Source organism: Chiloscyllium punctatum, chromosome 46 (assembly GCF_047496795.1).
Source record: "Chiloscyllium punctatum isolate Juve2018m chromosome 46, sChiPun1.3, whole genome shotgun sequence".
NCBI lineage: Eukaryota > Metazoa > Chordata > Chondrichthyes > Orectolobiformes > Hemiscylliidae > Chiloscyllium > Chiloscyllium punctatum.
In genome coordinates, this window is record NC_092784.1 from 2,291,971 (window position 1) to 2,364,059 (window position 72,089).

The following is a 72,089-nucleotide window of genomic DNA, read 5'->3' on the forward strand; positions in this document are numbered from 1 at the left end:
GTGCTTTCCCAAAATGCAGCACCTCACACATCTAAATTTAACTCCATCTGTCACTCCTCAACCCATTTGCCCATTTGATCAAGATCCCTTTGTAATCTGCGGTAACCTTCTTCAATGTCCACTATATCTCAAATTTTGGTGCAATCTGAAAACTTATTAACTGCACCTACTACGTTCATGTCCAATGATTTATATAATGACGAAAAGTAGTGGACCCAACCCCAATCCTTGTGGCACACCATCGGCCTCCAGTGTGAAAAGCAACCATCTGCCACGGTTAGTTCTTCCTGTATTCCATGAGATCTAACCTTGCTAACCAATCTCCCATTAGGAACCATTTCAAGCACCTCACTGAAGTCCATATAGATCACATCCAATGATTGGCCCTCATCAATTCTTTTTGTTACTTCTTCAAAAATCGTAATCAATTTCTTGAGACATGATTTCCAACACACAAAGCCAAGCTGACTATCCCTAGTCACTCCTTGCCTTTCCAAATACGTGCAAATCCTAAATCGCAGGATTCCCTTCAACAATTTACCTACTACTGATTTCAGGCTCACTGCTCTATAGTTCCATAGCTTTTCCTTACCACCTTTCTTAAATGGTGGCACCACGTTAGCCAAACTCCAAAATTCAAGCACCTCACCTGTAATGATCGATTATACAAATTTCTCAGCAAGGCGCCCATCAAACACTTCCCTAGCTTCCCACAGATTTCCAAGGTACACCTGATCAGTTCCTGGGGATCTATCCACTTTTATGTGTTTCAAGACATCCAGCACCTCCTCCTTTATAACATGAACATTTTCAAGTTGTCACCATCTATTTCCCCACATTCTATACCTTCCATTTCCTTTGCCACTGTAAACATGATGCAAAACACTAGGTTAGTATCGCCCCCATCTCCTCCGGCTGTACACAAATTCTGCCTTGCTGATCTTTGAGAGGCCCTATTTCTCCCTCCTTACCCTCTTGTCCTTTATGTATTTATAAAAACCCTTTGGATTCTCCTTTACCCTATTTGTCAAAGCAAATTCATGTCCCCTTTTTAACTTCCTGATTACCTTCTTAATTACACTCTAAATGAAGGCTTTGATGAGGCGAGCTCTGGTCAGTCCTGTAGATGTGGAGGTCACTAGATGCACGGAGAGTGCTTTCCACCAGGGCAGCACCAGGTCGGTATCAGGTACATAGTCAGAATGGGCAAATAGATTCACATCTGAACTCACATCTCCCAGCCTGGCAATCTGAAGCTGTGCACAGCTATTCTGGTAAACATCTCCAAAATTAGGTCATCAAGATCGGTCCAATAGTCTAATCAAAAATAAATCAGTCATTCAGACTAAAATATCCTTCAGGTTCCACAACCCATTCCCGGTCCCATCCTGCAGCGTCTATGAATCTCGCTCCCTCTAATCTGCTTCAGGATCCCTATCACTTCCTACATTTGTACAACCCTCCAGGTTCTTCAGCCTTTCCTACCTCGTAACATGACCCGGAATCTAAAACTCTTCCTTCCTATGCAATGTTCCCCAAAGGTACTAGAGGATGGTGGAGGTTAGAGTTAGGGAGGGATATCAGGATTGGAGGATTTTACAGTTATTAGAAATGTTGAAGTCGCTAAAATTGGCTTCGGTAATTTTGAGGATTCACGCCAATAAAGGAGGTTATGGAGCTAAGGAGGATTATAGGGACGGGAAGACGTTTCACAGTTTATGGGTTTTGTGGGGACTGGAGGAAGGTACCAAAACAGGGAGGGTTTAAGATTGAAGGTGTCTGCTGATAACCGCTATTGGGTTAAAGGCAAGATTCTTGGTGGTGTGGAGGAACAGAAGAATCTTGGGGTCCACGTCCACAGATCCTTCAAAGATGCCAGCACTGTTGAAAGGGGTGGTAAGAAGGCGTGTGACGTCTTAGCATTCATTTGCAAGGGGATTGTGTTAAGACCTGTGACGTGAGGCTGCAGCTCCATATAGCCTTGGTTAGTCCATTCTTGGAATATTGTTATGTTCTATTCGCCTCATTATAGGAAAGATGTTGAAGCTTTGAAAAGGGCGCAGAAGAGGGCGCACAGGTTTTCTGGATTGGAAGGTAGGTCAAATGAAGAAATGTTGGGGAAGCCAGGATTTTTCTCATTGGAATGAAAAAGGATGAGAACTGACTAGATGGAGATGTACAAGATGATGAGAGGCATACATAGAGTGGATAGCCCGAGAATGTTCACATTGTGAAAATGTCTATAACGATGTGGCATAATTTTAAAGTAATTGAAGATCTGTGCCCTGTGGTGTTCCACCAGGATCCGTGCTGCGTCCACTGTTGTTTGTGATATACATAAATGATTTGGAGGAAAGTATCGGTTACCTGATTACTAAGATTGGTGGAGTAGCAGATAGTGACGTGAATCAGAGAATACGGCAGGGTATAGATCGATTGGAGAGATGGGCAGAGAAATGGCAGATGGGGAGTTCAATCCGGGCAAATGCGAGGTGATGCATTTCAGAAGAACCAATTCAAGAGCAAACTAAATGGAAAATTCATGGGGAAATCTGACGTACAGAGAGATCTGGGTATTCATGTTCCTTGAAGGTGACAACGCAGTTCAGTAAAGTGATCAAGGTGGCATACAGCATGCTTTCCTTCACTGGATGGGATATTGAGTAAAAGAGTTGGCAGGTCATGTTACAGTTGTATTGGACTTTGGTTCGACAACATTTGGAATCTTGCATGCAGTTCTGATCACCACTTTTACCAAAAGGATGTGGATGCTTTGGAGAGAGTGCAGAAGATGTTCACCAGGATGTTGTCTGGCATGGAAGGGGCTAACGATGAAGAAAGTTTGAATAGATTCAGATTAATTTCATTAGAAAGACAAAGGTTGACTGGGGATCGGATTGAGGTCTACAGAATCACGGGATGTACACACAAGGTGGATAACATGAAGCGTTTTTACCCCAGCGTGCAGTGAATGGAACAGATGACAGAGATAATGTGGATTGTATTGACTGGAGGACCAAACAGAGATATGCAGGGTAGTCGTGACTGAAGATGTTTATAGATATAGGAAGGTTTACTTCTTCAGATTATTTAGACTTGGAGAGTGTGGAGTCTGACAGATTTTCCAGAAACGTAGTAATTATGGTTGGACAGTTTCACAGATAAGAGAGCATTAGTAACCTCCTCCATTTTGGTCAAAGTGGGAAGGGTTGTAGGGGAGGGTGACGTTTCTATAGATAGGGGTGTGAGAGCTGGAGAATGTTATGGAGATGAGTAAATGCATGGAGATACAGGAGGAACTTAGGTTGAGTGCTGGCGACAGGAGGATGTCACACAGATAATGAGTCTTGTCGGAACTGGATTGGGAGAATCACAGGCTTTCAGTGGGTTCTGCAGATCGGGAATGCTGCAGGCACCTGAAAGGATTGTTGAGTCTCCAGCGAGTGATTGTGTCTTTAGGACTGGAAGAGGTTACATAGATATGGAAACATTGAAGACAATGTATGCTATTTTCTTTTTCTTGAACAGAGCCTCAGTATTCCTCATGAGCCAGGGGTCGCTAAACCTGCCAGCTTTTCACTTCACTCGAACAGAGACACATTGGCCCTGGATTCTTGAGATCACACCTTTAAAAGCCTCCCATTTGTCAATCATTCCTTTTTCCTTCAAACACTCACCCAGTTGATGGGAGCATGATATGGTGGAGCCTGTAGTTGCACGGGGGTGTACAATGTTAAAAATCACACTACACCAGCTTACAGTCCAATAGGTTTATTTGGAGGCACTAGTTTTCAGAGCGCTGTTCCTTCATTAGGTGGTTGTGGAGCCCAATCATAAGGCACAAATGTATAACAAAAGGATAGCAGTGTCATGGAATGTAATACCAAATACATTTAGTTTAGTTTTCATATTTTATAATCATCACCTGCACTTCGAAAGCTAGTGCTTTGAAATAAACCTGTTGGAGTATAAGCTGGTGTTGTGTGATTTTTAACTCACCCAATCGACATCTGCTCGACCCTGCCCAATGGCCCCAAACCTGTCCCTGCTCCAGGTAAAGACATTAGTCTGTGGAACTGTCTGATCTTTTTCCATAACTTTGTTAAAATTAAGACAGTTGTGTTCACTGGACCCAAAGAGCTCTCCGACTGACTATTCAGTCACTTGCCTGACCTCGGTTTCTGAGGGGAGGTCCAGTGTTGCACCTGTCTGAGTTGAGTGGGGCCCTCTCCATATTGATATATGAAACTTCCTTGGACACATTTGACAAACTCCACCCCATACGGGTCTTTTACACTCCGGATGGCCCAGTCAAGAAAGGGGAAGTTAAAATCTCCTACCAATACTGCTCTATTATTTCTATTGGTACCTGCAATCTCTCTACACATAGGCCCCTTTAGTACCCGCTGGCCATTTGGGGGTCGAGAACACCGTCCCAGCAGACTGACCATAACCCTTTCTGTTTCTAACTTTTCACCATATGACCTCAGTTGATCACGCCGAAAGAGTATCCTCTCTAAGCACAGTTGTTATATCCTCCATTATCAAAAGTGCAGCTCCCCCTCCTCACTTACCTGCCCCTCTGTCCCGCCTGTAGCTTCTGTATAGTGGAACACTGAGCTGCCAGTCTAGCCCTACTCTCAGCCATGTTTCTGTTAAGGCTGTAATATCCCAATCCCCAGAGTCAGTCCATGATCTGAGCTCGTCTGCCTTACCAGTCAGGCCTCGTGCATTGAAATGAATGCACTTTAAACCAGAAGTCTTTTCCCTTACTTGACAGTGCCCCGGGATATTCTGGATAGGAAACTTGCTCTTCATGGCTGATGGATTTTTCCCTTGACTGGTCGATGGTACCACTCTTATTCAGAGTCCAAACCCCCTGTCAAACTAGTTTAAATCCACCTGCATAACACTGGCAAATCTCCCTGCAGTCCAGAGGTTTTAACAATTGATTGTTGAGGGTATTCGCAGGTAAAGGACGTCAGGCTGGTGGGATTTCAAAAGAGCTTTCTAAAGAGAGATTAAATGAGAGTTCAGGGCCAGCATATTACTATTAGTCTGAATGACAATGCCGATCACAAGTAGCAAACACTGGATGACTTGGGGTTATTAAGGCTCTGGTCAAGAAAAGGGGGCACGTGTCACATATAGCCAGCTGGATTAAGGGAATCCATTGAGGAACATTGCGAAAGGAGTAATTCACTTATAAGGGAAATTAGGAGGTCCCAAAGGAGACAATAGAAAGCTCTGGCAGATCAGGCTGAGGAAAACCCAAAGAGAGTCTACGAGTACATTAATAACAGAAGATTAACTAGGGGCAGAAAATGGAAAAATATGGCCATTCAAGTGTAGAATCACAGGGGCTGGGCGAGATTCTAAATGACCATTTCACGTCAGAACGTACTGTGTACAATGTCTAGCACACGAAGGGAAACAAACAGTGATGGCTTGTAAAGAGTCCCTATTACAGAAGAGGTCTTAGAACACAAAGGTAGAGAAAGCCCTAGGTCCTAAACAAGTGTATCCCAGAATATTGTGACAATGTAGTGGCAGGGGATTGAGCAGGGATATTTGTGTCATTGTCTTTCGCATTTCCACTGGGTGTAGGTGGCTGAGGGGTGACCTCATAAAGGTTTAGAAAACCATGTACTATGCTCCCCCTCCAACACGGTATCTGTGTCATGTCTTGTTAGCCGATGTTTGGAGCTCTCTCACTGCTCTCTGCTCTGTTCACTGTGAGTGATCTTACCTCACTGCAGGATTTACTGAAAGACCCAGATCTCCCTACCCTTTGTCTCTCTAGTTGACCAACTATCCTCAACGTGGTGATGGTCGACACATCCAGCAGCTGGGAAGTCCACTGAGTCAGGAAATACCTAAGAACCTAAAGGAGACAGAGGAATAGACAGAATGGGAAATTAGACTGATGTAGTGAGGGTTACACATGGAGAATGGCACTGAGTCCCACAGAGAGCTGGAAAATCCCGGTCTCCATCCCTGGCCTGTGCTGCTCTGGAGTGGATAATTTTGTTGGCTCAGGATCTGGAGTAGCTGCAAGAGCGAGAGGCATTGACAGAGGCAGCAATTAGACATGCACAGTGAGGGATATCACATGGAGAGAGACTGAGTGATATCACCAGAGTGCAGGAAGGTGTGAGGATCAAAACGTTGTATATGAAGAATGGGTTTAGCTTCATGGTGCACTGGTATAACTTGTCCGGGGTGAGTAACCTGTGAACAGGTGAAGTGATGGCCGAGTGGTATTATTGTATCCAAAACCTCAGCCAATGTTCAAGGAAGTCAGATTTGAATCCCACCATCTGAAATGGTGCAATTTTAAATCAATAACTTTTAAAAATTGCAATTAACAATCCATGAGTAAGCATGAAACCATTGCTGATGTCCAAAATAACCTTTGTTCATCAAAAAGACACTTGTTCTTCAGAGAAGGACATCTGCCCATCCTCAAGAGATCTGCACGACTTACCCACAGCAAAGGATTTGGCTCTCAATTGCCCTCTGAAATGGCCAAGCAAGCTACTCGGCTCAAGGGCAGCGAGGGCTGAGCCACAAATGCTGACCAGCCAGATACACCCACATCCCACGATTAAATAAAAACAATCCCATTGCACTGGGCCCAAAGGGAACCATATGTATCCAGAGAGATAGGTTTCCCTGTGTACTATGCATCCGTAATTTCTGAATGGTAAGAGGTAATGAGGTGCTGTATGAAAGGATGGAGGAGTGCTGTGGGGACTGCAGAAGGTTACAGTGATATCACGTGCTGGAGAGGCTGGAGGGTAGGTTAGAAAGGATTGGATGTGCTGGACAAGATGACACACATAATGATTTTTGTCGTGTTTTAGGGATACTGGGCATAACACTAAGTTTCAAAGTCATTTTGGAAAGAGATAAGGATAGTGCAGATGTGCAGAGGCCAAATTTGGAGAAGCCCCCTAATTGTTAAAATATCACTGTCACTGGACATTATCACGATCATGATACAGCACCTGGCAAACAGACTCGGAGGAGCTATTTGCAGTTGGGCTCATATTCGGAAAAAGGAAGTATGTTAAAGTGGTACAGTGAGAATTCAGGGCCGGTGTGTTCCCCGATGAGTGAATGTAAAAGGCAGTAACTCCAGGGAATACTGATCAAGAGCTATCGTGAGCAGGATAAAGAACGTACACTGCGATGAAAATAGGTGAAGCCCTTCAAATGTATAGAAAGTGCAAGGTGGTCCTTCAAATTGAGAGTCAAAGAATGGACATGAAATATCCTTGGCAGATACTTTTAAGGAAAGGCCACAAGGTATTTGATCAGTATAGTTAGAGGGTTGCACCTGTTAGAAACCAAAGGAACAATCTGTACATGGAGACAGAGGAAGTCGGTGAGGTCTTCAATAAATGCCTCCCGTCCTTATTCACACAGGAGAAAGGCATTGTAGACAAGAATTTCAGTTGAGGATGGTGACGTTCTCGAACATGTGTCGACCAATAAGGAGGGGGTATTAAATGCTTTCACAAGCATAAATGTGAATAAACCCCCAGTTTCCAATGAAACGTATCCCAGGCTGCTATGGGAAGTAAGGGAGGAGATTGCTGTGGCCCTGGTGGATATATTTGATACTTTTCTGGCTACAGAAGAAGTGATGAATGACTGGAGGATCACTGATGTGGTTCTTTTGTTCAATAAGAGCAACAGGAATAGGCCAGATAATTACAGAGCAGAGAGTCTGACAGCAGGAGGAGGGAAATTATTGGAAAATATTCTGAGGATGAATCAAAACTTGCAAACACAAGGGTCAACTCGGCTTCGTCATCACGGATTTGGTAGAGGAAGATACCGCCTCAGAATTCAGTTGCGTTTTTTGATTTTGTCTCTCAAAATATTGAGGAGGGAATGCAGATGATGTGGTTTACATGAACCAGAATAAGGCCTTCTACAAGGTCGCACATGGAAGGCTGGTCCAAAAGGGAAGAGCCCATGGGATTCAAAGCAAATGGGTAAATTGGATACAATAGTGGGGGAAAAACTTCTTCGTATTTGAAATCCTTTCACTAGCGGGTGTACCATGGGGAACTGTGCAGGAATTGTTGATTCTTCTGTGGAATAATAAGTTCAATGTGAAAGCATAAGGTATCATTAGTCGGTTTGCAGATGACATGAAAGGTGACGGTGTTGTTCACAGTGAGGGGGGATGGTCTTTCGATACAGTCTAATGACGATCAGATTATTTCATAGTAAGGTCATACCCTGTGGGGGGTATGATAAGAGAAGGACAGACATAATGAATGTTCGATACTGGCCGAGTACTGAGTAACAAAGGGATCATAGTAGACATGTGCCAAGATCCCTGAAGGTGTCAACATGGGGAGACAGGGTAGGAAAGGCACATGAACTGGCAGCGTGAGGGGGCCCCATACACTGGTGGGGCGAATTGCTTGAGAGGATATAAACTAACCTGGCAGGGTGTTGGACCTTAAACAGCCGTAAGGCCAGAAAGAAGATTGAGGCCAGTGCACAAGTTAAAGAGAGAGAACATTCAACAGACAAGGCAGGCAAGAACATTGCAGGGAATCTGGAGAAACTGATGATTAAACTGCATTTATTTCAATGAAAGAGGCCTGACAGATGAACTCAGGGCATGGGTTGGAACATGGGACTGGGATACTATAGCTATTGCAGAAACGTAGGTGAGGGAGGGACAGGAATTGCAGCTCAATGTTTTAAGGTAGAGATGCTACAGGAAGCTTGGAAGGGGAGGCCAGAGAGGACGTGTGGTATTGGGGTTTAGAGAGGATATTCCTGTGGGATCGCTGTGCGAAGCTATTCTCGTGGAACTGAGAAATAAGAATGGGTCATCACTTTGATACGATTGTCCTACGACCCCCAAATAAGCCGTGGCTGACTGAGGAACAAATATGTCAGGAGATCTCAAATATCAATCAAAATAATAGGCATGTTATGGTTGAGGTTTTTAAACTTACCAAACATAGACTGGGACTGCCAGTGTTCAGTGTTTGCAAGGGAGGAATTTGGTACTTGCACTCCAGAAAACTCCCAATCAATATGTAAATGTCCTGAATAGGGAGAGGGGCAAAACCTGACCTCCCCTTGGGAAACAAAGTAGGGAAAGGGTCTGAGGTGTTGGTGGGAAAACCTTTTGCCAAAGTGACCACAGTTCTATTAGTTTGAAAATAGCGATGGAAAAGGACAGTTGTAATCTGAGGTAACCTTCTTCACCGTCCACTACATCTCCAATATTGGTATCATCTACAAAATTACTAACTGTACTTCTGATGTTTGCATCCAAATCATTTATGTAAATGACAAAAAGGTTGAGGACCCAGCACCGATCCATGTGGCGTTCAACTGGTCATAGGCGACCAGTCTGAAAAACAACCCTCCACCACCATCCTCTGTCCTATACCTTTGAGCAAGCTCTGTATTCAGTGGCTAATTCTCCCTGTATTCCATGAGATCTAACCTTGCTTATCAGTCTCCCATGGGGAACCTTGTCGAACACCTTACTGAAGTCCATATGGATCACTTGTACTGCTCTGCCCTCGACAGTCCTCTTTTTTACTTCCTCAAAAAACTCAATCAAGTTTGTGATTCATGATTTCCCACGCACAAAGCCATGTTGACTATCCTGAATTAGTCCTTGCCTTTCCAAATACATGTACAACCTATCCCTCAGAATTCTCTCCAACAACTTACCCACCACCGAAGTCAGGCTCACCGGTCTGGGAGTTTCAGGGTGTTTCATGGAGAAGAGTATTGTATATACTAACAGAGATATGGAAGACTGTGTGGCTGAAGACGTTTAAATATGTAAGCGGACTTCTAGGCTCTGGAAGCGACGTAGACAGGAAAACAATGGACAATGCCAGTTTGCTGGGTTGGAGACAGTTACACAGGTGGGGATGATCGCACAAACTGAAAGAGGTTCTATTGTCGGGAGGGTTGGTGGGGTTGGGGGGGAAGTTGAAGGTGAAGTTTACATAGATTAAGTTGGAAGAATTGGAGAAGGATAAGGAGAATACAATTTTTTCACAGCTACAGAAGGATTGTAGGAGCTGGAGAAATTTGCACAGATAGGGCAAGAAGAATAGGTTAAAGACAAATACATTGACATGGAGGGTGGTGTTTGTAGGAGGAGCTTACCGGGAGAAATGGCACTGTCAGTGTTTACAGGGATGAAGGAATTTAGTATTTACTGAAAAAAATGTAGGGATTAGGGTAGTAGGGATTGGAGAACCTGACAGAGACAAAGAGCATTGTGTGGATTAGAGGAGATTCCAAACAGAGAGCGGATTATTGGGACTGCAGGATATTACAGAGATCACTAATCAGCATGGGACAGGTTTGATGCCTGGGACCTCTGTGCTGTCTCAGTGAGTACCAGTACAGCAGAGGTGAGAGCAGGACTCTCACCAGATTGTGGGAATGAAGCCTAGAATGTTGTTGTTCCTTGCCCAGAACTGTGTCTATGTCCTGTCTTCCACGTCTGAATACAGAAGGCCACTAATTCCTCCTGGTGCTGTTTACTGTGAGTGATCTTACCGGCTGCAGGATTTACTGAAGGCTCCAGATCTCACTCTCCATCTCTTTCTGGCTGCCCAATTGTCTTCAATGTGGTAATGGACGAGAATTAGGAATTCGGCTAAGTCAGGAATATCCTGATTACTTACAGGAAACAGAGAAACAGACAGAATGGGAAATTAGACTGAGGCAGTGAGGATGACTCATGTCGAGTAGCACTGAGTCCAACAGAAACCTGGAAAATCCCAGTCGCCATCCCTGGCTTGTGCTGCTGCAACTCTCTGGAGTGGAGAATTCTGTTAGCTCAGATCAGCTGCAGGAGTGAGAGGCGTTGACAGAGGCAGCAATTCGACCCACACAGTGAGGAATACGACATGGAGAAATACTGAGTGATATCACCAGAGTGCAGCAGATTTAGCAGGTTTTCAGACTCAAACAATGATATCAGAAGAAGTAGGTCTGATGCAGTGGGAACTGCTACCAGTTCTAAGGGAGAAGTCAGCTATTTTATTGGGATGGTACAGTGGTGGAACCAGTGCCATGGTCAATCATATGTCCAGGATTGTGCAGAGTGCTTTAAACTGGCACCCATGAGAAGGTATAGGGCTCCGCTGAAAGGAAATCCTAATTCCACGGGGAAAGGTTAAAATATTGAAACATGGGGACCCTTGCTGAGGACAAACAGAAAGAAACAGGAAGGAAGTGAGTTCAACTAGTATTGTACATCAGCAAATATATTTGTGACAGGAAATGTGATAAAAAGTAAATTACTGTTTTTAAACTTGGATGAAAGAAGTATTTGCAATAAGGGATATGCACGTGTGACTTGGGATTTCTATGTAACCACCATCAGGGAGACATGGTCGCAGGGTGAACAAGAAGGTGGGGCATTAATATTCACAGCTACACAACATTGTAGAAAGTCAGGCAGAATGGGAAGAAGGAAGGGGATCTCTCATCGTTAGAGATAACAATGGGATGATCAAGAAAATATGTGGCCTTAGATTATCAATCAGTCGTAAACAAAATTCTGGATAATAAGGGTCAGAACACAGAAGTGCAAGAGCAGAGTTAAGGCTCCTTTAGAGCATTACATTGTAAGACACTGGATAAACAGGGAATTAACAGGGCCGCACGGTGCCACAGTTGTTAGTACTGCTGCCTCGCAGCGCCATAGACCTGGGTTCAATTCCCGCCTGAGGCGACTGACTTTGCGGAGTTTGCACATTCTCCCCGTGTCTGCGTGGGTTTGCTCCGCTTTCCTCCCACAGTCCAAAAATATGCAGGTTAGGTGAATTGCCCATGCTAAATTGTCCATACTGTTAGGTGCAGGGGTATGGGTCTGGCTGGGTGCGCTTCAGCGGGTCGGTGTGGAGTTGTTGGGCCGAAGGGTCTGTTTCCACACGGTAAGTAATCTATTTGAATTTGTAACAAAGGCATTGGGATATCAGTGAGGTGATTCAACTTTCCTCTCTCATCATCGCATTGGTGATGGGTCACAGATGAGGCTGACTATCTCCCACGCTCAGGGGGAGTCTGTAGGTGGCTGTACAGACTGACGTGGCCTTCCACAGACTGCAACACTTGGGGCAGAAGGCGGCCATGTGAATGGGGTGAGTGCGGCTTTGGGCTGACAGCACGCTCCTTGTGCTGGAATCTCCAGAGTAAATCCAAACACTTTTTTTCAGATCTCCACCATCAACTGTGATTCCACATAAACGGCCTCATTGACCTTTCAGGGGCTCTTTTCTCTCCCTCGCTATACTTTAGCCCCTGTTGTTCCTTGTCAAAATGCCTCTGAAATTTTAAATATTCCCAACACCAATAGCCTCCCACACCCTTATCTATTCTGCCACTTATGCTCATACCAAAATACAGAATACAACAGAGTTAAAAATATTCTGCTTCTAAAAAAACATATTTCTCCCATTATTTATGAGTGTCCAGTAATCATTTATTGTCATATCCTTTATAATACAGTCCAGCATGTTCCCGACTTACCGTCAGGCTAACACCGTTTGGTTTCAGGCTAACTGCACAAAGGGTTTTGATCAGCATGTTCAACACAGCATCTTGGGTCTGTTCCTGTGCTGCACTGTTCCACGTTCTATTATGCATCAAGGAAGTATCTCGAACAAGAAAGGACTCGGGTCTCTCAGGGATGAAAGAGAAATGAAAGAGGTTGTTAGGGAGGTGGATTGTTAAGGACAGGGAAGGGGAAGTGGGGTGGTAAGAACAGGGAAGTGAATACAGTGTGTAAGAGGGAGCATGAAGAATAAAAGCAAGCAGTAGCATAGGAAAGTCTGATTGATGTTTGTGAGGGAGGCCACATAAACGAGTGGAATAAATTAACAGCACATAGCATAGGGACATGCAGTGATGAAACCCTCATATGAACATGACTGGAAGGAAAAACAATAAACTATCACATCGGGTCAAAATCCACATTATTAAAGGTGACGCAGGTTGGATAATACAAAAGAGATTGTCACGGAGGACAGGGATTAAACAGAGCAATGGATGGACATGGATTAAGATCCACAGTAAAGGGATCACCCCATGGGCTGACCAATGAACCACAGCAAAGGAAGTTCAGTATTGGATTATAGATGAATGCTCAATATTATTCACCTCTGAACCAATTTCATTGTCCTTCAATGTAAACTCTCCGGCTGGACTTTTTAGTTGAAAACATACCACAGAACTGGAATCAGAGAAACACTTCAGTTCACATTACTTCTATTTCTCTGCAAAATGAGATGACAAAAGACACATGTTGAGACACTTTCAGAATAAACAAATATATCCCTTGGTTTGAGTGCTAAACATCCATCTGTTAAAGGAGGTTCCAAAATCCACCATCATCAACTCAGGACGGGAATTTTCAAAATGATTTGAGAGATCTCGTACTTTAATGACAATGATATGTTGTAGACGATTTGAGAGATTTGATATATGCATCCCATTTTAAGATATTTTTCTCACTGCCAATTCTGTTTGACCAAAGATTATTTGGAAAACAAAAGGTTGGAATAAAAAGAAAAAACGTTATTCATGAACAGAATCAATCTTCTGTAATAACTGAAATTAATGGCGGGTGTAGCTACCTAGGATGCCGAGCGGTCCTGAAAGCCCTCTATACTCACGACAGGCGAGGGCAGCACTTTGGCAATACCGACTTTATCTCCATTGGAAGTGTGAAGAGATGTGTTTTTGCACATGTTAAGGCTGCAGGAGCTGGCGAGCGTTTAAAAACCCTTTCAGCGAGAAGCGACTACGTTGAAAAATAACTTGTGATTAAACGTATCGCAATTTCGAGATGAACAGCCACCAACTTGGCCGAGTATCAGACATTGGAATCAGACTTCATATGTAATGTTCTTGTGGACATACATTTTCTATGCCGCTTGAACAATGAAGCTGTAACAAAGTGACCCGTTCCAGGACCCCTCCTTCCCCACTCAAGGGTGAAAGTACTGAAGATTAATCAGTCGAAACCTGCAACACCAAAGTGATTAAAGACTTAACAACAATCCAGAAATTTGCGACAGACGACTTGATCTTTCATTTCTGGGAACTGTAGAGCATTGGAATACTGGAATCCCGAAAAGTCATAATCCTGTACTGAGTCTCAAGTTGATCTTTGGAAGTAATGAACAAGACCAGGAAGATCATGGAGCAAGGAGGAGCACACTTCACAAATGCATTTGTGACAACACCCATGTGCTGCCCTTCAAGATCATCCATGCTGACAGGGAAATATGTCCACAACCACAATACCTACACGAACAATGAGAACTGTTCATCTTCCTCCTGGCAGGCCACACATGAACAGCGGACATTTGCTGTGTATCTGAACAGCACTGGCTATAGGACAGCTTTCTTTGGAAAGTATCTGAATGAGTACAATGGCAGCTACATTCCACCTGGTTGGCGTGAGTGGGTTGGATTAGTAAAGAATTCTCGGTTTTACAATTACACACTCAATAGAAATGGTGTAAAGGAGAAGCATGGATTTGACTACTCAAAGGATTACCTGACAGACTTGATGACAAATGACAGCATCAACTATTTTAAATTATCCAAGAAGATTTATCCACATAGACCAGTTATGCTGTTGATAAGTCATGCTGCACCCCATGGTCCTGAGGACTCAGCTCCACAGTTTTCCAACCTCTTCCCCAATGCTTCCCAGCACATCACCCCCAGCTATAATTATGCACCCAATCCAGACAAGCATTGGATCATGAAATATACTGGCCCAATGAAACCCATCCATATGGAATTCACTAACATGCTACAGAGGAAGCGCCTGCAGACTTTAATGTCTGTGGATGAATCAATGGAAAAGCTCTATACCATGCTTGTTGAAACAGGAGAAGTGGACAATACGTACATCATTTATACAGCAGACCATGGCTATCACATTGGACAGTTTGGACTAGTCAAAGGAAAATCGATGCCCTATGAGATTGATATCAGAGTGCCGTTTTTCATGCGGGGTCCCAATGTGGAACCAGGGTCAATAATTCCTCAACTTGTTCTAAATATAGACCTTGCTCCAACAATTTTAGACATTGCAGGTCTGGACATTCCAGCTGACATGGATGGCAAATCCATTCTAAAGCTTCTAGACACTGAAAAACCTGTCAACAGGTTCAACTCAAACAAGAAAACAAAAATATGGCGAGATTCTTTTCTTGTGGAAAAAGGTACACTGCTCGACAAGAGGGATGAGAGTAAGAACACCCAAGAGGAAAATTTTCTGCCGAAGCATGAAAGAGTGAAAGATCTTTGCCAGAAGGCAGAATACCAGACACCTTGTGAGCAGTTTGGCCAGAAATGGCAGTGTGTGGAAGATTCCACTGGAAAGCTTCGGCTTCATAAGTGCAAAGGAATGGCTGTCACAGCAGCATCTGAGAAGAGGAGGTCTAATCGCTTCCAGTCCAAGTATTACAACGGTGATGGAGGAGATTGTGATTGTGAAGAAAATGGATCCAAAATTAATACAGCAGCTCGACAGAAACAGACCATTTTGTCCAAGCAAAAATTTAAGCAAAGCTACATACGGAATAGGTCAATCCGTTCAGTATCTGTTGAATTTGAAGGAGAAGTCTATGACCTGGATCTGGATGAAGCATTTGATCCAGTTGTGCAAAAGAATGTCACTAAACGCCATGATGTGCCTGATGAGGAAGAGGAGAATATGGGTGAAAGCAGTGGCACTGAAAACAGCAATGAACTAATTGTGCCAAGTTCAATTAAAGTCACACATAAGTGCTATATATTGGCCAATGAAACTGTTCAATGTAACAGAGATCTGTACAAATCACTTCAAGCGTGGAAGGATCATAAGTTGCACATTGATCACGAGATTGAAACACTTCAAACTAAAATAAAGAATTTACGAGAGGTCAGGGGTCACTTGAAGAAAAAAAGACCTGAAGAATGTGACTGTTCCAGGATGAGTTTTCCCTCTAAACATAAGGGAATGAAAGGAAAGCTCAAGCACAAAGGAGCTAATCATCCCTTCAAGAAAGGAAACCAGGATAAAAATGAAAATGCTTGGATGATTAAGGATGAGAGAAAAAGGAAGAAGCTGCGAAAAATGCTGAAGAGACTGCGAAATAATGATACATGCAGTATGCCTGGTCTCACATGTTTCACACATGACAACCAGCACTGGCAGACACCCCCATACTGGACATTGGGGCCATTCTGTGCTTGTACCAGTGCGAATAACAACACTTACTGGTGTTTGAGGACCTACAATGAGACCCACAACTTCCTGTTCTGTGAGTTTGCCACTGGTTTCTTGGAATACTTTGACCTCAACACAGATCCTTACCAGCTGATGAATGCAGTGAATATGTTAGATCGAGATGTTTTGAACCAGTTACATGTACTACTTATGGAATTACGAACCTGCCGCGGCTTTAAACAGTGTAATCCACGGACCAGAAATATGAACACAGGAGGAAAAGATGAAGAAAAGTTTAATCAATACAGGCAATATCAGCGCCGGAAATGGCCCAAAACGAAGAGACCAAACACCAAGTCCTTAGGACAACTTTGGGAAGGCTGGGAAGGATAGATTCTTGGAAAAAAAAGCTGATTCCTTCAGCAGCATCAACTGGCAACAACTTGAAACTTGATATGCAGTTGTATAAGACTCTGGTGCGGCCGCATCTGGAATATTGTGTGCAGTTTTGGTCGCCATACTATAGGAAGGATGTGGAGGCACTGGAACGGGTGCAGAGGAAGTTTACCAGGATGTTGCCTGGTATGGTAGGAAAATCCTATGAGGAAAGGCTGAGGCACTTGGGGTTGTTTTCATTGGAGAAAAGAAGGTTTAGGGGTGATTTGATAGAGGTGTACAAGATGATTAGGGGGTTAGATAGGGTTGACAGTGAGAACCTTTTTCCACGTATGGAGTCAGCTATTACAAGGGGGCATAGCTTTAAATTAAGGGGGGGTAGATATAGGACTGATGTTAGGGGTAGGTTCTTCACTCAGCGAGTCGTAAGTTCATGGAATGTCCTGCCAGTAGCAGTAGTGGACTCTCCCTCTTTATGGGTATTTAAGCGGGCATTGGATAGGTATATGGAGGATAGTGGGTTAGTGTAGGTTAGGTGGGCTTTGATCGGCGCAACATCGAGGGCTGAAGGGCCTGTACTGCGCTGTATTCTTCTATGTTCTATGTTCTATGTTCTATCTGGATGTATGCGCAGACGGATCCGTGACGTCACAGTGCCGGGCGGGGCCTAAGGGTGACTCATGCAAATACCGAAATTCTGAGAGTCAATCAGACAGTACTGGAGGACGTCAGCATGGTCGGGCAGTAGATATGGACTGAGAAACAGAGTTAACCATTCCACTCCTGTGTGCATCTTCTGCAGAACCCATTACCCGGGTGTTGCAGTGTCCTCGGTGATAGCTTTATATCAGCTTCACACTCAGGTGATCTTTGAAACAAACAGCGGTCTACCTGAATCTCTCGATTTTTCTGCAGGTGACATTATTAACGCACCTGTTCAGACGTGTCATGTCCCACTTGTGAAGCAGATGGTGCTTGAGAATCCAGGCCTTCTTAGTTAGAGGGAAGTTCCTCAGGGTCGATTCTTTGGCCCAACCAACATCAGCTGCTTCGCCAATCACTTTCCCTTCAGAAGGAGCGATCTTGGTTGACGATTGGTCAATATCCAGCATCATTCTCAACTGCTCAGATACTGATGTAGCGCATATCCATGTATTCAGGTTGTACGTTTGCTCGCTGAGCTGGTAGGCTTACTCTCATTGAGAACCATCTTACAACCTGAACCTCAACCTGAGCTAAAACTGTTCTCAAAAATCGGATATCCATACGCAGCAAGACCGGGCCAGCATCTAAAATTTGCACAAGTGGCAAGTAATAGTCATATCACATCTATGCGTGGCAAAGACAATCTTTAACAAGAGAAAATCTGAGTATCCCTTGTTCACATTAAACAGCAATATTATTGTTGAATCCTCCATGAGCAGCATTCCAGGGTGTAATATTGACCAGAAACTGAACAGGAGTGACCATACAACTTGATACAAGATCAGGGCACAGGCGAAAAGTCTTGCAGCGCTCAACTCACCTCTTGACTGCCTTCCTACAAGATGAAAGACAGGTGTGAAACGGAATACTCTCCATTTGCCTGGTTGAATGCTGCTTCAACAACACAAGAAGCTTGTCTAGTTCTGAGATGTTACCCTGTATGGACTGTGATAATATCTAAAAATCATTTCACAAAGAAATAAATTGAAAGAATTGAAGAGGATTGTGTCAAATCAAACATGATATAAAGATCCAACAGTCACGAAATTCATTTGTTTATCTGGTATGTCTGTTAGCAAATATTTCAGACAACATTGTGACACACACACACACACTCACACACACACACACACACATTAACCAGTTAACATTTAAAAAAACAGACAGAGAAGACGTAAGTATGTTGTGTTTATGGGAAAGGATTCAACAGATATGTGAGGAGATCAGCACCATGGAAATGTCTGGATTGTGAGAAGGATTGCAAATTCCCAGACCAGCTGGAGACTCATCGACACAGACATTCTGAGGAGACACCGTTCACCTGCTCTGCGTGTGGGAAGGGGTTCACTCTGTCATCCACCTTCTTGTAACACCAGTGAGTTTACACTAATCAAGAGACCATTCCCCTGATTGTGGGAATAAAAAACGTTTAGTTCTGTCAAGGTCTTAAGTCAATGATTTTTAATTAACATCACACTGTTCCCATGGGAGAGAAGTTATTTTGCTGTTTCATGTGGGGAAATATATTCACTTGGGGATCCAGCGTCATGTCACACAAGCGTCTTCATCATTGGGAGAGAAGCTTTGTCTGCTCCATTTGGAAGGAATAAACTTTATAGTTCAGCCTAATGTCAACCGTTTAGTTGACACTGGGGAGAGACCAATCATCTGCTCTGTGGGTGAGATTTATTTATTACATCAGCAAGGCTTCAAATACATAGGTGTGACCATTCTAGAGAGAGACTGTACGCTTGCACTGAGTGTGGGAAAGAATTCACTTCATTACCTGTACTCAGTGAGCACCAGTATATTAACACCTTTTACCTGCTTCTTGTGAGGGAAAGTGTTCACTCGGTTCTAATACATCAGCAGCTATGGCTTTGTTCACACCAATGAGAGAACATGTAAATGGTCTGACTGTGAGAAGAGTTTTATGAGTAGCAATGATTTGATGAAACACCAACAAACACATTGTGGGAGGAGGCCATTCACCTGCACTGTGTTTAGCAAGGGAGTCAATTATTCATTCCCACACATGGTACCCCTGTGAGGGGGCATCGGTTTAGCTGAGTTTGCTCTGTTATTGATTTTCAGAGCAACGTGATGCCAACAGCATGGGCTCAATTCCCATTACCAGTTTGAGGTTACCCTGAAGAACTCTCTTTCGCAAAATCTTCCCACGCCCGACGTCAGGGTGCCCTCTGGCCAAATCACCATGAGTCGCTTTTCTCTCTTTAAAGATAGCAGTCCCTACAGACTGCAAAGACTATGGTGACATACCCATTCCAGTGAGGTCGGATGTGATTGTATTCTGCTGGTATTGCATCCAGAACTGAACTGTGTTCATTCTGTCAGCAGTGGTTTACTTCATTGGATGTGAATAATCTCTTTAACTGAACAGTGTTTAATTGTTCAGGTATCAATCACAGATTTTGTTTCAACCTTGATTTCTCTTCCATGAGATGAGACTGGTATATATACATTTACTGCCCTATTCTTGAGCCTCTTATTTATTGCTAAGGCTTGGTTTGTATTTATAATTGTACTTTCACACATTCGGGATTTGTGAATGTGCTTCATAGCAACTGAAATCATTGTGAAGTGTAGTCACTGTTGTGGAAGATACAACAGATAAGTTGTGCCGATGTGCAGTGGGAGCCCAGTCCCACAGTGAGAACACGTGAATGATTTCTCATCAGTGTGAATACATTGATGGGATTTCAGTTCCTGGGAACTTATAAAGCACTTCCCACACTCTGGCATTGAAACAGCTTCTTGTCACTGTGAACCCGTTGGTGTATCTGCAGGACAGATGAATTAAGTGCTTCATTTCCCAGATTCAGAATGCCAATGTGAATTCTCTGGTGCCTCAGTGAATTTGATTACTGAGAGGTCCTTCCCCACATTCAGAGCAGGTGAATGGCTTCTCTCCAGTGTGAAACCGCTTGGATTTCAGTAGGTTTCTGGAATCAATTAATTTCCTACCTAAAACAGCAGATGAGTAGTCTCTCCTCTGTGTGATCTCTCTGCAGATGTCTCAGCAGACTGAATGACTGACTGTATCCTTTCCCACAGTTACAGCTGGTGAACGGCCTCTCTCCAGTGAGTTCGCAGATGTAAAGTGAGATCAGATGTTGGCCTGATCCCACTCCCACTTTGAAAACACTTGAATTGTTTCTCATCAGTCTGAATATATTGATGATGCATCAATTCCTGAGAACTTTTAAAACATTTGGCGCACTCTGTACAATTAAATGGTCTCTCCTCAGTGTGAACCCAGGTTAGATAACTGAACAAATCCTTTCCCACACTCCGAAAGGGTAAACGTTATTTTCCACGTGTGGTTGCACTGATGAATTTGCAGAGCAGACGCTTAATTGAATCCTTTCCACTTTCTCTCCAGTATCCCTCCAGTTACATATTGAAAAGACAGATGATTGGCTGAAGCCCCGCTACAGACAGACCACGGGAATGGGTTCACTCACCTGTGAATGTTGCTTTCTCCTTTCATTCGCAAAGGTCGAAGAGATTCTGGCGACATCAAACAGAGCAACTCTATCAGATTCTGATGTGCTGCTTCATTTCAGTTGCCCTACTGCAAAATCTCATCTTTATTAATTCTGAAATTAAAAAGAAATAGTCCACTAAGAGAGAACTTTTAAAAACACCAAAGCAGAAAATTTCATTCCGCATTGGATGTGGATATTCCAGATAAGGTCAGCATTTATTGCCCGTTGCTAGTTTTACTGGACAAGGTGACGATGGGCTACCTTCTTGAACAACTGCTGTCCATTTACTGTTGGTAGACCCAAAACACAAAGAAGGGAATTTCAAAATTATAACCCAGTGACACTGGAGGAATGGAGACACATTTCCAGGTCAGAATCGTAAGTGGTTTGGAGACTTTTACTATCTCTCTGCTAACCTGTCCTTTTAGATGCAAGTGGTTGTGAGTTTGAAAGGTACTGTTAAAGAAGATTTGGTGAATTTCTGCAGTGCATCTTGTGGATAATGCTGACGGCCTGTCTGAGTGTTTGGAGGTGAAGGAAGTGGATCTTTATCGATGCTGTGTCAGTAACGTTGTTTTGATGAATTCGGCTGCTCTCTTCTGGATGTTGTTGAGCTTTGCCATATTGTTGGAACTGCACTCAGGAGGCCTCAAGAAGGTCATGACTGAAATTTCTCTTACTACATCGATGCTGCCTTATCTGCTGTGCTTCTCCTGTGCCATGCTTTCTCAACACTGCACTCATCCAGGAAAGCAGGGAGTATCCCATCATGTTTCTTACTTCTGTTTTGGAAAGTAATAAACGATATTTGGGAAAAGAACCCAAAGAAAGAGAAGAACAGTTAGACAAAGGAGTGGATAACGATCAGGTTCAGAGAGTGAATAGCCGTTAATGGAGACTGCTGGTTACTAAACATAGGTGGAGTGTAATGGCAGGTTATCTGACAGATAGGCTTCAGGGAATAAAGAAGTTGTATTACTCGCTGTAGAAATCCCAGACTCTGACCGGCTCTTGTAGCCACAGCGTTCATATGGCGGGTGCAGTTAGTTTCTCATAGAAACTGGGACTTTTACAGCACTGAAAGAGGCTTTTTGACCCATCTCGACAATGTCAAGCATCAAGCATCTATCCACTCTCATCCCATTTTCCAGAACGTGGTCAGTAGCCTTATGCGGGGTGGTGCTTCAAGTGATCATTGAAACATATTTTTTCGTTCCACCAGCTCCAGCGAAATGCCATCACCATACACATATTCCGCTTCCATCCTTTGTCCACCTTCCACAGGGACCATTCCCTCTGTGACACACTGATGCATTCTGCCTTCACTCCCAAAACCTCCCCCCACAGCCCCATGGAATCTTGCCCTGCAATCACTGACGAGGTCACCCATGCACACATACACAGCAGATAAGAACGATAAGCAGGGGTAGGCCATCTGGCCCTTCGATCCTTCTCCCCTATTCAATAAGATCACGACTGATCTTTCCATGGACTCAGATCCACTTACCCGTCCTCTCACTGTATCCCTTCCTTCGTTTATTTTTAAAGAAAATCTTAGCTTTAAAAAACGTTTACTGCAGTAGTGTGAACTACTTCAAAGGGCAAAGAATTCCACAGATTAACAATTCTCTGGGTGAAAAAGTTCCTTCTCAATTCAGTGCTGAATCTTCTCCCTGTAATCTTGAGGCTCCGCCCTCTTGTCCAAGTTTCACCCGCTAGTGGAAACACCTCTCTCCTTATGCACTGAATTCACAGGTTCTGGTGCAAGGGGAATGAGATTGTCAATAGCAACTGAGAAAACAGGAGGACGTGCTCAATCAGAATAAAACTCATTTTGGTCTTTCACTTTTAAATCAACTACAAACATTATTCATTATCATTTCAGAAATAGGATAATAGGCCAGAAATCAATTCTTCGTGTCATTGGCCCTGGGAAACTGTATTAATTCTGACCTGGTCCAGCGCAAATGTGAATCCAGACACTGAATAATGGGGTTGACTCTGAGCGATCTCTTGGGGCAGTTAAATAGATGACAAATTCTGCCCCAGCAAGTGATGCCGTGATCCCATGAACAAACAAAACAAATCCAATCGCCGTGGTTACTTGTGAACTCGCTGGTGTTAGTGAAAGAGGACGACTGGGAAGGTTTATGGGGTAAGGGCAGAAGAACAGCATTCGGTGAGGTGATCCTTTGGAGAGCTGATCAGCCAATCAGCCTCCTTTCGTGCAGTAACAATTCTGTGAATATTTCATTCTGAGCCCTCTAAGGAACTATCCGGGCAGGGTTTATAAAGAGGTCAGATTGAATGAGTGTCTCGGTGAACACAAGTGAGAGGTTTTGGGTACAGAGAGGTTTTGGGATGGATTATATTATATTTTATACATTTCCATAGTCATCAACATTACAGCGGTTAAAAATGGGTGTGATCAAGATCGTGGAAATAGAGCTGCAAATAAATCTTAAACATTTATGCAGCTAAAGGGGATGCTGGGTAAACATACCGTAGTTAGTGTTTATTTTATTCCAGGCACACCAGCCAGGGAGCACATCCTTCCTGTACCTATCCTATCGAGCTCTTGAAGATTTTTGTACATGTGAAGTTTTTCATGTTTAGATACTCCAGGCAAGACAGCTTCAAGCTCCTCAATCTCTCCTGCCAGGGCAATACTGCTGTTAGAATTCAATTAACTGGCATGTTACTGGCTGCTTCATGGATTGGAACTGACAATTGAGACTGAAAGGTTACTGTATAAAATGTCTTCAATGGTATTGCCAGGCGTGAGTGGTTTTAGGAAAATGACATTGACCTACGGGAATTGAGTGTCAGAGCACTTCCTGTTGTGGGGCATCCTGTTTAGATTCAATCTATTGATAACTATTAGAACTGACTTGCACTGGCTCCGGCAAAGTGTTTAGAGCATTATGGTTGTCATCGAAGCTGGTAACAAACGTCCCATGGGTTAACAATCGTAAATGATAGAGTAGGTAAGAGGTCTGATGGCACTGTTGGAGTATTGATGCTGTTTGTAATCACATTAACTCGGCTGGAGTTGACGGAATTTATATTGTCTCTTTCTGAATCTCAGGATGTCTCTCCGGGCAATACATCTCCACAAACAGCAAAGTGACAGTGAGCAGGGATCATCTGTTTTGATTTAAATTGGGATTATAGCACTGCTGCTTCACAGCATCAGGTACAAGGGTGGAGTCCAGCCTTGGTCAACAGCCTATATGGAGTTCCCACATTCTCCCCAGGATAGTGTGGGCACCCTCCAGGTGATCTGGTTTCCTCCCACAGTTCAAAGATTTGTGTGTTAGGTGGATCAGTTCTGCGAAATTGTTCACAGTGTCCAAGATTGTGCAGACTCAGTGGATCGGCCATGGGAAATGCAGTGTTACAGGGATGGAGTGCTCCAGGTGGGATGCTCTTTGGATGTTTGGTGGGGTTTCATGGGCCAATGCTGTCCTGCCACACTGTCGGGATTCTATTCTATGATTGAGGATAAAGGCTACACAGCAGGGTGTCCTTTTTAACAAGCATGTGGTATGTATCAATGCTCTCGATGCCTTTAGATAGAGGTGAGCATCGCAGGGGATACAGTGCTTTATCTCCATTGCTGCCCCATCACCCCTAACTCTACTTTGATTTGGTCCCTTCCCGCTCTGTCATTTGTAATGGTTTGCTTTGCCCGTAATGGGCTTTGTTTGTGCAATATTCAATTGGTTACACGGGTGGTTTACTGCTGGTGATTATATATTAACAAAACCCAAAATGGTGTTATGATGATTTTGATGGTGGGAAGGTTGCTCAGCTATGTGTGATAACATGTCTGGGTAGGAGAAATGGGGGGGGGGGGCGGAGGAGGGGAGGAACACTTCACTGCTCAAAGAAGGAGAACTGAAAAGCAGTTAAATCAAACCAAAGGTTCAGACAGGGAGGGAATATTTCCCTGGAGTTTGAGTAACTGGAAAGTAACTGGGAATAGACAGGATATTGTTTTACAGGGCGTTTGAAATTTTTAAAAACTTTTATATTCAGATACTTATATTTCTTTTCTTTTAGTTTTATTTATTGTGGAATAAATAGCTACAATATTTTAAAACCAAATTCACAAACCTTGTGTTAAAGACAAATGTTAAATAAAATCCATCAAACCATCCCTCACTGAAAACTGATGTGGAGGTGCAATCTCCTGGAGAATCCCTGCACACTTCTTCCTACCCGCGTTCCATGGCTATATACATACCTGGGAGATAGCAGCAGGAGTTCATTCTCCCTTTCAATCCTGCTCCACCATTCAGTGGGAAACAGCTAACCATGCAGCTCAATCTCCTGTTCCTGCTGGGTTCCAATCCCCTTTCATGACTTTACCTCAAAGAACTATATCCGAGTTCTCCTTTAGCTTCACTGCCTTTTGCTCCAGTGGCGTTGTGGTGTTACTGTGTGGGTGTAGGCAGGGGTAATGTGATGGTGCTGCCTCCTGGAGGATGCACTCAGCGTCCCTCATCATCCTGCTGTAACATCAGTTCGGTTTCAGCAACTGGAGATAGAAACCATTTCCAGGATATGGGTATCACTCGCTCAGCCAGCATTTATTCCCCATCTCGAGTTACCTTTGAGAAGATGGTAGTGAGCTGCTGTCTTGAACCATTCACAGTCCATTTGGCGCAGATAGAGCGACAATATTGGGAGGGAGAGTGTTGCATTATTTTATCCCGAGTGATTCTCTATCTTTGGTTGTTCAAACACTGGGTAACTTAATCACGATCTGCACATGATTTTGAGATTTCGGTCTGCAAACCTTCACCATCGAGCACCCGGTATAAATGAATATGTACAGATTAGAAATTCAGAACAGACAATTCTAATTTTCTGGAATATATTTTTCCCCTTTCTTCCCCCAAAACTGTAACCCTCCAGCCCACTTACTCTATCCCACCATTCTGACTCTGCAACCACTAATTTTCACCCTCCCCATTCTCATGGAATTGTTGATAAACAGATCCATGCCACGACTTCCCGTCCTCGTTAGACTCTGCAACATTTCTGAGTTCATTTCCTTCCCCTTCAGTTGCTGCAAGTCAACAATGTAACAGCAGAATGACACAAAAGGAAGCAGAAGGGGAGGTGGCAGATCCTGGACAAAAGAGGAACCTTCAGTCTGGGCGAATGGGTCACATCCTTTTTTGCTTCTCATTGGTCGATTCCAGTGTTATGACAAGTTGGAAATGTAACTTGGTCCCATGTGGGTGTGGTGAAACTTTGACCCTCCAACAGATCAATATTACAAACAAATATGTTCCTCCTCCTGACAATCAGAGTTTGAAATACTTTCCACTAATTACCCCAAAGTATATGCTCCAAAACTCACCCACATTCCGTCCTTGTGCATTGCCAGGTTTCCCCACAGACGTGTGGTCCCTGCCTCGGAATTTGGGAGATGCAGTCCTCATGCAGTCCCTGTAGCCCTGTCTCTGGAACGTGAATGAAAAGTGTGGGATGGAGGACGTTGTGCATTGGATTCCCATTCAGACACACGGGACATGTGGGCTTTCACTGGGATTTACTGAGATATCCGCTTCGACAACCTGATTTCTGACGTAAGAAACATAGATTCAGCCAATTGGGGGATAGGGAGGTTAAAAGGCACAGTAGGTTTTAAGCAGAGGTGGCGCAGTGGCTAGCACTGCTGCCTCACAATGTCAGGGACCTTAGGCGACTGTGTGGAGTTTACATATTCTCCCTATGTTTGCATGGTTTCGTGCAGTTCTCCAGTTTCCTCACACATTCCAAAGATGTGCAGGTTAGGTGGATTGCCCATGCAAAATTGCTGACAGTGTCCATGCACGTGCTGGTTAGACAATTAACCATGGGAAATGCAATGTTACAGGGAACGAGTGGGTCTGAATGGGATGCTCATCATAGGGCTGGTGTAGACTCGACGGATGAATATCCTGTTTCTGCACTATAGGGACTCTATTCTATTCTCATGAGGAAGAATGTACTTGTCTCGATGTGTTGTGAATCTGTGGAATTCCGTATTCAAAATGCGGCAAATGCCAGGTCAATGAGCCAATGTAATGAAGAGATACAGATGTTGAATTTGCAATGGGATGAAGGGTGAGAGAAAGCAGGCGGGAAAATCCAGCTGAGACCGATGTGAGCTCAATCATCACCGCATTAAATGGTGGGACTGGTTCTCCAGTGCCCAGTGCTTATCTTTTTACGGTAATAACTCGAAAGCTGAATCCAAAAATCAACAACTTCACCAAAGGAGATTTTCAGAAAATGACAGATAGTCAAGTGGATTAGCATTCCAATCTTAGATAGTGAGGAAGTGTGTCGGAGATAATGATTTTGCAATTTTAAACTGAGAGGAGACAGTGATTTGTGGTTTTAGATTGCATCGTACATTCACAGCATCCAGAGTACGATGTTGTGAATATCTATCCTGTACTTTATTACAAAGCCAAGGTCACTGACAATGAAAACCAAAACACCCAGGAAACATCGCCTCACCTCAATCTGTTAAAAGACTTCTGATAAGTCTGGTTGAACTTGGAACACAGATGGAAAGCTGGAAGATTAGATCCACTCCCAAGATCCAGTGCTTAAACAAAGGACACTACAATAGGATGAGGCAGGAGTTGGCAAATGTAGACTGGAAACAAAGACTTTATGGTGCGAAAGTTGACAGACAGTGCGGGAATATCAAAGCAATTTTTTGAAGTGCTTAGCAAAAGTATATATCAGGGAAAAGGAAGGACTGTAGGAAAAGGAGCAATCTGCCATGGGTGGTTCAGGAAATAAGAGAGTCTCTCAAACTGAAATAGAATGCATACAAATTGCCAAAAACCAAGGAGATTAGAAAAACTTTAAAGATCAACAGAAAGCGAGATGGGATTGCGGGAGAAAAGTGATGAGAACTTATCCCCAGGGCCATAATAGCAGTTTACACTGCTAGAGGGGAACCTATTGTTTGGGGAACATATGGCCTCTATAATTGTTGAAGCACTTAACTGTTATCATAGAGATAATCCTGTTCAAATTAAAAATCACAGCACACTCCAAAAGCTTGTACTTCCAAATAATCCTGTTGGACTGTAACCTGGTGATGTTTGGTTTTTATCTTTGTCCACCCTGCTTCAACACCAGCTCTTCCACATCAGAATCCTGATAGGTACCCCACTAAAACTGACGCACCTGTCAGATACTTGAGGGAGCCACGGGGGCGTGGGGAGGGGTGTGTGGTTTAACCACAAAGTGCTGAACTGAACTAGACTTTCTAACTACCGTTGCCATGGAGATAATACTGAGAGACAGACTCTATTCAAAGTCACAAACCACAAAGGTATAAGAATGGGAGCGGCACATCGGACAGGTGGGGTGGGGGGGTTACCTGCTGCTGCCTGGAGGCGTTTTGCATTCACATTATTCAGGTAACTGCCATGTCACATCAATCAAGACTCAAAGAAGACCTCTCAGAGTTCTGTGCCGAGTTATTCCTATCCATCAGGGTTCAGGAATATGAGCACACAGCAGTCAGTCTTCACAGTGGAGGATATGAAGAACATGCCAGCAATTGATATGGAGACTAAGGAAGGTGAGGACCTAGATAATAACCATTATCGTGAAAGAGTAAGAGTTTGGCAAGTTAATGGAGCTAAATGTAGACAAGTCTCATTGCCCTGATGGAATACATCTCAGGATACCAACAGAGTTAGTGGGAGAAATAGCAAATGTACTTTAGAGTCATAGAATCTGACAGCAGAGACAGGCGCTTTGGCCCAAACTGGCCCATGCTGACCAGAATGTTCATCCACGCTAAACCCATTTCCCTGTACTTGGCCCATTTGCTTCTGACCTTTCCTATCCATGTATTTGTCCAAATGTCTTTTACCTGTTGTGAGTTTTCCTGCCTGAACCACTTCCACTGGCAGCTCATTCCATATACATACCACCCTCTGTGTAAAACAGTTGCCCCTCAGCTTCCCTTTTATTCTTTCTCCTCTAACCTTAAACTGATCCAATCAAGCCGTTCAATCCTCGAGTTCCTGGCAAAAAGACTGAGTGCAATCACCTTATCCATGCCTCTCATGGTCTTATATACTTCTAGAAAAGAACCCCCTCATTTTCCTCTGCTCTAAACATAAAATCCTTGTCCAACACTCTCCCTATAACTCAGATCCCTGAACCCTGGCAACATCCATGTAAATTGTTCTGCACTTTTTACAGTTTAATAACTGAAACCTACATTACATTCATCATATTTCCAGTATTTCCAAACAGCGCTGGAACCTACGTGACAATGCCAATGGATTACAATCCATGATGGAGAATGAACTCCTTTACAACAATCCCGTTTTCATCGTGTTTCCCATGGTGCAGGTATACTTGTGTCCGAATGGATGCATGGTTAATTAAAGACTTGTCCTTCTACAAAGCAAAGTTGTGGCTTAATTGTTCTTGGGAAATGTGCCATGATTTTTCTTAATTTCAAAAACAAATGAAATCTCTCTCCACACTCACCATGCTGTCATGGACTTGGCTGTGTCTCAGTACTTTTTCCGTCACATTGAGATTTGAAATATTCGCCCATGGACAGAATGCACACCTTTCCTTCCAATAGAAAAAGCCAATGATATTCAGATCGGCACGGATCAAGTAACTATCAGATCTGAACATGAAGTTCAATTTGAATTTCTCATCTGCAAATCCACCATTTCAGTACCATACAACAGAGCACACAAGTTACCACTGTTAATACAGGATAGAAATTCATAAGACAATTTTAGTATTAAACTGCAGTTTCCTTGTTCCCCCAAAGCTTTAAACCTCAGTCTCACAATTTCTATCTTCTGTGAACTGAAAGCCAAACCAAACGCCCCCCCCCCACTACTCTCCTCCACACTCAGTTCTCACACACACTCTTCGAATTCAGTTTCCTAGCTCCTGATGAGAATCATCCTGCATACACTGCTTCCTGCACACTCTGGCCTAGACAAATCTTACTAAAATGAGCCAAATTAGAATTCTAATTGCAGGCTCATCTTTGTCCCTTTCCATAACAATCCTGAATCTTCACAAAAGAGTTCTGATAACTTTCTGCAAAACACTGCACCACTGATAGTCTGATCACATGTCAGGGTCGCAGGAAAGGGGCCATTCCTCTGGGTCCTGCTCCCAGAGGGATGAAGCTGCTAATGATAGATTAATCCCTCACACCCACAGCCTCCTTCCCAGGCACTGACCTATACAGCGCATACTCCCACAGTTGCCAGTACTGCACCCATGCACTGGTCTCCCCTCCTACAGCACGTGCTCCCGATCATACAGGAGTCCGGGTGATTGACAGCAGCTTCTGCCCAATATATAAGAATCCCTACAGGATGGAAACAGGCCCTTCGGCCAAACAAGTCCATACCGACACTGCAAACAGTAACTTACACAGACCCATGCCCCCTAACTAATGTAACTAATACTAGGGGCAACTGAGAATGGCCAATTCACCTGCTCTGCACATCTTTGGATTGTGGGAGGAAACCTGCTCAGACACTGGGAGAATGCGCAAACTCCACACAGACAGTCGCCCGTGGCCGGAATCGAGCCAGGTAACCTGGTGCTGTGAGGCAGCAGTGCTAACCACTGAGCCGTCTCGAGAGAGTGGAGGGGGCGTGGCTGGAGGACTGGGTCAATGGGATTGAGAACAGTGAATGAATGAGGAGGACACTGGGGGATGGACAGGTCAGTGAGGGACAGGATCAGTGCAGCAGCAGGAGAGGAGCCTGGACAAACTGAGCAATGGGAGAGTCTGACAGGAGAGAAACTACAGGAAGGTTCTGTTTGGAGGCTCAGGCAGGGACAGATGGGAGACAGTATGGCCTGTTGGCTTGTGCAGGTTTACTAATCAGCCTCTTCAAAGATGCTGTTACTCAACTCTGAGCCTGATCCTCCTAGTCCAGAGGTAAGGACACTTACACTATTTCCTGGTGGGCAAGGGATACAGGGGCTGCCTTTCAAAAGGAACTCACCTGTGTTGGTGACATTAACAAGACTCACTACAGACTCACTGACAAAATGCTGGTGTACTTGAACTTCATCCAGAATATTAACTCCTATAAGTGGCAACGCAGACCCCGATGTACAGAGTTAAATTATGGATAATAATAACAGCTTTGTGCATGGGAAATCATCTCATGAATTTGACTCAGATTTTTTGAAGAAGTAACAAAGAGGATTGCTGAGGTCAGAGCATGGCCATGATCTACATGGACTTCAGTCACGTGTTTGACAATGTTCCTCATGGGAGACTGATCAGCAAGGTTAGATCGCATGGAGAACAAAACTGGCCCAAAGGTAGAAGGCAGAGAGTGCTTTTCAGGCTGGAGGTCTGTGACCAGTGGAGTGTCACAAGGATCGGTGCTGGATCCACTACTTTTCCCCATTTATATCCATGATTTGGATGTGAACATCAGAGGTATTGCAAGTGAGTGTGCAGATGACACCAAAATGGGAGGTGTAGTAGACAGTGAAAAAGATTACCTCAGAGTACAAGGGGATCTGGATCAGATGGATGAATGGGCTGAGCAGTCCAGTTTAGAAAAATGCGAGCTGCTGCATTTTGGAAAAGCAAACTTTAGCAGGACTTATACAGTTCATAGTAAGTTCCTGGGGAGTGCTGATAAACAAAGAGACCTTGGAGTGCAGGTTCATAGTTTCTTGACAGTAGAATAGCAAGTAGATAGGATAGTGAAGGCGGCAGTTGGTCTGCTTGTCTTTATTGGTCAGAGCATTGAATATAGGGGTTGGGAGGTCAAATTGCGGCTGTACAGGACATTGCAAAATTTGCTGAATCAATGTTCCATATAATTCTGTTCTCTTTCCTATCAGATGGATGTTGTTAATCTTTAAAGAGATCAGAAAAGAATTATAGCATGTTGCCAGGGTTGGATAGGCTGTTTTCCCTGGAGCGTCAGAGGCTGAATGGTGAACTGAAAGAGATTTTTAAAATCAGGCTGGGCATGGATAGGGTAAATAGAAAAGATATTTGCCCTGCAGTGGGGGAGTACAGAACTAGGGGACTGGGAGGGAGGGTAGGCAGACAAGGCGTGGGACCGAAATGCGTGGGAAAAGAGAGGGGGGGACAGAGAGGAATGGCACAGAGATGGGTGGGGACAGAAAGTGCGGTTAGAGAGGAGGGGAACAGACAGGGGGAACGGGGGGGGCGGTTGACAGAAAGGGGGAACAGACCGGGGGTGTGGAGGCGACCAATGAAGGGGGAAAGACGGTGTTGGGGGGGGGCAGGAAGAACAGGCCTACAGGCTTGGGGGATGGGGAACAGGCTGACGGGGTGGGGGGGTAAAAACAGGGGGGGGGAAGATGAAGAGTTATTTTATAGATCTAAAACTCAACCCTATTCCTGTTTTCTCCTCGTCATCTTAATTCCCTCTGAAGGGCTCAGAACAACTGGATAGTTCTTGGAAAGTAGAGTTTCAGGGAGATCAGATGCTGAATGTTGCATTTGGGACACTAACATTGAATGGAATGTGCTGATTCGATTCGATTCCACTGTCTGTGTGCTGTTTGCACATTCTCCCTGTGTGTCTGCGTGAGCTTCCTCTGGGTGCTCTTAATTTCCTCCCACAAATTCAAAGACACGCAGGTGAGCTGGCTTAGATTTGAGTAATGGTAGGTTACAGAGTTAGGGTGGAATGATGTTCCGATCGTTGGTATGGTCTCATGGGCCGAAAGGCCTGCTCCCACACTGTGGGGATTCTGTCCCTGAGTATAGGGATTAGGAGGTCACGTTGTGGCTGAGTAGGGCATTGGTGAGGCCAGTTTTAGAATACTACACTCAATTGTGGTCTCACTGATTTCAGAGAGATGTTACCAGAATAGGACTCACCCTCTTAATGGTAAGTTCCTGGGAAGTGTTGACAGACAAACAGACCGTGCAGTGTGGGTTGATAGTTCCTTGAAAGTTTGGTTGAAGGTAGACAGGTCAGTGAAGGTGTTGTGCGGAATGCTAGCTGTTTTGGGGCAGTGCATTGAGGATAGGATTTGGGAGATCACGTTTTGGTTGCACAGTTTATTCGCTCGGCCACTTTTGGAACCCCCAGACAGCTTTAAATTCCAGTCTCCCTGCAATAGGAAAGATGTTGGGAAACTTGCAAGAGTTCAGAAAATTCTAACCAGGGTGTTGACATTATTGGAACCATAGGGAGAGGCTGAATAGGCTGAGGCTATTTCCCTGCAGCACTGGACACTTTAGGTGGCTTTATCGAACTTTATAAAATTATGAGGAGCAATGATAGGGTGACTAGTCATAGTTTCTTTTTTTCCCAGGGTAGGGGAGACCAAACAAATGTGAATCTTTTTTCCAAGGTGGAAAAGACAAATTCTAGAGTAGAGATGGCAAGTTTAAAGGATATGAAAACGTAAATAACTGAAGATGCAGTAAACCAGAAAGAGAAACAGAAGTTTCTGGTAAAGCTCAGCAGGTCTAGCAGTATCAGTGAAAAGAAATTAGAGTTAACGTATCGGAGGAAGGGTGACCAGACCCGAAAAGCTAACTGATTTTTCTTCACAGATGTTGCATGACCTGCTGAGCATTTCCAACAACATCTGTGCAAGTTTAAAGGGAGTCGTTTGGAGTATATACCTGAGAGGAACTTTATAAAGTGCGAGTGAGACCACATCTGGAGTAATGACAGAGGTTTTGGCCCCTTTATTTAAGGAAATACATCATTTCATCAGAGGCGTTTCACAGAAAATTGACTGGGATGAATCCTGGTTTGCAGGGATTATCTTTTTAGAAAAGGCTGAAGAAGTTGGGAGTCTACTCACTGGATTTGCGAAGAATGAGAGGTGATCTCATTGTAACATGTAGGATTCTTAAGGATTTTGACAGGGTAAATACTGAGAGGATATTTCCCATCATGAGGGAGTCTGGAACCAGATTCTGGGTCAGTCACGGAATCACTGCTTCTGTTTTGGATTCGTAAAGTTTAAGGCAACACCAACATAGGTAAGGGGTTTCAGTAGCAATGGAGCTGGGGTGAGGTGGAGACAAGCAACATTTTAAGAGATTGGAATTCCTGGTGTTTGTAATTGTGTAGATGTCTAATCAGAAGGTCACCTTGCGGTCAGATATGAGAGCAATATTGTGAAGAGTGTGGTTCTGCCTCAGACAGTTCCCAGGGAGAGGGTGGGGCTCAGCAGTAAGGGAAAGTAATTTGTAATAGCAACTGAAGGCAATGGGTTTAACCATTGCAACGTTCCGTTGCAGGAATTTGCAGCCAATCGCGTAGTGGGAGCGTGATGAGCAGTTTGATAACTGAGTAATGGAGAGGGATGATGGGGAGGGAGAGCTGGGCATTGTCAATGTACATGTGAAACCTAACACGGTGATTTTGGACGATGTCACCTCCTGGCAGTGTGTAGGTGAGAAACAGGAGGGACCGAGGAGAGATCCTTAAAGGACACCAAATTCAGAGAGGAAAGGGAGAGTTGAGATGGAGCAGGTTTTTCCATCAACGGTGGGGTCAAATATTATTTTGGAGCAGAATGGGCGAGAAGGACATAACCAAAAAAGACAGACAGAGAGAACAAGGTACAATATCTGTGATTTGTTGAGGGGGGTGATGAGGAGGAGGAGCAGCCCAACTCCAAAAGCACTATTTCTACATTAGTGACATCACCCAACTCCACCCTAGTCTCAGCTCATTTATTGAAATACTCGTCCATCCTTGTGTTATCTCCAGACTTCGTTATCCAAACACACTCCTGACCAGCCTCCCACATTCAACTTACATGCAATTTCAAGAGTATCTAAAACCCTACTGCCCAAGTACTCACTTGTACAAAAACTTGTTGATCCATCAAAAGGCAACGATTTAAAATTCTCACCCTTGATGTCATTCCTGGCTGCGAACACCCCTGTCTCCCTGCACCACACAACTTGTGAGACCCTGACAACTCATTTTCTTTCAGACTCCCAATGATCTGTTTATTCATTGCTTCACCTGTCTGGCTGTTTCTACTGTTGCCAAGGAAACACGTTCTAAAATTCCTACACTAACCCTCTCAGACCTGCTTTCTTCCTTTAAGGTATTCCTGAAAACCTGTTTATTTGGCAATTCTTTTGATCACCTGACCTAATATCCCCATCTGTGGCCTTATGTCAGAAGTTCTCAATAGTATTTCTGTGGAAACATGATAAACAAAAAACAAACTGTCGTTGATTTGCACACATTGTCAACTCTTCAATGTTGCTGAGTGAATAATCGATAACAGCTCTTACCCAACCACATTGTGGGAGCACCTTCACCACACGAACTGCAGCTGTACAAGGAAGTCAAACATCACCTTCTCCACAGGCAATTGGGCTTTGGCATTGATCACGGGTATCTGTGGAGAGAGAAACACACAGCTGATATTTCAGGGAGTGCAAGATGCAATATAGGGAGGGAAAATGGTGCAGAATTTGGATTTTCAAATTTGTGTTTTACAATGAGCACTAAGTTCTGTAAAACCTCTCAATCCATACCATGAAAACTTCCTTCTCTTCCTGGTCAATATGTCTTTCCTTTCCTCTGCCCTTCACCTTCACACATTTCCAATGCCTTGGTCACAACAGTGTGCTGTCAGTGAAGTTTATCACGGTTGAGTATTGTCCCGCCCCTCATTCACTCCGATTGGTTGAAGGACCAACTAGAACCTCTTGTCCCCGTTCCCCACTCTTATTGGTCCTGCGCTGACATCAATAATCCGAGGCCCACTGTGGGCTGGAGCATGCTCAGTGCTTCCTGCTTTTGCTGCTGTTCATCAGATTTGAGAGACAGAAGGCTCATCCCTGTTTCTCCTGATGTCAGACAATGACAACAACTAGCTGCATTGTATGAAGCCTTTCACATTGACAAATCTCCTAAAATGCTTCACGAATGATGGAAATGTTGATTAAAGAGAACGAATTTTAGATACATCTTTAAGGCGGACAGAGGGGGTTCGGGAGGATATTCCCAACGTTTGTGTCCTCGGCAGCTCCAATCGTGAAGTGATATATTGGGCAACAGCTTACAATGGAGACAGTTAGTGGCTAACCATAGGATAATAACCTCATGTCGTAGCCCCCTACCCCACACACCAGGCCTTGTTCTCACAGCCTGCCATTACATACCTATGGTTAGCCACTAACAGACTCCATTAACAGCTCATCACCCTCCCCCAGACAGATCGTTATCCTTTATCCAACTGTTCTTCTCACTCTATCCCCATCTATCCTTTACTCCTTTTATCCTCCCCCCACACTATCTTCTGCACATAAACTGACTTTGTTTCCTCAGTAACATCTGTTCTGTGGAAGGGACACCGGATCTTAAACTTTAACTCTGATTTTTCATCACAGATACTACCAGACCTGCTGAGATTTTCCAGAACTTCCTGTTTGTTATTTCTGATTTACATCTTCCGCAGTTCTTTTGGTTTTAATTTACCGGGGGTTTGTAATTCAGGTTCAACAGACACTGTCCCTGTCCCTGTCTCTGCTGTCTCTCCAAACCCAGTGCAGAAGTCTCCACTCCAGAGAGACGCAACAGCACAGGCCAGGGGTGGAGACTGGGATTTTCCAGATCTCTGTGGGACTCAGTGCCATTCTACACATGTAACCTTCACTACATCAGAGTAACTTTCCATTCTGTCTATTTGTCTGTCTCCTGTAGGTACTCAGGAAGTTCCTGACTCAACAGACTTCCCAACTGCTGGGTGTCTCGTCCCTAACCACATTGAAGATGGTTGGTCAGCCACAGAGACAAAGGGCAGGGAGATCTGGAGCCTTTAATAAATCCTGCAGTGAGGTAAGATCACTCCTAATGCACAGAGCAGGGAGCAATGAGAAGACTCCAAACATCAGCTAACAGCACATGACACAGATACAGTGCTGGAGGGGGAGCACAGTACAGGCACACCTCTAGCTTCATCACCACGTCTACTTTGACTTGCGTTGCACTGAGTCAGCATAGAGAGTTCACAGTTATCAATCCAGGCCTGTGCTTTCGTAGTGAGCATCAGTACAACAGAGAGGAAAGCAGGTCTCCCACGTCAAGCTGGGAATGCTCCCTGGTATCTTTCTGTTCTGTGTTCTCTCTCCAACACTGATCCACAAGACATACCATAGGTACAGTGTCTTCAGTGATTTTTAACTCCTATAACAGTTCCTATCTCTGTAACCTCCTTCTTTCCATATAGGCCTCTGCATATTTGAAACGTTCCGCATTCTAGGCTACCATCACCTATCGCTATAGCTTGCTTCAATGTCTACAACATGCCATATCTCAGTATTTTCTTCCTCTTTAACTGGGTACAGGGTCATGCTGCATGAAAATAGAACCTTCAGTCCAAGTCATCAATGCTGACCATTTTTCCAAAACTGAACGAGTCGCATTTGCCTGTGTTAGCACATATCCCTTCAGACCTTCCCTTCTCCATGTACCTGACTAAATTTTGTTTCCATGTTGCAATTGTTCTTGTTTCACCCATGTGGCTCTGGTAGTTCGTTCCCTCAATGCAGCATCCTCTCTGGATAACGTTGCCCCTCAGCTCCCTCTTTAAATCTTTGCTCTCTCACCTCACGTTTAAACCCTCCAGTTTTGGACTCACTTACCATTAGCTATTCACCATTCTTACTCCCCGCATGGTTTCATAAACATTTATAAAGTCACCCCTTATAAGCCTCCTCTGCCCAAGGGAAATAGGGAAGACAATGTTTCAAGTATCTCCAACTCATGTATCAAACTGCTGGCCAATGATAGCAAGTGTGCTAAAGGCCGCTTTCCCCGCCCTGTCCACATGTGAAGCCACTTCCAAAGAACAATGTAACTGCACCCCTTGGTCTGTCTCTGTTCGACAACACTACCCAGGGCTGTACCATTAACTGTGTTAGTCCAAAACTCAATACCTGAACTAAAATTCATCTTTCATGCCTGCCTTGGTCCACTGGCCCAGTTGGTCGATATCCCCTTTGATGACCGTATTCACTGCCCACGACACCATGAATTTGACCATCCATAAAATTACTAACAATGACTTCCATATTCTCAACCAAATCGTTTATGTAGATGATGTACATCAGTGGAACCAGCCCCGATCTTTACAGCACACCACTGGTCACAGGCCACCAGTCTGAACAACAACCCTTTCCCACCACACTCTGTCTCCTACTGTCAAGCCAATTTTGTATCCAATTGGCTAGCTCTCCCTGATCCCATGTGATCTAACCTTATGAACCAGTATATCATGCTACATCCCGTCAAAGGTCCTCCTGACGGTAGTATAGACAATATACGGTCTCTACTTTAGCAAAAACAATCAAGTTAGTGAGATCTGACTTCGTACGCACAAAACCGTGCTGACTATCTTTCATCAATCCTTGCCTTTCCAAACACATATAACTCCAGTCTGGCGTAATCACTTCCACAACTTACCCACCACTGACATTGGGCTAATTGGTCTTTAGTTCCCTGGGTTTCCATCGCAGTCTTTCTTAAATAATGGAACAAAACCATATTGTTGTCAGAGCTGTACAACATGGAAACTGATCCTTCAGTTGATACTAACCATAATCTCAAACCAAACTCGTCCCAGCTGCCTGTTGCTGGCCCTTATCCCTCCTATTCATGTACTTAACTAAATGTCTTTTAAACATTGTAATTGTACCGACATCCACCTCAGGAGGTTCATTCCACACACAAACCATCCTCTGTGTAAACATTTGCCCCTTATATTCTTTTTTTTTAACATCTCTCACTTCTTACCTGAAAAATGTGGCCCCTCCACTTGAAACTCCCTCATCCTAAGGAAAAGGAAATTACCATTAACTCTATCTATATCCCAACTGTTTTTCTTAAACTTCTATAAGGTTTTTCTAAAACTTCTCAACTCCAGGCTCCAGTGAAAAAAAAATATTATCATGCACATTTAATACTGTTAACACTGTTAATAATGCTGTGGCCTGACAACAGACTATACTGTGTGACCAATCCTGTGGCCTGAGGATGGTCAATACAGTGTGTGAATAATCCTGTGGATTGAAAATGGTGAAAACTGTGTGAATAATTCTCTGGCCTGCGAATGGTTAATACTGCGAGTGAAAAATTTATGGCCTGAGATTGGTCAATATTGTGTGTGAATCATCCTGCGGCCTGAGGATTTTCAATACTGCGTTTGAATAACTCTGTGGACTGTGGAAATCCACTATTATGTGTGAATAATCCTGTGGTCTGTGAATGATCAATACAGTCAGTGTATAATCATGTTGCCTAAGAATGGTTAATACTGTGTCTGAAAAACACACTGGCCTGAGGATAGTCAATACAGAGTAGGAATAATCCCGTGTCCTGAGAATGGTCAAGACCATGTGTGAATAATCTTGTTCTATGAGGCTGGTCAACACTTTGAGTGAATAATCCTGTGTCTGCAGGATTGTCAATACTGTTTGTGAAAACTGCTGTGACCGGAGGATGGTGAATATTTTGTGTGAATAAACCTGGAAATATGGATGTGCAAAACTGATTGCAAAACGTACTGTCGCTTGACATTGGTCTATGGTGTGTTCATGATCCTGTGGCATGTGATTGGTCCATACTATGTGTGAATATTCCTGTGATGTCAGGATTGTGAATACGATGTATTAACAATCCTGTGGCCTGAGGAAGATCAATATACTAAGCGAGTACTCCTGTGGACTGAGCACGTTCAATACTGTGTGTGAATAATCCTGTGGCGAGAGAATGGTCAATACTTTGTGTAGGTTCCTGTTCACTGAGAATGGTCAATATTGGGAGTGAATTAATCTGTGGCCTGAAGTTGGTCAATGCAGCGTGCGAATAATCCTCTTGCCTGAGAGTGGTCAATACTGTGTGTGAATAATCTTGTGGCCTGAAGATAATTAACAGTGTGTGAATAATCCTGAGGACAGAAAATGGTCAGCACAATGTGAAGGATTCTGTTTTCTGACGAGGGTCAACACTGTCAATGAATAACCCTGTGGCCTGAAGTTTGTCAATAGAGTGTGTGAATAATCCAATGGCCTGAAGCTAATTAATACTCTGTGTGAATACTCCTATTGCCTGAGCAAGTTCAACACTGTCTGTGAACATTTCCGTTGCCTGAGGATGGTCAATGCTTTGTGTAAGGAATCATGTGGCCCGAAAATGGTCAATACTGTGCGTGAATAATCCTGTGGCCAGAGAATGGTCAATACTGTGTGTGAATAATCTTGCGGCCTGAGGCTGCTCAATAAATTGTATGAGTAATTCTGTGGACTGATGATTGTCAAACCTGTGTGTGAATTGCCCTGTGGCCCGGGGATTCTGAATACTGTGTGTGAATAATCCTGTGGCCTGAGGATGGTTAATCCAGTGTGTGAATAATTCAGTGGTCGGTGGATGTGTAATGCAGTATATTAATAATCCTGTGGCCTGAGGAATGGTCAATACTGTGTGTGGAATTTCCTGTGCACTGAGAATGATCAATAATGTATGTGAATAAGCCTGCGGACAGTGGATTATCAATGCAGATTGTAAATCATCCTTTGGATGGCGAATGCTTATTACTTTTTGCGAATAATGCTGAGGCATTTGAATATTCAATATTCTGTGTGTAGTAATACACCTGTGGCCTGAGGATGGGCAACACTGTGGGTGAATAATTATGTATACTATGGTTGTGCAATGATGGGTGTGAAAAGGGTAGTCAATATAGTGAGGATGCCCAATGCTGTTAAATAATCCTGTGAATTGTAGATTTGAATACTGTGTGCGAATACGCCTCTGGCCAGGCATTTGTCAATATTGTGTGGCCTGAGGATGGTCAATACAGTTTGTGAATAATCCTGTGGTCTGAGAAAAATCAATACTCTTTCTGAACAATCCTGTGGCCTGCGAATAGTCAAATAGTGTGTAAATACTCCGGTGGACTGAGCATGGCCAATACTGTGCATGAATAATCCTGTGGCTCGAGAATGGTCAACACTTTGTGAAGGATCCTGTTCTCTGATGATGTTCAATACTTGGTGTGAATAATTATGTGGCCTGAAGTTGGTCAATACAGCGTGCGAATGATTCAGTTGCCTGGGAAAGGTGAAAACTGTATGTGAAAAATCCTGTGGCATCTGAATATTCAATATTGTGTGTGAATATTTCTGTTGCCTGACGATGGTCAATACTGTGTGAGAGGAATCCAGTGGTCTGACGATGGCTAATAACACATGCAAATATTCCTGTAATCTGAGGTTGGTCGATACTGTGTGGGAATAATCCTGTGGCCGGAAGATTGTCAATGCAGTGTGTAAATAACCCTGTGGACTGTGGATGTGCAATACTGTGTATAAATAAACCTGTGGCCTGAGAATTGTCAATACACGTGTGTGAGTAAGTCTGCGGACTCTGGTTTTTCAATGCAGTTTGTGAACAAACCTGTGGACGAAGAATGTTCAATACTGTATGTGCAGAATCCTGTACAATCTGAATTGTCAATACTGTGTATGCATAATCCTGTTCCCTGAGGGAGGTCAATTCTGTGTGTGAATAATCCTGTCGCATGAGGATGGTCATCTCTGTGTGTGAATAATCTGTTAGATTTAGGTTGGGCAATACTGGGCATGATTAATCCGATAGACAGAGGATGGTGAATACTATTTGTGAATATTCCTGTTGCCTGAGAATTGGGAACACTGTGTGTGAAAAATCATGTGGCCTCTAAATTTTCAATGATGTGTGTAAATAATCCTGTTTCCTGAGTATGGTCAATACGGTGTGTGAATAATCCTGTGGACTGTGGGTGTGCAATACTGTCTATAAATACACCAATGGCCTGATAAATGTCAATACATGTGTGTGAATACTTATGTGGACTCAGGACTGTCAATGCAGTTTGTGAATAAACCTGTGAATGGAGAATGGTTAATACTGTGTGTGAAGAGACCTGTAGCGTCTGAATAGTCTATACTGCATATGAGTAATACTGTTCTCTGAGTTAGTTCAATTTTGTGTGTGAATAATCCCGTGGCGTGAGAATGGTCAACTCTGTTTGTGAATAATCCGTTAGAAAAAGGTTGTGCAATGCTATGTATAATTGAACTATGTATAATAGTCCTGTGGTGTAAGGATGATCAGTACTTGGTATGAATAATCCTGTGGCGTGAGGATGGTCAAAACTGTGTGTGAATTATCCTGTTGACGGTGGAAGTCCAATAAAGTGTGTGAATAATCTTTGAACTGTGGGTGGGCAATGCTGTTTCCATTCATCCTTTGCCCTGAGGTTGGTCATACTGTGTGTGAATAATCCTGTGGACTGTGCAAATCTAATGCTTTTTGTGAATAATCTTGTGGACTTTGCACCTCCAATACTGTGTGTGAATAAAACTGTGGAGTGGGGATGGGTAATACTGTGTGTGAATAATCTTGTTGCCTGAGGTTGGTCAACACTGTGTGTGATTAATCATGTGGACTGTGCAAGTCCAATACTGTGCTTGAATAATCCTGTGCTGAAAATGTGTTGCTGGACAAGCGCAGCAGGTCAGGCAGCATCCAAGGAACAGGAGAATCGACGTTTCGGGCATAAGCCCTTCTCCAGAAGAAGGCTTATGGCCGAAACGTCGATTCTCCTGTTCCTTGGATGCTGCCTGACCTGCTGCGCTTTTCCAGCACACATTTTCAGCTCTGATCTCCAGCACCTGCAGTCCTCACTTTCTTCTGAATAATCCTGTGGCCTGAGCATGGTCAATAATGTGTGTCAAAAGTCCTGCTGACGGTGAAAGTCCAATACTGTATGTGAATAATCTTTGGACTGGGCATGGGCAATGCGTTGTACAATTAATCCTGTGCCCTGAGGTTGGACAATACTGTGTATGAATAATCATGTGGACTGTGCAAATCCAATAGAGTGTGTGAAAAACATATATGACCTGAGGATTGTCAGTACTGTGTGCGAATTGCCATGTGGCCTGAGGTTGCTCAATATAAGGAACTTACTGAGTTTGGGCAATACTGTGTTTGATTAATCCGATGGCCAGAGGATGGTGAATACTGTGTGTGAATAATCCTGTTGACTGTGGAATTACAAAGCTGTGAATGAATAATCTTTGGACTGTAGATAGGCAACACTGTGTACAATTAATCCTATGCCATGATTTTGTTCAGTACTGTGTGAATAATGCTGTGTAGTGTGCAAATCCAATAATACACGTGAATTATTCTGTGGACTGTGTAAATCCAATGCGGTGTGTGATTAATCCTGTGCACTGGGGATGGACAGTACTTGGTATGAATAATCCTGTCGTCAAGATGATCAATACTGTGTGTGAATAACCCTGCTGACTGGACGTCCAATACTGTATCTGAATATTCCTGTGGAATGGGGATGGGTAATATTGTGTGTGAATAATACTGTTGCATAAGGTTGGTCAATACTGTGTGTGAATAATCCTGTGGACTGTGAAATCTGACAGTGAGTGTTAATAATCCTGCGGCCTGGGGATGGTCAAGACTGTGTAGCATTAACCCTGTGGCCTGAGGACGGTCAACAGTGTATATGAAAATCTTCTGGCCTCAGGATTGTCAACGCTGTGTGTGAGTAATCCTGATCTTGGAGGAAAGTCAACACTGTGTGTGAATAATCCTGTGGCAAGTCGATGGTCAATAGATTGTGTTAATAGTCCTGTAGACTGTGTATGTGCAAATCCGTATATAACTACACCTGTAGCTTAAGAATGGTCAATACTCTGTGAATAATCCTGTTGCCTGAGAATGGTGAACACCCTTTGTGAAAACTCCTGTGGCCTCTGAATATTCAATACTATGTGTGAATAATTCTGTTGCCTGAAGATGATCAATACTGTGTGAGAGGAATTCTGTGGCCTGAGGTTGGTTCGTAATGCGTACAAATACTCCTGTAGACTGAGGATGGTCAATGCAATTTGCGAATAATGCAGTGGCCCGAGAGTGGTCAAAATAGTGTGCAAACAATCCCGTGGGCCGATAATGGTCAAAACCGTGTGTAAATAATTCATTGGCCACAGAATGTTCAGCACATTGTGAAGGATCATGTTCTCTCAGGATGGTCAATACAGTGTGTGAATTATCTTGTTGCCTGTGCGTGATCAATACTGTGCGTGAGTATTCCTGTGGCATGAAGATAATTCATACTGCGTGTGAATAAGGTGGTGGCCGGAGGATGGTCAATGCTCTGTGTGAATAATCCTGTTGCCAGAGAATGGTGAACATTGTGTGCGAAAGATCTTTTGGACACTGAATGGTCAATACTGTTTGTAAATAATCCTGTTGCCCAAGGATGGCTAACAATGTGTGTGAATATTCCTGTAGTTTGAGGCTGGTCAATACGATGTGTGAATAATCCTGTGGCCTGAAGTTGGTCAAGACTGTGTGTGAATAATCCTCTGACATGAGAATGGTCAATTCTGTGCGTATACTCCAGTGGCTGGAGGATGGTCAACACTGTGAGAATAATCCTGTGAATTGTGGATGTTGAATGCTGTGTCTGATTAATCCTGTGGCCGGGGAATTGTGAATACTGTGTGTGAATAGTCCAGTGCCCTGAGGATTATCGATACTGAATGTGAATAATCCTGTGGCCTAAGAATGGTCAATACAATTCGTGAATAATGCTGTGGCACAAGAATGATCACAGTAGTGTGCAAATAATCCTGTGGCCTGATCATGGTCAATACTGTGCGTGAACACTCCTGTTGCTAAAGAATGCTCACCGCATTATGAAGGATCCTGTTATCTGAGGAATGTCAATACTGTGTATGAATAACATTGTTACCAGAGAATGGTCAATGCTGTGTGGGAATAATCCTGTTGCTAGAGAATGGTGAACATTGTGAGCTAAAAATCCTTTGGACTCTGAACAGTCAAGACTGTGTGTGAATAATCCTGTTGCCCGAGGAAAGTCAGTACTGAGTTCGAGGAATCCTGTGGCCGAAGGAAGATTAACAATGTGTGTGAATACTCCTGTATACTGAGTATGGTCAATAATATGTGTAAATAATCCTATGGCTTGACGATTGTCAAGACTGAATGTAAATAATCCTGTGGTCTGATAATGACCAGTACTAAGTGAATTATTCTGTTGGCCTGATGTTGGTCAATACGGTGTGTAAATAATCCTGTTGCCTGAGAGTTGTCAATACAGTGCGTGAATAATCCTGTGGAAGATAATTAATACTTTGAGTGAATACTCCTGTTGCCTGGGAATGTCAATCCTGTGAGTGAATTAGACTTTACACTCCGTATGGTCAATAATGTGTGTGAAAAATGCTGCGGCCTAAGGATGGTTCATACTGTGTGATTAATCCTGTGGCCAGGCGATGTTCAATGCCGTGTGTGGCCTGAGAATGGTCAATACTGCCTGTGAATAGTCGCGTAGCTGTAAATGGTCAATCCTCTGTATAAATAAACCTGTGGTCTGATGAGGGTCAACACTGTGTGTCAAATATCCAGATCTCGGATGACGGTTAATACTGGTTGTGAATAATTCTGCTGCCTGAGGATTGTCACTGCTGTGTGCGAAGAATCCCATAGACAGTGGGTGGTCAATTCTGTGTTTGAATAATCCTGTGGCCTGAGGATGGTCAGTACTGTATGTGAATAATCCTGTGGCCTCAGGAAGGTCAATGCTGTGTGTGAATACTCCTATGGAATGAGCATGGTCTTTACTGTTTTTGCATAATCCTGTGGACTGTGAAGGATCAATACTGTATGTGAATTGTCCTGAGAACTGAGGGTGGCCAATGCTATGTGTGAAAAATTTTGTGGCATAAGGATATTCAATGCAGTGTGTGGATAATCCTGTGGACTGTGGATCGTCAATACTATGTGAGCACAATACTGTGGCCTGTGGATAGAAATAAAATTAAAACAATACAGCGCAGAACAGACCCTTCGGCCCTCGATATTGCGCCAAACTGTGCTATTCTCAGCTCGTCCCCCTACACTATCCCATTATCATCCATGTCTGTATCTAAGGTTTGTTTAAATATCACTGAAATGGCTGAATTGTCTACATTAGCAGGCAGGACATTCCAAGCCCTTACCACTGTCTGTGCAAAGAACCTTCTTCTGACTTCTGTCTTAAATCTGTCACCCCAGCTTTAAGTTATGTCCCCTCATACAAGGTGACGTCATCATCCTCGGAAAAAGACTTTCACTGGCTGCCCAATCTAATCCGTTGGTCATCTTGTATGTCACGATCAAATCCTCTCTTTCCCTTATTCTTTCCAATGAGAACAGACCCAATCTGTCAGTCTTTCCTCATAAGACGTTCCCTCCAGACCAGGCAACATCTTGGTAAATCTCCTCTGCATCTTTTCCAATGCTTCCACAATCTTCCCGAAATGTGCGGCCCAGAACTGTACACAATATTGCAAGTGCGGCCGCACTAGCGTTCTATGTAGTTGCAGCTTTATAATGCGGCTCCTGAACTCAGTCCGTCGACGAATGAAACCTGACACACTGCATGCCTTCTGAACAACACTATCCACCAGGGTGGCGACTTTCAGGGATCTATGTACATGGACTCCGAAATGCCTCTGCACATCTACACTCCCAAGAATCTTTCCATTGACCCAGTACTCTGCCTTCTGTTATTCTTCCCAAGGGACATCGTCTCACATTTAGCTGCATTGAACTCCATTTGCCACCTCTTAGCCCAATGCTGAAGCTTATCCCAGTCCCCATCAACCTGTTACATTCTTCCGAATTGTCCACGTCACAACCGACTTTAGTGTCGTCTGCACAATTGCTAATTCTTCCACCTATTCCTGCGTCTGAGTCATTTATAAAATTGACAAACAGCAGTGGTCCCAAAACGATCCTTGTGGCATACCACTAGTAACCGGACACCAGGCTGAATACTTTCCATCAACCACCACTCGCTGCCTTCTTTCAGAAAGCCAGTTTCTGTTCTAAAGTGCTAAATCACCCTTAATTCCATGCCCCTGCATTTTCTCCATGTGGAAGCTTACCAAATGCTTGACTGAATTCCACGTATATCACGTGAAATGACCTGCCCTCACCTACATTATCCTTGGCCCATCGATAACTCTTAACCTATGACATGTACCTATCCCTTTCCATCGCTAATCTAAACGTAACTGAATTATGGTCACTCTATCCAAAGTGCTCTTCTACATCTAAGTCAAACAACTGGCCTGAATCATAACCAACCACCAGATCCAGTGTGGCATCCCCTCTTGTCGGCCCTTTGACATACTGAGTCAGGAAACCCTCCTGTATACATTAGACAAAAACTGATCCATTCGGCGTACTAGAGTTCTAGCATTTCCAGTCCATGTTGGGGAAGTTAAAGTGCCCCATAATGACCAACCTCTTCCTTTCACTCTTAACCAAAATAATTTTGCTAATACTCTCTTCCACCTCCCTGGAACTCTGTGGAGGCCGATAAAAATCTCGAAGCACTGCGACCTCTCTACTCCGGTTTCTAACTTCAGCCCCCACACTACCTCAGTCGACGAGTCCTTGTCAAATGTTCTCTCAGTCACCGTGATTCTATTCTTGAATAACAAGGAGACACCTCCTCACTTTTAACCGCCTTGCCTGTTCTTAATTAAAGACCGAAACACTGGAACCAGCAGCATCCATTCCTAGCCATGCTCTATCCATGTCTCCGAAACGTCAACAACAGCGAAGTCCCAGGTACCTATCCATACTGCAAGCTCAACATGATAGTCAACATTGTGTGTGAATTATCCGGAGGTATGACATTGATCGGCATGGTGTGTGAAGAATCCTCTGGCTTTAATATGGTCAATACAGTATCTGAATTATCTCATGGCATGAGAAAGGTCAATATTGTGTATGAATAGTCCTGGGGACTGAGAATGGTCAATAGTGTGTGTGAATAATACTGTGGCCTGTGAATGGTCAACATGGCGTGTCAATAATCCTGCGGCGTGAGTATGGTCCTTACTCTGTGGGAGTAAACATTTGGGCTGTGAGCTGCTCAATAGAGTGTGAGTTTAGTCCTGTGCCCTGAGAATGGTCAATACTGTGTGTTAATATTCCTGTGGCCTGATGGTGACCAATGCAGTGTGTGAATACGTTTGTTGCCTGAGGATGGTCATCACTACGTGAAATATCCTGTTCTCTGTGGATGGTCAATGTTATGAGTTAATAATCGTGTGGCCTGATGATGGCCAATATTCTGTATGAATAATCCTGTTAAGTGAGGACGGTCATTGTTGTATGTGAATGCTCCTGTGGCATGAAGCTGGTGAATGCTGTGCGTGAATAATCTTTTGGCCTGAGATTGGTCGTTATTGCGTGTGAATTATCGTGTGGCCTCTTAATAGATAATTCTGTGTGTGAGTAATCCTATGGTCTGACGATGATCAACACAGTGTGAATCATTCAGTGGCTAGAAGATGGTCAATACTGTATGTCAATACTCCTTTGACCTGAGAATGGTCAGTACTGTTTGCGGATAGTCCTGTGGCCTAAGGATGGTCAATACCATGTGTGAATCATACTTTAGCCTGGGGAATGTCAATACTGTGTGTGAATTATCCTGTGGCCTGAGGATGCTGAATACTGTGTGCGAATATTCCTTTGGCCTGAGGAATGGTCAATACTGTTTATGAATAATCCTGTGGCCTGAGAATGGTCAATACTGTGTATGAGTAAGTCTATGGCCTCTGAATAGCACATAATGTGTGTGAGTAATCCTGTTGCCTGAGAATGGTCAATATTGTGTGTGAATAGTCCTGAGGCCAGAGGATGTTCAACACTGTGTGTGAATAATAATTTAGACTGTGGCTGGGCAATACTGTGTTTGATTAATCCAGTAGCCTTAGGATTTTCAATTTTATGTGTGAATAATCCTGCGGCCCGAGGATTGTGAATACTGTGTGTGAATAATCCTATGGCTGTGAATGCTGAATCCAGAGTGTGAAAAATCCTATGGACTGATGTTGGGCAATACTGTGTTTAAGTTATCCTGTTGACTGAGGACGGTAAACACTGTGTGTGAAAAATCTTGTGGTCTGAGGAATGTCGCAACTGTGTATGAATATTCCTGTGGCTTGAGGATGGCAAGTTCTGTGTGTGAACAATCCTGTGGCCAGAGCACTTTCAATGCTGTGTGTGAATAATCCAGTGGACTGAAAATGCTCAATCGTTGTGTGAATGAACCTGTAGACTGTGGCTGTCCAATACTGCGTGTGGATAATTCTGTGGCCTGTGGATAGTCAGTACTGCGAATGCACAATGTGGAGGCCTTACATGGTCAGTACTATGTGTGAATAATCCAGCGGCCTCAGGTTGCTCAATACTGTGTGTGAATAATTCTGTCGCCTGAGACTGGTCAATGTAGTGTTTGATTAATTCTGTTGCCTGAGGATAGCCGATACTGTGCATAAGTAATCGTGTGGTCTCAGGAGGTTCAACACTCTATGTGAATGATCCTGATCTCGGAGGATTGTCAGTACTGTGTATGAATAATCCTGTGGTTTGAGGATTGTCAATACTGTGTGTGAATAATCCTGTATACCATGGGTGATCAATACTGTGTGTAAATAAGCCTTTGCCTGTGAATGGTCAATACTGACTTTGAATACTCCTGTGGCCTAAGGATGTTCAGTAAGGTGTATAAATAATCCTGTGGCCAGTGGATGTTCAATAATATGTGTGAAAATTACTGTGGCTTGAGGGTGGTCAATACAGTGTGTGAATAATCTGGTGTCTTGAGAATGGACAACAATCGGCGTGAATCACCTTGTGGCCTGAGGATGGACAATACAGTGAGTTATCCTGTGGTCTGTGAATGGTCAATACTGCGTCTGAATACTCCTGTACACTATGAATGGTTAAAAATGTGTGAATCATGCAGTGGCTTGAAAACGGTCTATAATGTGTGAATAATAGTGCAGCCTGTGAATAATCCAACCTGGGTGTGAATAATCCTGTGACCTAAGGATGGCCTATACTGTGTGTGAAAAATCCACTGGAATGTGGATGGACAATACTGTGTGTGAATTTTCCTGTGGATTGTGGATGGTCAAGTACAGTGTGTGAATAAGCCTGTGGACTCTTTATTGTCAATACTGTGCGAATAACCTTGTGGCCTGTGAACGGTCAATATTGTGTAGAATAATTTCTGCAGCATGAGGATGGACAATAAAGGTTATGAATAATGCTGTGGACTGAGAATGGTCAGTACTGTGTGTGAATAAGGGATTAAGGTTGTGGACTGTGGATGGCCAATGTCTTCTGTGAATAATCCTGTGGCCTGAGGATGGTCTATACTATGTGTGAATTATCCTGTGGCCTGATAACGGTCAACACTGTGTTTGAATAATCCCGTGGACTGTGGAGATCCACTACGGTTTGTGATTAATCCTGTGGCCTGTGAATGGTCAATAATGTGTGTGAATAATGTTGTCTCCAGATAATGGTCAATACTGTGTGTGAGTAATCCGGTGGCCTGAGGATCGTCAATACTGTGTGTGAATAATCCTGTTCTCTGAGAGTGGTCAACTCTGTGAGTGAAAAATCCTGTGACCGGAGGATGTTCAATACTGTGTGTGAATAACATTGTGTGCTGGGGATGGTCAATTTTGTGAGTGAATGATACTGTGGACTGTGAATATTTAAACCTGTGCTTGAAAAATCTCGTGGCCTGTGATCTATGTGGTTAATGGTAATCCTTTGTCTGTAAATTGCCCATACTATGCGTGAATAATCCTGTCAACTGAGACTGATTAATACTGTGTGTGAATCATCGTATGACCTGAGGTTACACAATACTGTGTGTGAATAAGCCTGCGCCTGTGAATGGTCAATACTGAGTATGAATAATGCTTTAGCATGAGGATAGTCAATACTGTGTGTGAATAATACTGGGCCTGAGAATGGTCAATAATGTGTGTGCATAACGCTGTTCTCTGAGGGTATTCAACACTGTGAATGAATCATCCGGTGACTGGAGAATGGTGAGTACTGTGTGTGAATAATTCTGTGGACTGTGGATGTTCAGGCTTGTGCGTAAATAATCCTGTGGCCTGAGAATGGTCTATGCTGTGTTCATAACCCTGTGGCCTGTGAATAGTCCATACTGTGCGTGAATACTGCTAAGATCTCAGGATGGTCATTACTGTGTGTGTATAATCCTGTGGCCAGAGAATGGTCAATACTGTGTATGGAAAATCCTGTGGCCTGAAGATGGCCATCACTGTGTGTGAATAACCTTATGTTCTGAGGATTTTCAGCACTGTGTGTGAATACTCCTGTGGACTGAGCATGGTCCTCATTATGGGTGAATAATCCAGTGGACTGTGGAGCGTCCATACTGTATGTGAATTATCCTGAGGTCTGTGGATGACCAATGCTGTGTGGGCATAATAGTATGGCCTGAGAATAGTCAATACTCTGTGTGAATGATCCTGAGCCGTGAGGGTAATCCACATGGTGTTTGAAGAATCCTATGGACTGACGATGGTCAATAGTGTGTGTATTATCTCGGGGCCTAAGAAAGGACAATATTGTGTATGATTAACCTTGTGTACTGAGGATGGTCAATACTGTGTGTGAATAGTCATGTGGCCTGAGATCGTTCAATAATGTGTGTGACTAATCCTGTGGCCTGATGGTGACCAATGCAGAGTGTGAATACGCATGTGGTCTGAGGATTGATAACACTGTGGGAAAAATCCTGTTCTCTGAGGATGTTTAAATTTGTGTGCGAATACTCCTGTGGCATGAGGATGGCCACGACCATGTGTGAATTATCCTGTGGACTGAGGATGGTCAATTTTGTGTATGACTACCCTTGCGGCATGAAGTCAGTCAATACTGTGAGTGAGTTATCCTGTGCCCTCAGGATGGTCAATACTGTGTGTGAATAATCCTCTGGACTGAGAATATTCAATAATGTGTGTGAATATTCTTGTGGCGTGAGAATAGCCAATTGTCAATAATCCTGTGGACTGTGTAAATGCCATACTGTGTATAAGTAATCCTGTTGCCTGACGAAAGTTCAATACTGTGTGTGAATAATACTGTGGCCTGAGATTGATCAACACTGTTTGTGAATGAGCCCGCAGAATCTGCATTCTCAATGCAGTTTATGAATTATCCTTTGGAAGTTGAATGGTCAATACTGTATGTGAGTAATGCTGTCGCCTGAGAGTAGTCACTAGTCTGTGTGATTAATCCAATGGCCTGACGATGGTCAATATGTTTTGTGAAAAATCCTGTGGCCTGAGGATGGTCAATTCTGTGCGAGTATATGCCTGCAGCTATGAATGGTCAATGCTGAGTGTGAATAATCCTGTGACCTGCAGATGTTTAAGACGACTTGTGAATAATCCTGTGACACTGTATGGTCAATGCTCTGTGTGAATAGTCCTGCGTCTGTGAATTATAAAAACAGTGTGTGAATAATCCTGTGACCTGTGGATGTTCAATACTGTGTGTGAATAATCCTATGGTCTGACGAAGATAAATGCTGTGTATTAATAATCCTATGGCCTGAGAATGTCGAGGACTATGTGTGAGTAGTCCATTAGCCTGTTAATGGTCAATCTCTGGCATAATTGATCCTGTGGCCTGACGAGTGTCAAAACTGTTTGTGGATGATCCTGATCTCGGACGATGGTCAATATTGTGTGTGAATAATCCTGTTTCCTGAGGAAAACATAATGTGCATGAATAATCCGAAAGACAGTGGGTGATCAATAATATATGTGAATTATTCTGTGACCTGAGAATGGTCAATGCTGTGTGTGAATAATCCGGTGGCCTGCGATGATCAGTAGTATGTGTGAATAGTCCTGTGGTCTGTCACTGATCAACCCTTTGTATAAAAACTTCAGTGGCCTGTGAATGGTCAATTCCGTATAAAATTAATTCTGGCCTGATCGGGACAATACTGTGAATAATCCTGATCTCGGAGGATTGTCAATGCTATTTGTGAAAACCCCTGTGGCCTGGGGATTGTCAATGCTGTGTTTTAATACTTCTGTGACCGTAGAATGTTCGGTACTGCATTTGAATATTCCTTTGTCCTTTGTATGTCCAAACCTGTGTTAAATAATCCTGTGACCTGAGGAGCGTCAACAGTGCGTGTGAATGATCCAGATCTCGGACGATGGTCAATACTATGTGTGAATAATCATGTTGTGTGTGAATGATCTTGAGGAATGTGGATGGCCAATACTGTGTGTGAATAATGCTGTGGCCTGAGGAACGTCAACATTGTGTGTGAATACTGTGTATGTGCATGGTCCTTACTCTATGCGAATAACCATGTGAACTGAAATGTCGTCAATATTGTGTGAATAGTTCTGTGGAATGAGAATGGTGAGTCCTGGAAGCGAATAATCCTGCAGCCTGAAGGTGGGCAATGCTATGTGTGAATTCTCCTGTGGACTGAGGATGGTCAATAATGTATGTAAATTGTCCTGTGGCCTGAGAATGGTTAATACTGTTTGTGAATATTCATGTATTCTGAAAATGATCAATATAGTGTGCGAATAATCCTGGGCCTGAGCATGGCTAATACGGTGTGCGAATAATCCTGTGGCCTGAGGGTGATCAATACTGTGTGTGAATTATCCTTTGGCCTGAGGATGCTCAATATAGAACATAGAAAATTACAACACAGAACAGGCCCTTTGGCCCACGATGTTGCGCCGAGGGTTAATCCTAATGTAAATTATAATAAGTTAACCAACGCACCCCTCAACTTACTGCTATCCATGTGCATGTCGAGCAGTCGCTTAAATGTCCCCAAAGCTAGCAGCGCATTCCATGCATTCACAACTCTCTGCGTAAAGAATCTACTTCTGACGTCTCCTTTATACCTTCCTCCTAATATCTTCAAGCTATGACTACTCGTATCTGTCTCTCCTGCCCTGGGGAAACGTCTCTGGCTATTGACTATCTATTTCACTCATTATTTTGTACACCTCGAAAAGGTCTCCTCTTTTCCTCCTTCTCTCCAGAGAGAAACGTCAGAGCTTATTCGACCTTTCTTCATAAGGCAAGCTCTCCAGTCCAGGCAGCATTCTTGTAAAGCTTGTTTGCACCCTCCCTAAAGCCTCTGTATCTTCCCTGTAGTAGGGCGACCATAACTGAACATACTGTTCCAAGTGTGCTGTCACCAGAGACTTGTAGAGCTGCAGCAAAGCCTCGCGGCTCTTAAACTCATTAATCCCCCATTAATGAATGGCAAAACACCATATGCTTTCGTAACAGCCCTATCCACTTGGGTGGCAACTTTGCCGGATCTATGTACTTGCATTGCAAGATCCCTCTATTCCTCCACACTTCCAAGAATCATATCTTTAATCCTATATTTAGCATTCGATTTCGACCTTCCAAAATGCATCACTTCGCATTTCTGCAGGTTGAACTCTATCTGCCATTTCTAACCCACCACACAAACTCTTCATTCAAATCAGTTATAACAACTACATAGAGCAGAGGCTCAAGAACCAAGCCCTGCGGGACCCCACTCAACACTGGGCTGTACGTGTGAATAAACCTGCAGCCTCAGGATTGTCAATGCAGAGAGAATAACCCAGTGGCCGGAGGATGGCCAATAGTGTATGTGAATTATCCTGTGGCCTGAGAATGGTCAACGCTGTGAATAATCCTGATGCCTGAGAACGTTCAATACCCTGTGTGTGTAGTCCTGTGGCCCGAAACTCTGTATGAATTGACCTGTCACCTGAGAATGGTCAGTGCAGTGTGAAAACTCCAGAGGCTGGAGGATGGCCAATACTGCATGGGAATAATCCTCTGGTCTGAGAAAGGTCAATACTGTTTGTGAATAATCCTGTGTCCTAAAAATGGTCACTATAGTTTGCGAATAATCCTGTAACCAAGCATGGTCAATATAGTGTGTGATTAATCCTGTGTCCTGAGGATGGACAATATTGTGTGTGCACCATCCTGTGGCCTAATGATGCTCAATACTGTGTGTAAATAATCCTATGGCCTGAAGATAGTAAAAACAGTGAGGGAAAATCCCTGTGGACTGTAGATTTGCAATTCTGTGCGTGAACGATACTGTGGCCTGAGGAATGGTCAGTACTATGCGTGATTAATCATATGGCTTGAGAAGGATCAATACTGTGTGTGAGTCAGCCTGCGGACTCTGGATTTTAAATGCAAATTAACAATAATTCAGTGGAAGTCGTATGGTCAATACTGTGAGTGAATTATCCTGTGTCCTCTAAATAGTCCATACTGTGTGTGAGTAATCCTGTTGCCTGAGAGTGGTCAATAATGTGTGTAAATAATCCTGCGGCCGGAGGATGTTTAACACTGTGTGTGAATAATCCTTTAGAATGAGGTTGTGAAATACTGTGAGTGAATTATCCTGTGTCCACTGAATAGAACTTTCTGTGTGTGAATAATGCAGTTGCCCGAGGATTGTCAATACTGTGTGGGAATAATCCTGTAGACAGTGGGTGGGCAATACTGTGTGTAAATAATCTTGTGTCTGTGAATGATGAATAATAACAGCGTGTAATCCTGGGGCCAGCGGATGTTCAGTAATGTGTGTGATTAATCTTGTGGCATGATTATGGTTAATCCTGTGTGTGAATAATCCTGTGACCTAAGAATTGACAATACTGTGTAAATAACTCTGTGGCCTGAGGGTGGACAATACAGTGTGTGAGTAATTCTGTGGCGCGAGGATGGTCAATACTGACTGTGAATAATCCCGCGGTCTGTGAATGTTCAATAGTGTGTGTGAATAATTCTGAGGCCAGAGGATGTACAGTTATGTGTGTGACTAGTCCTGTGGCATGAAGATGGTCAATTCTGTGTGTGAATTAACCTGTGGTCTGAGAATGGAAGACCCACTGTGTAAATAACCCTGTGGCCTGACAGTGGACAATAGAGAGTTTGAGTAATCCTGTGGCCTGTAAATGGTCCATACTGTGTGTGAATAACACTATGACGTGTCGATGATCAATGCTGTTTGTGAGAAATCCTCTAGGCTGAGGATGGTCAATGCTATTTTTGAACAATCTTTTGGACTGTGGATGGTCAATAAAATGTTTGAATAAGCATGAGCACTCTGGATTTTAAATGCAGTTTATGAATAATTCAGCAGAATGTAAATGGTCAATACAGTGAGTGAATTATCCCGTGTCCTCTGAATAGTCCATACTGTGTGTGAAGAATCCTGTTGTGTGAGAGTGGTCAATATGTGTGTAAATAATCCTGTTGCCAGTGGATATTCAATGCTCAAAGTTTGGGAGATATGTAGCTCGGGTGCTCATTGATGTGGTTCTCTTTGCCAAGCTGGAAATTTGTGTTGCAGACATTTCGTCCACTGTCTAGGTGACATCCTCAATGCTTGGGAACTTCCTGTTTAGCGCTTCTGTGATTTTCCTCTGGCATTTATAGCGATTTGTATCTGCCGCTTCTGGCTGTCAGTTCCAGCTGTCCGCTGCAGTGGCTGGTATATTGGGTCTAGGTCGATGTGATTATTGATTGAAACTGTGGATGATTGCCATGCCTCTAAGAATTCCCTGGCTGTTCTCTGTTTGGCATGTCCTATATTAGTAGTGTTGTCCCAGTCGAACTCATATTGCTTGTCATCTGCATGTGTGGCTACTAGGCATCTGTTGATGAAATTGCGGGGGTATCCGTTTTGGTGAATACATTGTATAGGTGTTCTTCTTCTTCGTTTTGCAAAAGTACAACCAACTCCCATTCCTCGACGTGATGGTACAGAGAAAACCGAACGGAGAATTCACCACAAAAGTATACAGGAAAGCCACGCACAGACCAAGTCCCAAACTACGCAAGCAACCACCCCAACACAGGCAAAAGAAGTTGCTTCAAGACACTTTTCAAAAGGGACTCAACACACTGCAGTACACCAGAAGTTCAAAAAGAGGAAGAAGAACACTTACACGATGTATTCGCCAAAAACTGATATCCCCGCAATTTCATCAGCAGATGCCTAAAGGAAAGACAACAGAATGAGGACATGCCACAACCCAAAGGACTAGCCACACTACCATACATCAAAAAACATTTCTGAACTGACAGCCAAACTACTGCGACCACTAAGACTCATAATAGCACACAAATCAACAGCCACCCTCAGACAACAACTCATCAGGATGAAGGACCCGCTACCCAGCATGAGCAAAACCAATGTAGTGTACAAAATCCCATGCAAGCACTGCACAAAACACTACATAGGACAAACAGGAAGACAACTAACGATCCACATCCATGAACACCAACTAGCCACGAAACGACATGACCAGCTATCCTTAGTAGACATAAATTTCGGAGGAAACATCACAGAAGCGCTTCACAGGAGGCTCCCAAGCACTGAGGATGTCACCTAGACAGGGGACGAAACGTCTGCAACACAAATTCCCAGCTCGGTGAACAGAACAACAGTATTCAATGCTGTGTGGGAATAAGCCTGTGGCCTGAGAATGGTCAATACATTTTGAGAATACTTCTGTAGTCTGCGGATAGTCAATCCTCTGTGTTCACAACGTTGTGGCCTGCGGATAGATTGCACTGTGTCTGAATTCTCCTGTGGCATGAGGTTGCTCAATACCGTGTGTGAATAATCCTGCTGCCTGAAATTGGGCAATGCTTTGTGTGAATATTCCTGTTGCCTGAGGATGCTCAACACTGTCTGTGAATAGACCTGTGGCCAGTGGATGTTGAATGCCATGTGTGAATATTCCTATGGCCTGAGAATGATCAATACTGTGCGCGAATAATCCTGTGGCCTGTGAATGATCAATCCTGTGTATAACTAATCCTGTGGCCTGAGAAGTGTCAACGCAGTGTCTGAATGATCCTGATCTTGGAGGATGGTCAATACTGTGTGTGAATAATCCAGTTGCCTGAGGATTGGCAACACTGTGTTTGAATAATCCTGAAGACAGTGGGTGGGCAATATGATGTGTGAATAATCATGCGCTTGTGAATGGTCAATAGTGACTGTGAATAGTCCTGTGATCAGAGGATGTTCCATAATGCGTATGATTAATTCTGTGGCATGAAGGTGGTCAATTCTCTGTGTGAATAATCCTGTGGCCTGAGAATGGACAAAACTGTGTAAATAGCCCTATAGCCTGAGCGTGGACAATACAGTGTGTGAATATTCCTGTGGCCTGAGAACAGGCTGTATTGTGTGATTAATACTGTGGCCTTTGAATTGTTTATACTGTGTGTGAATAATCCTCTGGCCTGAGGATGATCAATGCTGTGCTTCAATAATCCTTTTTACTGTGTATAGTCAGTAATGTGTTTGAATAAACCTGCATACTCTAGATTGTCAATAGTGTGGGAGTAATCGTTTGGATTCTTTTCCGGGCGGCACGGTGGCTCAGTAGTTAGCATTGTTGCCTCACAGCACCAGGGTCCCAGGTTAGATTCCAGCCTCGGGCAACTGTCTGTGTGGAGTGTGCACATTCTCCCCCTGACTGCGTGGGTTTCGCCCTGGTGCTCCGGTTTCCTCTCACAGTCCACAGATGTGCAGGTCAGGTGAATTGACCATGCAAAATTGGCCATAGTGCTGGGTGCATTAGTCAGAGGGAAATGGGTGTGGGTGGGTTACAGTTCAGAGGGTCAGTGTGGACTGGTTGGGCTGAAGATCGTGTTTCCCCACAGTAAGTAATCTAATCCAATCCTGTGGCCTGTGGAAGGCCTTACTGTGTTTTAAATAATCCTGTGGCCTGAGGATGGTCTATAGTGAGTGTGAAGAATCCTGTACCCAGTGTAAGGCCAATACTGTGTGTGAATAACCATGAGATCTATGAATGTCCAATAATGTGTATAAAAAATCCTGCGGCCTGAGGATGCTGAATAAAGGGTGTGAATAATCTGGTGGCCAGAGAACAGTCAACATCATGTGTGAAACTTCTGTGGCGTGAGGTTGGTCAATACTGTGTGTGAATAATGCTGTGGCCTGAGAATGGTCCATACTCTGTGAATAAGCCTGTGGAGTGTGAAAGTTACATTCTGTGTTTGAATAATCCTGTGGACTGAGGATGGTCAATACTGTGTGTGAATAACCCTGCAGACTCGGGAATGACAGGAGTATGAGAATAATCCTTCGGCCTGGGCAAGTGCCTTAATGTATGTGAAAAACCCTGTGGATGGTGGAAGTCAAATACTGTGTGTGAATATTCCTGTGGCCTGTGAATAGGTAATACTGTGCACAATAGATCCTGCGGCTTGAGGATCGACAATAAAGAGTGTGAATAATCTAGTAGACTGAGAATGGTCAATACTGTGTGTGAATAAGCCTGTGGTCTGTGGATGGACAAAACTGTGTGTGAATACTCTGTATTGTCAATATTGTGCGTGTAATCCTGTGGCCTGTGGATTGTCAAAACAGTGTGCCAACGACCCTGTTGCCTGAGAATTGACAAAACTGTGTGTGAATAATCCTATGGCCTGAGACTGGTCCACACCGTGTGCGAGTACTCCTGTAGACTGGGATGGATCAATACAGTGTGTGAATAACCCTGTGACCTGCAAATGATCAATATAGTGTGTGAATAATCCTCTGGCCTGAGAAAGGTCAATACTGTGTGTGAGTACTCCTGTAGACTGAGGTTTGTCAATACAATGTGTAAATAATCATATGCCCTATGGCTAGTCAATACTGTGGTTAGTCAAGTGGACTGTTTGTGGTCAATACTGTCTGAGAATTATCCTGAGGTCTGAGAATGGTTAATATCATGTGGTAATATCCTGTGGCCTGAGGTTGGTCAACACTGCGTGTGCATAATACTGTGGCCTGCGAACAGTCTATACTCTGAATACTCTTGGGGAGCATGAATGTTACATATCGTGTTTGAATAATCCTGTGACCTGAGCATGGTAAATGCTGTATGTGAATAATCCTGTGGATTTTGAATGGTCAATTGTGTGTGTGAATAACCCTGCAGACTCGGCATTGTCAACAGTATGAGAATAAACTTGTGGCCTGGCAATGGGCCTAAATGTATGTGAATAATCCTGTAGCCGGCGGATCTTCTATACTGTGTGTGATTAATCCTGTGGACTGCAGAATTCCAATACTGTGTATGAATAAGCCTATGGCCTGTGAATAGTTATTGTGTACAAAAGATCCTGCGGCCTGAGGATGGATAATAAAGAGTGTGAATAATCCTGTGTACTGAAATTGGTCAATCCTGCGTGTATTTAAGCTTGTGGACTGTGGATTGTCAATACTGTATGTGAATACGTCTGTGTCCTGAGAATGGTCAAACCAGTGTGTCAATGATCTTGTGACCTGAGAATGGCCAACACCGTGTGTGAAAATCCTATGGCCTGAGGTGGGTCAATACTGAGTGTGAATAAACCATTGGCCTGCGAATGATCAATATTGTGTGTGAATAGTGCTCTGGCCTGAGAATGGTCAATACAGTGTGTGAATAATCCAGTGGCCTGAGGATGGTCAGTACTGTGTCTGAATCATCCTGTTCTCAGAAGATGGTCAACACTGTGAGTGAATAATTCTCTGACAAGAGGCTGTTTAATGCTGTGTGTGCATAACGTCTGGCCTATGAATAGTCAATTTTGTGTGTGAATAATCCTGTGGACTGTGGTTGGGCAAAACTGTATGTGAAAAACGCGTGGCCTGAGAATGGTCTATGCTGTGCTAATAATCCTATAGCCTGTGAATGTTCCATAAGATGTGTGAATAATCCTGTGACCGATGGATGATCAATACTGAGTGTGAGTACTCCTGTGGCCTGGGAATAATCAATGCTGTTTGTGAATGATCCTATCACCTGAGGATAGACAACGCTGTGTGACAGTACTCCTGTGGAGTGAGCATGGCCCTAATTCTGTGTGAATAATCCTGCTGACAGTGGAGATTCAATACTGTATGTGAATTATCCCGTGGACCAAGGATGCTCAATACTGTGTGGGAAAAATCCTGTGACCTGAGGATGGCCAATATAATGTGCGATTCATCCTGTGTACTGAGAATGGCGAATGCGGTGTGTGAATAATACTGTGGACTGAGGAATTCAATGATGTGTGTGAATAATCCGGTAGACTGAGAATGGTCAATACTGTGTGTGCATAAAGCTGTTTTCTGAGGATGGTCAAAACTGTAAGTGAATAATCCTGTGACCGGGGGCTGGTCAAAACTGTGTGTGAATAATCACGAGGACTGTGGAAGTCCAATGCCATGTGTGAATAATCCTGTAACCTGCGAATGGTCAATACTGCTTAGAAAATGACCTGCGACCTGAGGATCGTCAAAAAAGTGTGTGAATAACCCCGTGGACTGTGTATTGGTCAATACTGTTTGTGAATAATCCTGTGGCCTGAGAATGTCAAAACTGTGCGTGAATGATCCAGTGACCCGAGAATGGTCAAAAACGTGTGTGAATAAACATGCGGCCTGAAAAAGCGTCAATACCGTGTGTGAAAATCCTGTGGCATGAGGTTGGTCAATACTGTGTGTGAATATTCCTGTGGCCTGAAGATGGTCAATACTGTGTGTGAATAATCCTGTGTCCTGAGGATGGTCAATACTGTGTGTGAATATTCCTGTGGTCTGAAGTTGGTCAATACCCTATGTGAATAATCCTGTTTTCACAAGATGGTCAATTTTATGTGTGAATAATCCTCTGGCCTGATGATAGTCAGTACAGTGTGTGAAAAATCCTATGGCCTGAGAATGGTCTGTGCTATGTAAATAATTCTGCGACCTGTGAATGTTCCATATTGTGTGCGAATATTTCTGTGACCTGCGGATGGTCCACACTGTGAATAATCCTGTCGATTTAGGATGGGCAACACTGTGTGCACAATGCTGTGGCCTGGCCATGGTAAATACAGCCAACGAATTATGACCTGGCCTGATAAATATAAACATTTTCTGTGAATAATCCTGTGGACTGACGATAGTCAATACTATTTGTGAATAATGCTGTGGCCTGAGTATGGTCCTTATTGTGTTTAAACAATCAAGTGGACTGTGAGATCGTTAATATGGTGTGCAAATTGTTCTGTGTCCTGAGAAAAGTCAACACAGTGTGTGATTAAGCCTGTGTCCTGAGGATAGTCAACACTGTGTGAAAGCTTCTGTTCTCTGAGGATGGTCAAATTTGTTTGCGAATTATCCTGTGGTCTAAGCATGGTCAATACAGTGTGTGAATTATTCTGCGGCCTAATGTTGGGCAATACCTGCGCTCATAATCTTGTGGCCTGGGGATGGTCATACCTGTGTGTGAATAATCCTGTGGCCTGAGAATGGTCAATGCTGTGTTAATAATCCTCTGCCCTACGGATGTTCACCCCTGTGAGAAAATACTGTAGCCTGAGAATGGTCAATGTGGCGTGTTAATAATCTTGCGGCCTGTGATTGGTCAGCATTGTTTGCGAATACTCCTATGGTCTGAGAATGGTCAAGACTTGGAGTGAACAATCCACTGGCCTGAGGATGGTCCTTAATGCGTTTGAATAATTTTGAGAACTGAGAATGGTCAATATCGTGTCTGAATATTGCTTTTACTTGAGCATGGTCCTTACTGTGGGTGATTAATCTTTTGGACCGAGGCTGATCAATACTGTGTGTGAATAATGCCTTGGCCTGAAGATTGATAACACTGTTTGTGAATAATCCTGTGGCCTGACCATGGCCCTTACTGTGCTTCGACATTCACGTCGACTGTGAGATGGTCACTATTATGTGCGAATAGCCCTGTGGCCTGAGAATGGTCAACACAGTGTGTGAATAAGCCTTCGGCCAGAGGATAGTCGACACTGTGTGAAAATCCGGTTCTCTGAGGATGGTATATGTGATATATCCTGTGGCCTGAGGATGCTCAATACAGCGTGTGAATAATCCTGTGGCCTGAAGATGGTCAATACAGTGTGTGAATAATCTTGTCGACTGTGGATGTGCAATACTGTGTCTCGATAATCCTGTGGTTTGAGGAATGATTAATACTGTGCGTGAATAAGCTTGTGGCCCGAGGATGGTCAAAACTGTATGCGAATAATCCTGTGGACTGTGTTTGGTCAATACTGTGTGAATAATCCTCTCACCAGAAGGTAGTCAGTATGGTGTGTGAATAATCCTGTGGCCTGAGGATCGTCAATACTGTGTTGTGAATTATTCTTTGGACGGAGGATTCTCAATACTGTGAGTGCATAATCCTGTGGCCTGAGGATGGTCAATACAGTGTGTGAATAATACAGTGGCCTGATGATGCTCAACACTGAAAGTGAACACTCCTGCGACCGGAGGATGTTCCATACTGTGTGTGAAGAACGTTATTGACTGAGGATGGTCAATATTGTGTGTGAATAGTCCTGTGGACTGTTGATATTCAAGACTGTTTGTGAATACTCCTGTGGCCTGAGGATGCTCAATACCGTGTGTGAATAATCCTATAGCCTGAGGATGTTCAAGACAGAATGAGATTTATCCTGTGGCCTGAGGATGGTCAATGCTGTGTTTTGAATTATTCTTTGGCCTGAAGATTTGCATACTCTGAGTGAATAACCCTATGGCCTGATGATGGACAATACAGTGTGTGAAAACTCCTGTCTACAGTAAATGTGCTGTACCATGCAAAAATAATCCTGGAGATATTCAATACTGGGCATGACTGATCCTGCGGACTGAGGAATGTTCAATTCTGTGTGTGAATAATCCTGCAGATTTGGGATTGTCAATGCTATTTGTGAATAATCCTGAATATGGAGAATGGTCAATAGTGTGTGTGAATAATCCTCTGGCCTCTGGATTGTCAATACTATGCGTGAGTATTCATGTTGCCTGATGGTCGTTAATACTGTGTGTTAATAATCCTGTTTGTGAGGATGGTCAACACTGTGTATGAATAATCCTGTGACATGAGGGTGGTCATCATTGTGTGTGCATAATCCAATGGTCTGAGAATGGTCAATACTCTGTATGAATAACCCTGTGGCCAGTGGTTTGACAATACTGTGTGCGAGTAATTCTGTGCCCTTTGGATGGTCAATACTGCGTGTGAGTAATCCTGTGGCGTGATGTTTGGCTATACTGTGTATGATTAATCTAGTGGCCTGAGGATGAACATCCTGTTGCCTGTGGTTGGTCAACACTGTGCGTGAAAAATCCTGTGGCGTTAGGATGTTCAACACTGCATGTGAATAATCCTGATCTCGGCGGATTGTCAATACTATGTGTGAATAATCCTGTGGAACGGGTAATGGTCAATACTGTGTGTGAATTCCTGTGACCGGAGGTTACTCAATACTGTGTGGGAATAATCCTGTCGCCTGCGATTAATCAATACTGTGCGTGAATAATCCAGTCGTTTGACGATGGTAAACACAGAGTGTGAATAATCCTGAGGACAGAGGATGTTCAGTGCTGTGTGTAAACAATCCTGTGGCTTGATGGTCAATACTGTGTGTGAATTGTCATGGGACCTGTGAATGTTCAATGCGATGTCTAATAAATCCTGTGGCCTGAGGAGGGTCAACACAGTGTGTGAATAATCCTGATATCGGACGATGGTAAGTACTGTGTGTAAATAATCCTGTTGCCTGAGGATTATCAATATTGTGTGTGAATAATCCTGAAGAAAGTGGGCTCTCAATATTGCGTGTGAATAATCCTGCGCCTGTGAATGGTAAATATTGAGGGTTAATAATCCTATGGCCCGAGGATGGTCAAAACTGTTTGTGAATAATCCAGTGCATTGTATAATTCCACGACTGTGTGTGAATAATCATGTCGCCTGTGAATGGTCAGCACTAGTTGTGAATAGTCCTATTGCCCGAGAATGGTCAATACTGTACGTGCTTAATCTGGTGGTCGAAGGATGGTCAATACTGTTTGTGAATAATCCTGTGGCCTTAGAATGATTAACGCTGTGCGTGAATAATCCTGTTCTCTGAGTAAATTCAACGCTGTGAGTGAATAATCCTTTGACCGGAGGATGGTCAATACGGTGTATGAATAACTATGTGGCGTGAGAATGCTCAATACTGACGCTGGATTGTCAATGCAGTTTGTGACTAATACTATGGATGAAGAATGGTCGACACACTCCGTGAATAAGCCTGCGGATTATGGATTTTCTATGCAGTTTATGAACAATCCTGTGGACGAAGAATGGTCAATACTGCGTGCGAATAATCCTGTGGCTTCTGAAGTGTCAATACTGTGTGTGAATAATCCTGTTGCCTGAAGTTGGTCAATAATGTGTATGAATAATCCTGTGGCCTGAGGATGTTTAATCTTTTGGGTGAATAATCCTGTGGCCTGTGAATGGTCAATGCAGTGTTTGACTACTCCTGTAGACTATGAATGTTCAATACTATATGTGAATATTCCTGTGGCCTCAGAATGGTCCATACTGTGTATGAATAATGTTGTGGCCTGAGAATGGTCCATACTGTAGGTGAGTCATCCTGTTGCCTGATAATGGTCTACATTATGTGTAAATAATCTGGTGGTCTGTGACTGGCTAATACTGTTTCCATATGATCCTGTGGCCTGTGAATGGTCAATACTGTTTACAAACACTCCCGTGTCCTGAGGTTGGTCAATACTCTGTGTGAATAATCCGGTGGCCTGAGGAAAGTCAATACTGTGAGTGGATAATCCTGTGGCTGGAGAATGGTCTATTCTGTGTGTGAATAATTGTTGGCCTTATGACGCTCAATGCTGTGTGTGAATAGTCCTGTGGACTGAGGATGGTGAAAATTCTGTACGAATAATCCTGGGCCCTGATTTTTGTCAATACAGTGTGCGAAAAATTCTGTGGCCTGAGGATGGTCCTTATGGTGTGTGAATAATCCTGTGTCTTGTGGATGTTCAAAACTGTGTGTGCATTATCATGTTGCCTGAGATGGTCACTACAGTGTGTGAATAATCCAGTGGCCTGAGCATGGTCAATAATGTGTGCGAGTAATCCTGTGGCCTGAGAATAGTCAATACCTAGTGTGAATAATCAAATGTCCAGAGGTTGGTCAACACTGGATGGATGCAGGTAATCATTAAATTTGTTTGAATGAGCTAGAGCAACGAGAATAAGGATTGAATTACATTCTTAATTATAAACACAGTATGGAAGATCAATTCACAATCTTTTTTTCTGCGTTGAATTGGAAGCAAATTAAAAGAACAAACACTTACCCTTCTGAATATTGTTTTGAAACGTGACATCATGTTGAGATAATGCATTGGGGAGAAAAGAAAACGTGTGCACTTGCTGGAGATACAGAAACGCAGAGTGAATGTGTAAAATGAACAAGAATCAAGTGTTAATAAATAAGTCTGGGAACATATTTCTTAATTTCCATAGGAAAACAGACCCCAATTTTACTGAACAGTGATGTTCGATTGTTTATCAATCTCACTTTTCCCACTAAATCCTTGTTCCTGCCACTGACGCTCCTTCTGCTGCACCACCTCCTCCAGCTTCCTACTTTTTTGGCACTCCTACTTCGCTTGCAATGTCCCGTCCTGCTGCTATATGCTCTTCTACAGACCATTTCCATTCACAAGTCTTGCACTGTATGTCACACCACTTCCCCTGTCACTTCCACTTTCCCAGACCCTCCCTTCCCTTTTTGCTGTCACACTCAATGCTGGAAACTGCTGATTTCTGTGCTAAAACTGGTCATCCGTGAATAGTGAGTTTGTAATGATCAATGTCCAATTGCAACAGACAATACGATATTTGTCACAGTCTGATGCACATTGAAAAGGATGGTTTCATTCACGGTTGGCACAGAGAGGAGCTTCTTCCTGTCCCTGTGTCACAATGCTTGAACAAACTGCCTCATCAAAACAGGACAAACATCTTCTGATATAATCAGAAGTCCATACATCAATTTTCTGTTGAATATTGTGATGACATTGTTCAAATCATGTCCTTGTCTTTTGATCATGAATCTTTCAACTAATTTTCCCATGTAATTTGAGGTGAGATCAGAGCGACTTCCCTTTCAGTTGAAGAAGGACTTGACCATACGTGGAAACAAGGATCCTGAGCAAAACTGCGATTAATACCATTTAGGGAATATTCTGTCCCTGTAATCGGAACAATGGAAAAAGCAGTCACTACAAATTATCTTCCAAGTTGCATGTCATCCTGACTAGGAACTAATTTGCTGATTTTTCACTCCTATTTGTGAAACATCTTGGAATGTCTCTGCAGACCGCTCTGTGCGTTTTTGAATCATTTAGATTGAAGAGATTCCAGTCGGCAGCTCTCTGTCAATTTTTCCAGGGCATGATGAGTGACCAAAAAAAAACCCCTGCCCTTACCAGTGCCTTCCAAAACGCCTGGCTCAGAAGTCATTCAGATCAGATTCAATATGATACCTATATTTCGCCCTCCAGATCCTGACTCATCTGCTGTGCATTGTAACAGTTTTCAAATTGTATTTCAGATATACATTTTCCACAGTATTCCCTAGCGCAGTGACTCAGTTTTAGGGATGGGGGACGGATCATGTTGTCTCAGAGGTTAGCACGGCTATCTCACAAAACCAGGGACCCGCTTTTTTGAGGTGGATGAGGGTTAGGGGTAGGGCGGGATGGTGTCTCAGTGGTTAGCACGGCTGTCTCACAATGCCAGGGACCCAGATTGGGGGAAGAGGAGGGCGGCATGGTGTCTCAGTGTTTAGCACGGTTGTTTCAAAGTACCAGAGACACGGTTTGTGGGTAGGGGGATGGATGGACAGCATGGTGTCTCAGTGGTTAGCACGGTTGTCTCAAAGTAACAAGGACCCGGTTTGGGGTGGAGGTGAAGTGCGAGTGTCAGGAGGGCATGGTGTCTTAGTGGTTAGCACGGCTATCTCACAGAACCAAGGACCCGGTTTGGGTGTAGGGGAGGGGGAGAGAAGCATGGTGTCTCAGTGGTTAACACAGCTGCCTCACTGTACCAGAAACTCCGTTTAGGGTTATGTGAAGAGGAAGGCAGCATGGTGTGTAAGTGGTTAGCACAGCTGTATCACAGAAACAAGAACCCGGTTTGGGGTGGAGGTGAAGTGCGAGTGTCAGGTGAGTATGGTGTCTCAGTGGTTAGCACGGCTGTCTTAGTGTAAGAGGCACCCGGTTGGAGGGGAAGGTGAGGGGGAGGGGAAATTGTGTCTCTGTCATTAGCACGACAGTCTGACAGTATCATGGAACCGGTTTGGCGATAGGGGATGGGGTTGCATGGTGTCTCAGTGGTTAACACGACTGTGTCACTGTACCAGCGACCCAGATAAGTGGGTCGTGTGAGGGGGAGGAGGGCTTAGTCTTCCAGAGGTTTGCACGGCTTCCTCACAATGACAGGGACCCGGTTTGTGGAGGGGGGGTGGGGTAGTGGGAGGTTGACTTGGTGTCTCAATGGTTAGCACAGCTGTCTCATAGTACTAGGTACCCAGTGTGGGAGTGGGGGAGAGGGCGGCATGGTGTCTCAGTAGTTAGCACGGCTGTCTCAGAGTACCAGGGACCAGCTTTGGAGTTTGGATTAGGGTTGAATAGCATGAGTTGAAGGGCGATTCCCTCAGTCCAAGGGGCATGTTTTGGGGAAATGGTGTAGGGTTTGGGACATGTTGTCTCAGTGGTTTGCACGACTGTCTCTCAATACCAGGGTCTCAGTTTGGGGGTGGGGGAAATGGGTGTTGGGCCTCGTACCTCAGTGGTAAGCACGGCTGTCTAACTGTACCAGGGGCCCGAGCGAGGGGGCGGGTAAGGTGTAGGGCGGCATGCTGCCTCACTGCTTAGCACGGCTGTCTCACAGTGCCTGGGAGACGGTTTAGAGGGAGGGAGGAGTGTGGCATGCTGTCTCAGTGGTTAGTACAGCTGTCTCACAGTATAAGTGACTCGTTTTGCTGGGGAGGTGGAGTGGGAGGATGGTATTAATTAAAGTGATTATCACTGCTGTCTCACAGTACCACGGAACCGATTTGGGTGGGGGACTGTCTGGGAGCACTGGTTCCTCAGTGATTAGCACAGCTGTCTCACTGTACTAGGGATCCAGTTTGATGGGGAGTGAGGGTGGGAGTGGGAGGGGGGCATGGTGTCTCAGTGGTTTGCACGGCTGTCTCAAAGTACCATGGACACGGAGGGATATTGTGCAGGGTACCGGTTTGGGGGGAGATGTGGAACCAGGGTAGAATGATGTCTCAGTGTTTAGCACGGCCGTCTCACAGTACCAGTGAGCAGGTTTGGCGGGGACGGGGTGGGGGGCATGGTTTCTCAGTGGTCAACATGGCTGTCTCACAGTACGAGAGACCCGTTTTTTGTGGGATGGTGAACGCGGTAATGTGTCTCAGTGGTTAGCATGTCCGTCTCACAGTATAAGGGAGCTCGTTTGTGGGTGAGGGGGTTGGATATATGGTGTCGCAGTTGTGAGCACGGCTGTCTCACATTACCAGGGAGCCAGTCTGAGGGCGGAGAAATGGGGTGGTCGGCATCGTGTCTCATGTGGCTTGCAAGGCTGTCTCATAGTACTCGGGATCCAGTTTCGCGGGGAAGGGGCAGTTGAGCATGTTGTCTCAGTGGTTAGCACAGTTGTCTCACAGGCCCATGGACACGGGTTGTGGTGAGGGGGTGGGTTTCTTGGTTTCTCAGTGGTTAGAACAGCTATCTCACAATATCAGGGAACCGGTTTGTATTGGGAGAGGAAGGGGGTGTGTCTTGGTGTATCATTTATTAGCACGGCTGTCTCACAGTACCAGGGACCTAGTTTAGGGGTGGAGAAATGGGATGGGCGGCGTGGTGTCACAGTGGTAAGCACGGCTGTCTCACAGTACTTGTGACGCGGTTTGGGCGAGGGGGAGTGGGAGGGATACATGATGTCGTCCGTGGTTGCTACGGCTCTCTCACAGAACCCGGGCGCCATTTTTGGGGAGGGTGTAGCAGAAATATTGTCTCAGTAGGCAATGTGGCTTTCTCACCGTACCAGCGACCCGGTTTCGGGGCGGGGGGAAATGTGGAGGTGGGTATGGTGTCATGGCTCTCTTACAGTACGAGGTACCCCGTTTGGGATGGAGGGGAAGGGGGAGTGTGGTTTGGTTTCTCAGTGGTTAGCACGGCTGTCTCACAGAATTCGGGCCCCAGTTTAGGTGGAGCATATGGCCGGAATTGTGTCAAAATGATTAGCGTGGCTGTCTCACAGTACCAGCGACCCGTGCTATGGGGAAGGGGAGGGCGGAAGGGTGTCTCAGTTGTTAGCACGATTGTCTTACCGCAGGAAAGACCCCATTTGGGGTGGGAGGGGGAGGGTGGCATGGTGTCTCAGTGACTAGCACGGCTGTCTCACAGTACAGGGGAAGCGGTTTGGTGGTGAGGTGAACAGGGAAGGCGGCATGCTGTCTTAGTGGTTAGCACGGATGTTTTACAGTACCAGGGACCTGCGTTGGGATTGAGAGGGTGGGGCATGGTTCTCAGTGGTTAGCGCAACTGTCTCACCATAGCAGTGACCCGCTTTGGTGGTGGGGAAATGGGGAAAGTGCGACATGATGTCTCTGTGGTTAGCACGGTTGTCTCACAGTACCAGGAATCCGGTTTGGATGGAGGGGGAGTGGAAGGTTGGCATGGTGACTCAGTGGATAGCATGGCTGTCTCGCAATACGCGACACTCAATTTAGGGGGGCAAGGTAGGCCACAATGGCGTCTCTGTGGTTAGCACGGTTGTCACACAATACCAAGGAACTGGCTTGGATGTTTGGGGAGGTGGTGGGCAGGATGGTGTCTCATTAGTTAGCATGGCTGTCTCACAGTACCAGGGACCCGGTTTGTGGTGGTAGGGGGAGGAGGTGAGCGGCATGGCGTCTCAGAGGTTATTATGACTGTCTCCTAGTAGTCGAAAGTGAGGACGGCAAAAGCTGGAGATCAGAGTCAAGACTAGAGTGGTGCTGGAAAAGCACAGCAGGTCAGGCAGCATCCTAGGAGCAAAACAATTGACATTTCAGGCAAAAGCCTTTCATCGGGAATGAAAGCAAGAAGTCTCCGGGGTGGAGAGATAGGTGGTAAGGGAAATTGGCATGTAGAACAGCTCACGAGGATAGTGCTGAGCTTAAAGTTTGGAACTGGGGTAAGGTGAGCGAAGGGGAAATGAGGAATTTGGTGGGGTCCACATTAATGGCCTGAGTTGAAGTGTTCCGAGACGGAAGACGAGACGTTCTTCCTTCAGGCGTCGGGTGGAGAGTGACTTGCGATGGAGAAAGTCCTCGGCATCCAGTCTCCCCAGTGTAAAGGAGACCACATCTGACACAACGGATACAATAAATGACATTGGTGGATGGGCAGATGAAACTTTGTTGGTTGTGGAATGCTCCTTTGGCGCCTTTGATGGAAGTGAGGGGAGAGGTGTGGTCGGAGGTTTTTCAATTCTTGCACTGCCAGGAGAGGGTGGCAGCAGTGGACTGTGGGTTGTTGGGGGCGTGGACCTCACCAGGTAGACACATAGGGAACGGTCTTTGTAGAAAGCAGAAAGGGGTGGAGATGAAATGTATCCCTGATTGTCGGGTCCGTTCAGAGGTGGTGGAAATGCCGGCATATGATGCGGTTTATGCGAAGGTTGGTAGGTTGGAATGTGAGGACCAGGAGTGTTCTGTCCTTGTTGTGGTTGGAGAGGTCGAGGTTGAGGTTGGAGGTGCGAGACGTAGATGGGATGCGTTGGAGGGCAACTTCAAACACGTGGGAAGGGAAATCGCCGTCTTTAAAGAAGGAGACTGTCTGGTGTGTTCTGTGGTGGAACTGGTCATCCTGGGACCAGATACGGCAGAGGCACGGGAATTGGGAATACAAGATAGCATTGTTGCAGAAGGTAAGGTGGGAAGAGGTGGAATCCAGGTAGCTGTGGTAGTCAGTGTGTTGGTAAAAAGAAGTCAGTGATGGAGATGGTGTCGGGTTGTCATTGATGGAGATGGAGATGTCCAGGAAGGGGAGTGAGGTGTCAGGGATGGTCCAGGTGAATTTAAGGTGGAGTGGGATTTGTTGGTCAAGTTGATTTACGACTCAATCTCCTCGCGGGAGGATGAGGCGGCGCTGGTGCAGTCATCAATGTTGCGGAGGAAGAGTTTGGGAGTGGTGTCGGAGTAACCACGGAAGATGGACTGTTCCATTGCTGCCAAAGAGACAGGCATAGCGGATGCCCATGGCTATTCCTTTCTCTGGAGCAAGTGGGAGGATTCGAAGGAGAAATTGTTAAGGTG

At 44.2% G+C, this 72,089-nt stretch overlaps 1 protein-coding gene across 1 annotated transcript; it reads left to right on the top strand.

The window, feature by feature from the left end:
* Window positions 1-13,928: 13,928 nt before the first annotated feature.
* LOC140467933 (extracellular sulfatase Sulf-2-like) lies at window positions 13,929-16,699 on the top strand. The gene has a single exon (XM_072563998.1). It carries the CDS (start codon window positions 14,201-14,203, stop codon window positions 16,640-16,642), a length of 2,442 nt encoding a protein of 813 aa, XP_072420099.1. The 5' UTR covers window positions 13,929-14,200; the 3' UTR covers window positions 16,643-16,699.
* Window positions 16,700-72,089: the final 55,390 nt, after the last annotated feature.

Excerpts from the sequence above, each read along its gene's own strand:
- LOC140467933 (XM_072563998.1), top strand. The coding sequence starts at position 14,201 with ATGAACAAGACCAGGAAGATCATGGAGCAAGGAGGAGCACACTTCACA.